General features: G+C 41.9%; 1 protein-coding gene across 8 annotated transcripts; it reads left to right on the top strand.

Annotated features, from left to right (window-relative positions):
• Nucleotides 1-12467: 12467 nt before the first annotated feature.
• On the top strand, nucleotides 12468-55031 carry PNPLA4 (patatin like domain 4, phospholipase and triacylglycerol lipase). 8 transcript variants are annotated; one of them, XM_073354407.2, is made up of 9 exons: nucleotides 12468-12690; nucleotides 14959-15307; nucleotides 16594-16711; nucleotides 26229-26413; nucleotides 31728-31822; nucleotides 32006-32141; nucleotides 43672-43737; nucleotides 50849-51001; nucleotides 54213-55031. In XM_073354407.2, the coding sequence occupies exons 2-9, from the start codon at nucleotides 15149-15151 to the stop codon at nucleotides 54342-54344; spliced, it is 1044 nt and encodes a 347-aa protein (XP_073210508.2). In that variant the 5' UTR covers nucleotides 12468-12690; nucleotides 14959-15148; the 3' UTR covers nucleotides 54345-55031. The 8 variants fall into 8 exon arrangements, with proteins under 8 accessions (XP_073210508.2, XP_073210575.2, XP_073210519.2 ...); XM_073354474.2 differs by lacking the exon at nucleotides 12468-12690 and adding an exon at nucleotides 26801-26944 and having other exon boundaries at nucleotides 12720-15307; XM_073354418.2 differs by lacking the exon at nucleotides 12468-12690 and adding an exon at nucleotides 12722-13813.
• The last annotated feature ends 17058 nt before the right edge of the window (nucleotides 55032-72089 follow it).

Below are 72089 nucleotides of genomic sequence, written 5' to 3'. Positions count from 1 at the left end.
TAGGGAAGTGTTATTTTTGGCTAAATGTAACACAAGAACTTGCAGTTAACTGGTGAAATGAATAGGCATCAAGTTTTTTAAAAAGCCACACCACACAGTCTTGTTTCCAGGGAATGTTGTGAAGGCCAAAAGTATAAATGGGTTCAAAACAGAATTAGATAAATTCATGGACGATAGGTTCATCACTGGCTATTGGCCAAGATTTATCAGAGAGGCAACTCTGTGCTCTGGGTGTCACTAAACCTCCAATTGCGAGAAGCTGGGACTGGATGTCAGGGGACGGATCACTCAAAATTTCCCTGTCATGTTCATTCCCTTTGAAGCATCAAACACTAGCTAATGTCTGAAACAGGATACTGGGCTAGATGGACCACTGGTCTGACCCACTATGGCTGTTCTTATGAATATTTTGTACATTTAACATCTAAATATCGTTTTGGCCATTTAAAGGCTCCCAAGGGAAGTTACTACCTATAGTTTCAGCGGTTGGTAGCATCATTTATTATTGAATTAATATGAGAAAACAAAACAACCCATTACTCAGCAGTTGGACTAGTTCAGTGGAGTTACCGATATAAAATGTAGTCTTTGCGGGCCTGAAGAACATACACAGACTCTGTGCAGGTCATGAATAAACTCCACAAATCAGACCCTTTCTTCAAAAAAAAAAAAAAAATAAGTGGTGTTTCCAATCTGCAAAAGGCTCTTCACACCATCTTCTTACCACTCCATCCTGTACACCATTTATTCTCAGCCATGTATTTGAGTTTAAGATTCAGACACACTGTGCCACATATATAACTGTCTCATGGAATAACTTAATATAATATCTGAAAAATCGCTTAAATGACCTTCTGGTAACCTATACCAAAAATGTTAATTTTCAAATTGTGTCTCCCCACCCCCCCATGCCTCTGTTATCAGTTTACTAACTTTCCACAGAGTATTTCAGAGAGCTCCTGAAATAGGGAACTATAACAAAAATTGATAACCTTTTGGACATTTCTAATGGAAAAGTCAAAATTGATTGACATTTTGAATTTTTTCCCCTGTACTTAGTAGCTTATAATGAATGTTTACTTAATTCCAAGATATTATTCAATGGAAATATTGACTCACTCTGTCAGTTAGCCCATTAAGGTCTCTGTGCAACAATAGGTAATTATATAGGATGAAATTCACCACTGTGCAGAGAGCACCACAAGGACTGTACACCATTTAAGCCCTACTTTAGGACTTAAATGATGCAGAGGCCTTATACTAGCTCTCTGCATAAGGGAAAAATTGACTCAGTGATTATGCAAGACACTTCACTCCAATTGATAATGATGGCTATCAGTTAAAGGCTTCAGATACTTTACAGGACACCTACAATCAACCAGACTAAACAGAAATGCATAATAGAAAAGTGAAGTTATGAATCAATAATGTACAACATCCCCGCACTTTTGGTGACAGGCCATTTTATTTCTGCAAAGTACCAGTTATACCCACTTTCCACTTCCTCCTTAAAATATTTGTAGATTGTCATAATTTCTCTACCTCCCCACCTTAGGTAAATATTAGGTCTGTCAAGCGATTAAAAACATTAACTACAATTAATCGTACAATGTAATAAATTAATCGTGATTAATCATAGAATCATAGAATATCAGGGTTGGAAGGGACCTCAGGAGATCATCTAGTCCAACCCCCTGCTCAAAGCAGGACCAGTCTCCAACTAAATCATCCCAGGGCTTTGTCAAGCCTAACCTTAAAAATATCTGAGGAAGGAGGTTCCATCACCTCCCTAGGTAACACATTCCAGTGTTTCACCACCCTCCAAGTGAAAAAGTTTTTCCTAATATCCAACCTAAACCTCCCCCACTGCAACTTGAGACCATTATTCCTTGTTCTGTCATCAGCTACCACTGAGAACAGTCTACATCCATCCTCTTTGGAACCCCCTTTCAGGTAGTTGAAAGCAGCTGTCAAATCCCCCCTCATTTTTCTCTTCCGCAGACTAAACAACCCCAGTTCCCTCAGCCTCTCCTCATAACTCATGTGTTCCAGTCCCCTAATCATTTTTGTTGCCCTCTGCTGGTCTCTTTCCAATTTTTCCACATCCTTCTTGTAGTGTGGGGCCCAAAACTGGACACAGTACTCCAGATGAGGCCTCGCCAATGTCGAATAGAGGGGAACGATCACATCCCTCGATGTGCTGGCAATGCCCCTACATATACATCCCAAAATGCCATTGGCCTTCTTGGCAACAAGGGCACACTGTTGACTCATATCCAGCTTCTCGTCCACTGTAACCCCTAGGTCCTTTTCTGCAGAACTCCTGCCGAGCCATTCGGTCCCTAGTCTGTAGCGGTGCATGGGAGTCTTCCGTCGTAAGTGCAGGACTCTGCACTTATCTTTATTGAACCTCATCAGATTTCTTTTGGCCCAATCCTCTAATTTGTTTAGGGCCCTCTGTATCCTATCCCTACCCTCCAGAGTATCTACCTCTCCTCCCAGTTTAGTGTCATCTGCAAACTTGCTGAGGGTGCAATCCACACCATCCTCCAGATCATTTATGAAGATATTGAACAAAACCAGCCTGAGGACCGACCCTTGGGGCACTCCACTTGATACCGGCTGCCAATTAGACATGGAGCCATTGATCACTACCCATTGAGCCCGACAATCTAGCCAACTTTCTATCCACCTTATAGTCCATTCATCCAGCTCATACTTCTTTAACTTGCTGGCAAGAATACTGTGGGAGACTATGTCAAAAGCTTTGCTAAAGTCAAGGAACAACACATCCACTGCTTCCCCCTCATCCACAGAGCCAGTTATCTCATCATAGAAGGCAATTAGATTAGTCAGGCATGACTTGCCCTTGGTGAATCCATGCTGACTGTTCCTGATCACTTTACTATCCTCTAAGTGGTTCAGAATTGATTCCTTGAGGACTTGCTCCATGATTTTTCCAGGAACTGAGGTGAGGCTGACTGGCCTGTAGTTCCCAGGATCCTCCTTCTTCCCGTTTTTAAAGATGGGCACTACATTAGCCTTTTTCCAGTCGTCCGGGATTTCCCCCGATCACCATGAGTTTTCAAAGATAATGGCCAATGGCTCTGCAATCACATCCGCCAACTCCTTTAGCACTTCGGATGCAGCACATCCGGCCCCATGGACTTGTGCTCATCCAGTTTTTCTAAATAGTCCTGAACCACTTCTCCCCATGGTGTGCTGCCCAATGCAGTAGTCTGGGAGCTGACCTTGTTCGTGAAGACAGAAGCAAAAAAAGCATTGAGTACATTAGCTTTTTCCACATCCTCTGTCACTAGGTTGCCTCCCTCATTCAGTAAGGGACCCACACTTTCCTTGACTTTCTTCTTGTTGCTAACATACCTGAAGATACCCTTCTTGTTACTCTTAACATCTCTTGCTAGCTGCAACTCCAGGTGTGATTTGGCCTTCCTGATTTCACTCCTGCATGCCCGAGCAATATTTTTATACTCTTCCCTGGTCATTTGTCCAATCTTCCACTTCTTGTAAGCTTCTTTTTTGTGTTTAATATCAGCAAGGATTTCACCGTTAAGCCAAGCTGGTTGCCTGCCATATTTACTATTCTTTCTACACATCAGGATGGTTTGTCCCTCAATAAGGATTCTTTAAAATACAGCCAGCCCTCTTGGACTCCTTTCCCCCTCATCGTGCTGTTAAATAATAACAGAATACCATTTATTTAAATATTTTGGATGTTTTCTACTTTTTCAAATATATTGATTTCAATTACAACACAGAATACAAAGTGTACAGTGCTCACTTTATATTTATTTTGGATTACAAATATATGCACTGTAAAAAACAAAAGAAACATCATTTTTCAATTCACCTCACACAAGTACTGTAGTGCAGTCTCTTTATCATGAAAGTTGAACTTACAAATGTAGAATTATGTACAAAAAAACCTGCATTAAAAAATAAAACAATGTAAAACTTTAGAGCCTAGAAGTCCAATCAGTCCTACTTCTTGTTCAGCCAATCGCTCAGACAAATAAGTTTGTTTACATTTGCAGAAGATAATGCTGCCTGCTTGTTTATGTCAGCTGAAAGCTAGGCGTTTGCATGGCACTGTTGTAGCCGGCATCGCAAGTATTGACATGCCAGATGCGCCAAAGATTCATATGTTCCTTGATGCTTCAACCACTGTTCCAGAGAACATGCGTCCATGCTGATGACGGGTTCTGCTCGATAATGATCCAAAGCAATGCAGATCGATGCATATTCATTTTCATCATCTTAGTCATATGTCACCAGCAGAAGATTGATTTTCTTTTTTGGTGGTTTGGGTTCTGTAATTTCCACATCAGAGTGTTGCTCTTTTAAGATTTCTAAAAGCATGCTCCACACCTCATCCCTCTCAGATTTTGGAAGGCACTTCAGATTCTTAAATCTTGGGTCAAGTGCTGTAGCTCTCTTTAGAAATTTCACATAGGTATCTTCTTTGCATTTTGTCAAATTTGTCATGAAAGTGTTCTTAAAATGAACAACATGTGCTGGGACATCATTCGAGACTGCTATAACATGAAATATATGGCAGAATGTGGGTAAAACAGAGCAGGAGTCGTACAATTCTTCCCCAAGGAGTTCAGTCACAAATATAATTAACGCATTATTTTTTAACAAGCATCATCAGCATGGAATCATGTCCTCTGGAATGATGACCAAAGCATGAAGAGGCATATGAATCTTTAGTGCATCTGGCATGTAAATATCTTGTGACGCCAGCTAAAACAGTGCCATGTGAATGCCTGTTCTCACTTTCAGATGACATAATTAAAACGTGGGCAGCATTATCTCCCATAAATGTAAACAAACTTGTTTCTCTTAGCGATTGGCTGAACAAGAAGTAGGATTGAGTGGACTTGTAGGCTCTAAAGTTTTACATTGTTTTGGTTTTGAGTGCAGTTATGCAATAAAAAACCCTACATTTGTAAGTTGCACTTTCATGATAAAGAGATTGCATGAAAGTACTTGTATGAGGTGAATTGAAAAAATACTATTTCTTTTATCATTTTCACAGTGCAAATATTTGTAATAAAAAATAATGTAAAGTGAGCACTGTACACTTTGTATTCTGTGTTGCAATTGAAATCTATATATTTGAAAATGTAAAAAAAAATCCAAAAATATTTAAATGGGTCTTCTATTGTTTAACAGTGCAATTAAGTGTGATTAAATTTTTTAATCATGATTTTTTTTGTTTAGTTCATCACATGAGTTAACCGTGATTAATTGACAGCCCTAGGCTTCGAGTCTATCCAGCTAGGCCCCTACCTCCTATTTTTTTCCTGCTCCTATCTGATTTCCAATTTTGTCTTTCTCTTTCTGGCAATGCAGAGCCTAGATCTGAATGTAATGCTTGAGGTTCAATTGGCCTACAGCTAGAAAGAGACAATGACTAGGATCATCCGGCTCTGAGAAAAAATGTCTTTGCATACGACACCCAAAATGCCATTGAGTTCTTTTGATGCTGTATTGCATTATAAACTTGTATCTAATTTCATGTCTATTATGGCACTAGGTCTCTTTGATTTACTGCTGTCTATGATTCAGGTCTCCAAATTATTTCCCACCAGAACAGTAAATAGGCCAGATCATCAGTTCTAATTCAGAGGAAAAAAGGATGAATAATCATTTTGGAGCTTGTATTTTAACAAGAAATCCTCCACAAGAAGGATGTGGAGAAATTGGAGAGAGTCCAGCGAAGGGCAACAAAAATGATTAGGGGTCTGGAACACATGACTTATGAGGAGAGACTGAGGGAACTGGGATTATTTAGTCTACGGAAGAGAAGAATGAGGGGGGGATTTGATAGCTACTTTTAACTACCTGAAAGGTGGATCCAAAGAGGATGGATCTAGACTATTCTCAGTGATAGCAGATGACAGGACAAGGAGTAATGGTCTCAAGTTGCAGTGGGGGAGATTTAGGTTGGATATTAGGAAAAACTTTTTCACTAGGAGGGTGGTGAAACACTGGAATGCGTTACCTAGGGAGGCGGTGGAATCCCCTTCCTTAGAAGTCTTTAAGGTCAGGCTCGACAAAGCCCTGGCTGGGATGATTTAGTCATGGTTCGGTCCTGCTCTGGGCAGGGGGTTGGACTAGATGACCTCCAGAGGTCCCTTCCAACTCTGATATTCTATGATTCTAAGTTGAACCTCATTTTATTTTTTCCTTTTATCTAATATTTCAGCAGTCCTGGCCGCACTCTTACTGGCAACTCCCAAGTGTGTCATCTGTGAGTTTCATTGGTGTTATATCTCCTCTTGTTGAACATTTACTAAGGTGTTAAATAAAATAGGATCAGCACTGATCCTTCTGATACCTCACTAGTCATCTCTTCACATTTTAATACATTACCATAAACATTTTTATGGTCCTTCAATTTATGTATCAGTATTTTAATCCAAGCCAATGTGAATTAATGTTGCAAGACACTGTATTTAATCTTTCACTAAAATCCCAAACCATGTATATTACATCCACTGTATATAGATTTACTATGCAGAGTTCATAATAAGTAGGTGTTCAGTGGATGACAGAATGTAAATGTATTCGCTTCTGAATATGTCTAATGGTTGTCAGTAAAAAAAGAATTTCAAATTAAAAGTCTTTCCCCACTGATTTTCTCTTTATATCCCTCTTCATTTTCCACTTGCCATCTTGAAACTTCTGTATAGTTCATGCCAGCTCTTTGTATAAATTTCCTTTCTTGAGAAATGGTATAGGTATTGTGACCAAAACTACCCCTTGATTTAGGCCCCACATGCTCTTGTAATAATCTTTGTACAAAATATGCTTTCTGAGATATCATTCGGAAACAACTCACTTATCAATATCATAGTGAAATATATGTAGCAAAATTATATGTAAAGTTATGAATTCCCCTACATGAAGTTATTAGCACATGTTCAAAATCAGACAGCCCTACCTATTACGTTATCTATCACTTAAGATGACAAAGGCACTAGCACCTTTGGGCCTCTTGAAGAGATCCTGACCGAGGAGAGGGTCAGTCATCATCTTGCTCGAAGTCTATGGGTGAGAAATGGCATCGTAAACAAAGCCTTGAACCAAAACTTGATAGATTGAGTTTGAGACTTTTAGGTGCATGTTTTCACTTTTATTTGTGGTAACCATTTATAACTTTCTCTCTTATTCTTGAATTCCCTTGAAATCCTGTCTTCTTTTGTTAATTAACTTGTTTTATTTTTAATCTAAATTAGTCCAGTGCTGTGTTTAAACTGAACTGTTTGTTACTTTAAGTGGAGTAATCAAACTGTTGAATAGTGACTCCTCACAGGGGTAACACACCTTACTATCTGAACTGTCCAGTAGAGGGCTGAACATTGCAGAACATGTTTTTGGGAAAATCTGGGACAGAGTGTGCTGGGAGTGTGCTCCCCTCTTCATGGAAAGCACTGGCCTCTCCCTGCAGCTCCCAGCTGTTCCTCCTACCTTTGCTTCTCCCAGCATGGGGCAGCTCGCAGTATGCCATCTCAGCTGTCTCACAGGTGTTACCCCAAAATGTGGCCCCCCAAGCACCCCAATAGTGGCCTGTTTGTAACTGTAAACCAATTATCAATTTGGCCTGCTTCAAGGAGTAACAGCAGGTGGCCTGCCCTAGAGTAATTGCCAGGGTTTTACCAGGAGTTTGTCTCTAACCCTCAGAGGACTGACTCCACAGAGCAGACTAGTTTTGTTAACCCATGAGAAGACACAGATAACAGCCTTCTGCTCAAAGGATTAAACACTTAAAAATAATTCTTCAAAAACAAAATAACATTTATTCAAAGAAAATAATCAGTTAGTCTTATCAAGAAAGAATACACTAAAATACAGGACACACAGCATTTAGGAATCATACACATAGGCTACACAGATCATATAGCAGATACATTGCATAATATGGCACACATTGATCCCCTCATACATGTGTATAAAACCTTAATACAATGCTATTAAATCTATTACAGTGTAACAGAGATTTCCATACATATGTATAAAGCAACATTACAATGTTATACCTTAAAGAAAGCTAAACAATAACATTCTATAAGTGATGCTTATTCATTCATAAAATGGGTGAAGTACAAATCCATTCAAACGCAGGCATCCACCTTTATTTACAATCATACTCATGCATTCCTTATAATTAAAAAGGAATTATATACTTACTTTCCTTCTTTATAATCCCTCTGTACTATCTCAAGAGTCCTTCTGTTCTGTCAGCTACTGCTGCTTCTTCACTGCTAACTCTTGCTCTTCTCTTGCTACCTTCTTGCTTTGCTCCTGCTTGCTCTCTTCCACTTATACACACACCCAAGCCTGTCAGCTCTCTGCCTTATATACAATTTTTGGCCTTCTTTGATTGGTTGCTTTCTCAATTCCAGCTATTAGCATGGATCTTTCCCATGGGGTGATACCTGCTTAGCCAATCAGCTTTACTTGTCATTTTTGCTGCTAGTTGAGAAGTTTCTCCTCACCCCTCCGTTCAGACATTTTGGAGTTAGCTCAGCCCCGCCTTGCTGAACTTTATTTCACCATAATCTTCTGTCTGCCATTGGTCAATTCAGTCCAAATCCTCTATTTTAGATTTCTATCTATAAACTATTATTTCTTATCAAAAGCCTTAAATCTGAAATGAACTACATTTCTATACATGTTTAAGCATTATGACACCGTCACCACCTTTGTTATGTTAATTGGGAGAGATGATTTCTACAATGTTTTCTGCCCCATCTTTGGATGTTTAGAGTTGCCTGGCCTGACTGCTTTCCATGGTACTGTTGATTTCCTTACACAGCAAAAAGCAGCTAAAAGCCTCTTGTATCACAAGGAGCCCAGCTGCATCAAGTGACTGAGCAACCTGGGGGGGAGGAACATGACCCTGCATGCACCCCCCTCCCTTGCATCACCTCTGACTGGAGGATAGCTAATGTAACACCATTTTTTTTTTAAGGCTCCAGAGGCAATCCTGGAAATTACAGGCTGGTAGGCCTAACTTCAGTACCAGGTAAAATGGCTGAAACTATAGTACAGAAAAGAATCAGACACACAGATGAACATCATTTGTTGGGGAAGAGTCAACACGGTTTTTGTTAAGAGAAATCATACCTCATCAATCTATTACAATTATTTGTGGTTGGGGGGGAAGGGGGTCAACAAAGATCTGGATAAGAGTGATCCAGTGGATATCGTTTACTTAGACTTTCAGAAAGCCTGTGACAAGGTCCCTCACCAAAGCCTCTAAAGCGAAGTCATGGGATAAGAAGGAAGTTCATCTCATGGATCAGTAACTGGTTAAAAGATAGGAAACAAAAGGTAGGAAAAAATGGTCAGTTCTCACAATGGACAGAGGTAAATAGCAGGGTTCCCCAAGGATCTGTACTGGGACAAGTGTTGGTCAATCTAATCATAAATGTCCTGGAAAAAAGATAGTAAGTCCAAAAGATAGTAAGATAAGTCCAAAAGAGAATAACTCCAAAACTGACTGTGAAGAGTTACAAAGTGACTCTCAAAACTGGGTGACTGGGTAATAAAATGGCAGATGAAATTCAATGTTGATAAATGCAAAGTAATGCACATTGGAAAACATACTCCCAACTATACACCCAAAATGATGGAGTCCATATTAGCTGTTACCACTCAAGAAAGAGATCTTGAAGTCATTGTGGATAATTTTCTGAAAACATCTGCTCAATGTGCAGTGGCAGTCAAAAAGCAGAAAGAATGTTAGGAACTATTACGAAAGGGATAGATAATAAGACAAAAATATCATAATGCCACTATATAAATCCATGGAATGCCCACACCTTGAATACTGCATGCAATTCTGTTTGCCCCATTTAAAAAAAATGATATATAAGAACTGGAAAAAAGTACAGAGACGGGCAACAAAAATGTTCAGGGGTATGGAACAGCTTCCAAATGAGGAGACATTACAAAGACTGGGACTGTTTATCTTAGAAAAAGAGATGACTTAGGAGGGATATGATAGAGGTCTATAAAATAATCAGCGGTGATGAGAAAGTGAACAAGTGTTTTTACCCCTGCAAATAACACAAGATTCAATGAAATTATTAGGCAGCAGGTTTAAACCAAACAAAAGGAAGTACTTCTTCACACAACTCAAAGTCAACCTGTGGAACTCTCTGCCAGGGGACGCTGTGAAGGCCAAAGGTATAACTTGGTTAAAAAACAATTAGAGAAGTTCATGGAGGATAGGTCCATCAATGACTGTTAGCCAAGATGATCAGGGACTCAACCCCATGGTCTGGATGTCCCTAAGCCTCTCACTGGACTAAGCTGAGATGGGACAAAAGGGAACAGATCACTTGATAAACGCCCTGTTCCATTCATTCCCTCTAAAGCACCTGGCACTAGCTGCTGTCAGAAGACAGGATACTGGGCTAGATGGACCACTGGACTGACCCAATGTGGCCATTCTTATGTTTTAGGAATGAGGCATATACTTTAAATGGGAAATACACCTTTCAGAAACAACCTGAGTTGTTGAAAAATGTGTCAAATTAAACCACATATAACATTTTTCAAGACGCTTTTAGCATTTCTCTCAAATCAGAATTTACATTTTTCTAGGCAGTTTAAGTTCATACTTAACAAATGTATGGTAAATGTAATTTTCAATCATTCCTTAAGCATTTACATCATGTTTAAAATAATTACTCCTCAGTGAATTGTGCACCACTGCATGCACGTAGAATTAATGACCCCCAGAGATTTCTTTGCTTCCTCACAGAAAAATGACTTTCTGACAGGCACGCAAAGGGAACCCACAAAAGCAGTCACGTGCCCCTCCCCAGCAGCACGGGCAAGTCATTTAGGGTGCCCAGAGCAGCCAGTGGATAGGTAAATCACTGGGGGCTGGGGGCCTGGGGATGCCTTAGCCAGGTTCAGGTCAGATGTCCACCCAACTTCCATGCATCCAGACCCCCCTGCACCCAGACTGCCCCCCATCCCATCCCCTGCATCTGGAGTCCCCCAGCACCCAGACCCCCCTGCTGATCCCCAACCACCTTCACCTGAACTGCCCTGCAGAGTCCCATTGGCCCTGCACCCAGAAACACAATGAGCCCCTGACCATGCAGATCCCTCGTGCACCCAGACCCTCCCACCACTGAACCACCCGCACCCAGATTGCCCCACACAGAACCTTTTCAACCCACTCCTGGATTCCCCCCGAGTCTCTAAACAGTTGGATCCTGCCAGGCATAAAATTCTGCCAATTTTGTCAATAAATAAATGTGGAGGCTCAGCACTAACATGGCAGTGGGAAGCACAAGCCACTGGTTGCACAGAGGTGGAAGATCACCCTGCAGCCATTCACCCCCCTGCTCACCACAGACCTCTGGGACAGCTCTGGCCATTGTGCTGTGTCAGGATTGGGTGCAGGTTCACTGAAAAGTCTGAGGGAGGAGTGAATGAGGGGCACATGCTGGGGGGAGACTTGAGGGGGTTTCAGGAAGTCCCTCAAATAGAGGGGAATGGGAAAATGGTATACATGGAACTTGAGGAAGCAGGAATAGAAGAATGGCAGGAGTCCCCGGGGGTGAGCAATAAACTCAACCAACAGAAGCTGTAAATAAAAATCATTTTTCGTTGTTACACATACTAAAAACATAATGGGAAATCACCACATCTATCATCCGCATATTGTAAATCAAATTTAGGTTGGGAGGGAGCTTGTGTAAAATATCACTCGCACTTAAAGTGGCCCCTCAGAAGCCTCGTGTTTGCCATTAACTGATAACGGAATTTATTTAGTCCAGAACAGTATCTGAGGGGCTGGGTTGCCTCCAGTGGGTGGGGCTGGAGCCAAGGAAACGTTCCTTCACATTACATCAGGCAGCAGAAGCCATTTCAAAATAAAACTGTAGCGAGTACATCGATTCCAGGCGCCTGTTGGGAGGCTGCTTCCTCTGACCCAGACTGACTGGCCTCAAAGGGCCGAAGCAGCAGAACGTTGCTAGTCGCCGACTCCACAAAGCCCAGGCAAACCGCCAGGAAGCGGGGCACATGCACCGCCGCCGCCGCTCCGCACGGGGATCCTGGGCGGGCCGCCTGGCACCCGACAGACTGCCCCCCCCCCCCCCCGGGCCTTAAGCAAGAAGCTTAGGGGGGCAACGCCCGGATGCAGCGGCTCATTGCCGCCCCGCAGCCCAGCTCACGGACCCTCCCCTTGCTCAGGCCCCGGGGGCTCCAGCGCCTGCCGGGCCCCGCACGTGCCACAGCTCGCGCAGGACCCCGGCCAGTCGCCCACTCCCTGCGCGCGCGAGGGAGGGGCGGGGGCGCGGAGGACTTTGCCAGGACCTCCTCTGTCGCAAATCGTGTGCCTCGTTCCAACGCGAGCACACTGCACGTGCGCCGGGTGGGGGTGGGAGGGGCCACGAGACGCGGGAGCGCCGTCTGTCCTCGCGCACCGACCCCGTTGTGAGGCGCGCGAGCCCGATCCCGAGTGGAACGGCGCAGAGCGGCGCATCGTGTTAATTCTGTCTCGCCTCTTGACGCGTCCCACGCGTGCGCGACTCGAGCTCCCGATGTCGGCGTCCTCCCAGCGGGCAGGAAGCGAGATCTCGCGAGGTTTCGACCTGGCGAGGGCGGCGTGGGGCCGGGGAGCGTCTCTCGGTTCGTTGGCGCCGAGTTGGTAGAACAATAGGCGCGTCGGCGGCGGCCAGCGCGTGCAGGGAGAAGCGGTGCGGGGGCCTCCCCAGCGCCCTTCCCTGGCCCAGACCCGCGCGGGGCTCTGACGTTAGGAGCCAGCGGCGGCGGCGGCGGCGCGTCCTGTCCTGCCTCCGCGTGCGGGGGCGGCGGGTCCCCCCCCCCCAATTATGACCCCCTCGGGCTGGGGGGCTGCGCTGTGGCCTGGGGGGAATCTCCCCTCTCCCCGCTGGTCACAGGGCGTCTCCGAGCGGACTTTGAGACTGTGACAGCCCCGCTCAGACTCGGGTTATTTTTTCCTTCCCCCCCCCCCCCCCGTGCGTGTATTGCGCGGAGCCGGCTTTAGGGGAAATGGTGCCCTGGGCCCCCCCGCGGGCTCCCCGCCCTCCGTCGCCCCTAGCCCCTGCACCGCCTCTTGCGCCCGCGCGGGGAACCTGGGGTGGATGCACGGAGCAGCGGGCGTTGCTGCTGGCTGCCCTCTAACGGCTGCTTCCGCCCACCCCGCGGGGGCGGGGGGAGAGCGAGAACATCAGGGCTCCCTCCCTGCAGCCCAGGTCACTTCCCCACCTGGCTGCCGAAGAGAAGGGCAGAGAGCAGCGGCTCCTGGTGCTCGCCTCACAGCCCAGATGGGGAAAGTGACCTAGATGCAGGGGGCCCTTGCTGTTGCTCCTCGTTCTCCCCATCACAGTCCCCGAGGGGAGCATGAAGAAAAGGAGTACTTGTGGCACCTTAGAGACTAACCAATTTATTTGAACATAAAGCTTTCGTGAGATACAGCTCACTTCATCGGATGCATCCGATGAAGTGAGCTGTAGCTTTTCTTTTTGCAGATACAGACTAACAGGGCTGCTACTCTGAAACCTGTCATTATGCAAGGGGAGCATGGAGGAACATGGTGCGGGAGCCATATCTGTGTGTCATTGCTCGCCTCCGCTCCCCCATGTTCCTCTGCTGGGAGGAACCGGGGAGAAATCTGGGCGCCCCTCACACATGGTGCTCTCCTGCCACCCAAGAGGAGTTTCTGACACTACACCAGCAGCGCGCACCTCTGCTCTGCTGCACGGCACCCCCTTGACCACTTGCACTCTGGGTAGTCACCCAGGTTCCCCTCTTCCTCCTCCGCCCCAAGGCTGGGCCTGGTATTGGGTGACGCTGCATAGGCAGTTACACAGTTTCTCTTGCATAGTCAGTGCAGGTGTTTGAGGCAATAACAAATCACTCCAAAATTCTAAAAATAAAATGAATGTGATTGGACAACAGACTACATTGGAAAGGGCACTCATGGGCAGGTGTAGTGACTTATCCCTCCCATTTGAGCTGCCTTTCACTCCCATTTGAAATTGACTGCATTTCAAGATGATGCTTTCCCTTTATGATCGTGGATTATCAGGATCTGACAGTGTTTTATTTGAAGTGGAAGTCAAGGCAATCTTCCCTCCTACATTATCTTTTTTTTTTTTTTTGACACTTAGCATTAATTAACTTCCAGACAAGGAATGCATTTTCAGTTCTTCTATGTAATTGTCTCGAGCGTGTATTTATAATGATGTAGCTGTGTTGGTTTCTGGCAGGGCCAGTGGAGCCCTCCCAAAAGTCTTGGGGCCAGGGGCCCCTGCCTCTTCCGGCCGAGCTGAAAGCCAGAGTGGGCCGGGAGCTGGGAACCCTCCACCTACTCTGGGCGGGGGGCCGCAGAGCAGAGACACAGGCCTGGGACTGCTCTCCACCCCCTACCCTGGACAGGTGGAAGGTCCGTGGCATGGCATCCAACAGCTGCCCAGGCTCCCCACTGGCTGCCAACAGGGGGCAGAGAGATGGGGTGGGGGCAGGTCCATGGCAAAAAGGGGATGGGCTAGGCCCATCCACTTTCAAAAAGTTCCAGGATATTTGAAAGACAAGGCAGGTGAGGTAATATCTTTTGTACCAACTTCTGTTAATAAAAGAGACACGGTTACACAGTTCTTGAGCTCGAAAGTGTGTCTCTTCCAGCAACAGAAGTTGGCCCAATAAAAGGTATTACCTCACCCACCTTCTTTCTCTAGAGCTTGTATTGTCACTTGCAAAATATGGCCCAATCCTGCAATCTAATCTGTGCAAGCAGAGTCCTTATAGATCAGTTTGATGATGTGTTACTGATTACCTTCTACATGGCTCCCATTGTATGGTAAGGGCCTTGACATACAGCTTTTTTTTTTATTGTCATTCAACTTGATTTTGGCTTTCTGTGTTTTCCACCAGATATTTTAAATATTATTAGTGGATGATGGGACATTTCTCTTGCATAACCTTGTAATGTCCAACAATACACTCATCTGGTGGTGGCGTAACTACCTCATTCATTACAAGTCTGCGGCTGTAAAATGATCCTGCTCTGAGCACATCCATTCATTGTTACACCATCTGGATTCAAGGGCTACTTTGTAGAGGAATGTGGGCCACTAAACACATGTGTAGCATCCAAAGGCAATGGCCTTCATTGAAAGAGCATGGACTGCATGGTAGCATATTTTTCAAAATTCACCAGTTTTGGACGGGTGTTCTGGGTTGCTGCCATGTAAGAGCCACACATGTTAAATCCACATATAAAGTAAGTATCTACTTAATTTATTTTTTCTATGGTATAGGTATTCATGGTACTCTTTCAACAAGACCAGATTCCTTCAACTAGAGTTTACTGTCTTAGGGTTTGATGAATTGAGGACTACTCGCATAAGGGTTTGCAGGTTTGGACACTAACTCAGAAAAATGACCGGACTAAGGGGTAGAGGTAGGGAAGTAACAGAAGATATGTAACTTGCCATATAGGTTTCTTGTTGTTCTTCTAGCTTTGTTAAGAGGAAAATAAAACCTCTGTGTAGTTTTAGTAAAAATGAGATGATTACAGGTGGAAGACTAGCTGAAAGAAATAAGTGTTTAGGAGAGACTTGCAGGAGGGCATGAACTGAGGTGATTTGATTTACTGAATACGGGAATTAGTCCTCATGTGTGGGGGGGATGAGGCATGAAGACCAGAAAAAGAGGTTAAAGGATTTGGTAAGGTAGGATTAGAGCATAGAATTTGAGTATGACTATGGAAGGTATGCAAGGAGAAAAGCCTAAGGCTGTGGAAACATGATTGAAGCAGTGGACAAGATCATTTATGAAATATAAACTTAATCTTGGTGTTTGCACATCATGTTCTACACATACTGCTTGTAAGTGGCGTAGTCTACTACAGTGGTTCTCAAACTAGGGCCTCCACTTGTTCAGGGAAAGCCCCGGGGGGCCGGGCTCTTTTGTTTACCTGCTGCATCTGCAGGTTTGGCCGATCGCAGCTCCCTCTGGCCACGGTTTGCCGCTTCAGGCCAATGGGGGCTGCGGGAAGGGCGGCCAGCACATCCCTCGGCCTGTGCCGCTTCCCACAGCCCCCATTGGCCTGGAGCAGCAAACTGCGGCCACTGGGAGCTGCGATCGGCCGAACCTGCGGGCACGGCAGCTGAACAAACTGGCCCGGCCCGCCAGGAGCTTTCCCTGAACAAGCAGCGCCCCTAGTTTGAGAACCACTGGTCTACTGTACTTAGTTTTAGACATTTACTTAGATCAGTTTCAGCTTTGAAAGTGTAAATTACTGCATGCTGTTGTTTATTATAAATAATAGCATATTATATATTATGGAAGAGTGTTACACTGTACAAATATGTAAATGACATGGAGCTTTTATTCATCTTTCTAAGGAAAACATGCCCAGCTAGTTTTAAAAAGCACATCGTAATTTTTCACAGCATTATTTTAAATACTTCAGAAAAAAAATAAGCTGAGATTTTCCTGCAACCATTTCTTTTATTCTTTCCTTCAAAAGATTAACCTTTGATTGCCTTAATATGGGTGTCCCAGGTACAGAATGAATGGCTGATAATGGACATGGCAACCGCTGTTGGTGCTAAGAAAGTTAAAACAGCCTATGGGAAAGGGCCCAAAGCAACATATGATGAAAGACAACTCAAGATGGAAGGTATTTAATACTTTTGTTCTCAGTTAAACCCCAAATATCTTGTTTTTTTCATCAAATTACTGTATAATATAGAGTTAAGTATTTTGTAAAAAAAACCCAAAAAACCCCCACAACATACAAGAATTTTTTATTGCTAATAAAAAAGAGTTTTATATTTTTTCCACAGTGCACTAAATAATAATTATTATGGTTCACTGTGGTACATTCTGCAATTTAAAAAATAAATTTTATTCAACCAATACACTATTGGTCCAATCCAGTTGAAGTCAGCAGAACTCTTTCTGTATACTTTATTGGGAATTGGCTGATGATTTAGAAGAAGCTGAAACGGTCTACCAAATGACAAGGATGCAATCTGGTATTATTTTGTAGTTCTTTACTCCATAACTTTAGCTTGTATGTTGGTAGCATGAGGTGACTTAGTAATGGAGTCTTTGTGTGAGCTTTGGGCTCAATCAGAAGCCCATTGAAATCAATGGAAGGACTCTCTTTGACCTCAGTAGTTTTTGAATTAGAGCCTCTGCGTTTGATACAGCTCACCACTTGGGGCTTTTGTGGTTTTGAAGACACACCAAAGGAAGACTCTCATAAGTATTTACTCCTATCTGATTTCTTGATGCTTATTAAGTTGATAGTTATTTTACAATCCCTGGAAAGCTGCCCCAGTGTGAATATAAATTTGTGAATACCTTGCATCTCTTCTTTCATGCCTTCGCGTATTTTCTCAAGATAAAGTCCAAGTTAAATTGTAAGCTTGTTTATTGAACTAGCAATGCATGGTAGCTAACCATCCAGCATGCTAATGTAATATTTTAAGTCTTTTCATTTAGTGCAAATATTTATCGTGTCTCATCTAAACTGCTTGATAGCTCTCATTCAGTATATTTTTGTTCATAAAAATGGCCCATTTGTTGGCAGTTCCTTTGTTAATTCTCGTTAAAAATTTTGGTGAAATAAGTCTATAGCAAATGTTAGGCTGTGGGTTGTTATTTTTAAAATATTTTTTACCATTATTTGTGTAACAGTATTTCCCAGAAGCCCAACAGAGATAGAGGCACCATTGTGCTAGCTGCTGTACATACACATGTAAGAGACAGCCCTGCCCTCAAATGTTTAGTGTGTAAAGTTACATGTCCTGCAGTACTTGCAGACTCAATGAGTGAGCAAACATTCTTCATCCACTCACATGTATTGCATTGCAGGATTAGGGCCTAAATAGACAAGACAGATTAAGAGAAGAAATACCAACTACATAGAAATTGATTTTTCTTTGGCACTTAAAATACATTTCCAGTTCAAATGAGTTTGCACACATAAGTAGCTGCATCTTCAGTTCTTTTTACACTTCATTCAAGGTCTCTGCACATCTTTAAATAACAGTTCTATGGAACACTTAAGAAGGCTCGTGGCAGTAGGAATTCAAGCAGTTCCTTTATGCCACTGACATTGGACTCTGTCTGCTTGACAGCCTTTTATTTGCAGCACTGGAATTTTGAACTAGTGACCACCTGTATTGGTCAGTGGTCCAGTGTAATCAGCAAACAGGCCGGGTAAAATTGTTGCTGTTCTTATAAAGGAAGCTTTAAATGGTTGTGGGGGAGGGGAGTTGTGGGGGAAGGATTAGTTTTAAATTTGAATAGGTTTGATACATAGATATTTTGGGACAGAGGAAAGGGGACAGAACTTTAAAAAACAAAGGCTTAGTCATGAGTGTTTTTCATTTTACCTACTCCAATACTACAAATTTATAAATACCCTTATGTTCTTTGGCTTTCCTCTAACCAGATCTGTACCCTAGGGACCTTGTTATGGTACATTGTAGAATTCTCTGTGCCCTTGCCCACCTGTTCAGAATGTCAGATTTGTCATTTCTTTGGGACCCTTTCTCGTTACCTAAGTTGGTGCAAAGGTGCTGGTATACTGGTGTAAGCCTGTTCCAAAAAAATATCCCTTGTAAAGAAGACGCCTTCTTCAAGGCATAGAGTTTGCTCTGTCTGCTCTGTTCTTGCTTCACAGAAGATGCAGGAAGGATGTATGAGACATGGGTGATCCAGAGGCGGGAAGGACTGATTTGAGAGTGGTAGGGTCTATGGCCTAGGTAAGCTTGTCTCCTTGTCTTTACGATGGCCCATAGGCATTCTGTATAACAGGGGCACCAGTTAGGGCAGCCCTTGGGATTGCCCTAGTTTGTGCCATGTGGCAAACCAGCCCCTAGAAGTCTCTGAACAGGGGAGGTGAAGCTGTCAAAGAATCAATCCTGAAGCACTTGCATGAGAGGAAAGTGATCAGGAACAGCCAGCATGGATTCACCAAGGGAAGGTCATGCCTGACTAATCTAATAGCCTTTTATGATGAGATTACTGGTTCTGTGGATGAAGGGAAAGCAATGGATGTATTGTTTCTTGACTTTAGCAAAGCTTTTGACACGGTCTCCCATAGTATTCTTGTCAGCAAGTTAAGGAAGTATGGGCTGGATGAATGCACCATAAGGTGGGTAGAAAGCTGGCTAGATTGTCGGGCTCAACGGGTAGTGATCAATGGCTCCATGTCTAGTTGGCAGCCGGTATCAAGTGGAGTGCCCCAAGGGTCGGTCCTGGGGCCGGTTTTATTCAATATCTTCATAAATGATCTGGAGGATGGTGTGGATTGCACTCTCAGCAAATTTGCGGATGATACTAAACTGGGAGGAGTGGTAGATACGCTGGAGGGGAGGGATAGGATACAGAAGGACCTAGACCAATTGGAAGATTGGGCCAAAAGGAATCTGATGAGGTTCAATAAGGATAAGTGCAGGGTCCTGCACTTAGGACGGAAGAACCCAATGCACAGCTACAGACTAGGGACCGAATGGCTAGGCAGCAGTTCTGCGGAAAAGGACCTAGGGGTGACAGTGGACGAGAAGCTGGATATGAGTCAGCAGTGTGCCCTTGTTGCCAAGAAGGCCAATGGTATTTTGGGATGTATAAGTAGGGGCATAGCGAGCAGATCGAGGGATGTGATCGTTCCCCTCTATTCGACATTGGTGAGGCCTCATCTGGAGTACTGTGTCCAGTTTTGGGCCCCACACTTCAAGAAGGATGTGGATAAATTGGAGAGAGTCCAGCGAAGGGCAACAAAAATGATTAGGGGACTGGAACACATGAGTTATGAGGAGAGGCTGAGGGAGCTGGGATTGTTTAGCCTGCAGAAGAGAAGAATGAGGGGGGATTTGATAGCTGCTTTCAACTACCTGAAAGGGGGTTCCAAAGAGGATGGCTCTAGACTGTTCTCAATGGTAGCAGATGACAGAACAAGGAGTAATGGTCTCAAGTTGCAGTGGGGGAGGTTTAGATTGGATATTAGGAAAAACTTTTTCACTAAGAGGGTGGTGAAACACTGGAATGCGTTACCTAGGGAGGTGGTAGAATCTCCTTCCTTGGAGGTTTTTAAGGTCAGGCTTGACAAAGCCCTGGCTGGGATGATTTAACTGGGAATTGGTCCTGCTTTGAGCAGGGGGTTGGACTAGATGACCTTCTGGGGTCCCTTCCAACCCTGATATTCTATGATTCTATGATTCTTCCCTCTGTTCCTACAACAACACTAATGCCTTGTCTACACTGCCACTTTACGGTGCTGAAACTTTCTCATTCAGGGGTGTGAAAAAAACACCCCCTGAGAGCTGCAAGTTTCAGCTCTGTAAAGTGGCAGTGTAAACAGTGCACCATTGCTGGGAGCTACTCCCCTCATGGGGGTGGTATTTTTTACAGCGCTGGTGCTGCGACTACACAGCCACTTTAAAGCGCTGCCGTGGCAGCACTTTAATGTCCTAGTGAAGACATACCCTAAGATGGATCTGCACTTAAGTCACGTTTACCTGTTTCTGCATCCCTTAAATGCACAATTATGTTCTCTTTGAAAACATTGGCAAGCAACAAATATCTGATGTTCCCAGATACAACAGTCAACGCCAAATTCAATGTAGATTAAATAGGGGAGGTATTTATTAATTTACAGACTAAAGAGGAAACAAAAAAGTTACATAAAGTGTAAATACTTTATCTTGGAAACTAAAATAAGATTCTGAAAGTTGCCACTAAGGTTATGGAGAAATGTAGAGGAAAATAGACCCTCCCAATGAGCTCCATGACAGACCACAGCTTTTGGTTTTAGTTAGTCTGTATCATTTTTTCCTCTCTCTTTTTCTACATCCCTGCACTTCAAAAAGCATCAGTGTCACCATTTCAGTACACACTAGGCTTAGATTATCTCTTACATATGTAGGTGTTACCAAAAAAAGCTGCTCTGATTTCAGAACAAATCTTATTTTGCTCTCTCCCTGCTACACTTTCTTCTTAAAATACACTTTCTATGGCATTTATTTTTTCTTTGTATTGTCTCAACAATTCTACATAAAATATTCATATATATTCTCCAGTTACTTTTCTCACATATCACTTAATTTGCTTATTATACAGCTAGTTGGTTTACAGTGTATCTCATCTTTCTTGAAATAGCCATCTATTATTTTGTAAATTACAGATTCTATATATTCCCCCACAAAAAAAATAGAGATAAGGTAGGAAGTGTTTTTTCAGTGAATTCTAATTAACACCATCTAAACGATAAACTTTTTTTTTTTTTTAAAGAAGGTCTTACACTTTAGACAAAAAATCTCCCATACATTAATGATTCATTTCTGTGTTACCTGATCCAGTCTGTATGGAAGACATTCAACATACAAGTTTAAACAAAGTACAGACTTCAATGTATAAAATATATCAAACTGTCTGTTTCTTGAAAGTATTCTGCTGCTTTTTCATAGACTTTCAAGAAGAGCTTTTCAGGTATTTTTAAACCTGTATACAAAGAGGAAATCTTTCTCCTCTTCCTGTTTTTAATCCGTACTAAATGAAGGATTTAACCTTAATCCTTTAACATAAAGGATTTAACCTTCTGTTAGGGGCTTCTCTTTCGGAATGCTTTATTCTTCTGATCATTCATCACATGACCATATGAAGCCCTGAAACCTGTACTGTACACAAAGGATGTGTTAGAGGCATGCAAACTAAATTTGGGAAAACAAAGAGTCTTAATGCCTAGAGAATTCAAATATTCCTTTAGGTAATGAGTTAATGAGGATCAAACAAATCTGTCCATAGTGACTGTGTAACTGTCACGCTTCACCCCAAATTCTTCAGTGATATTATGATATAATTATGACATAGTTCTGATGTGTTTTATGCAAGATAAGTCATGTTAGATGTCATTGGAAAGGTTATGATCTGCTGAATATGATTATCCTATTTGTATGCATGTATCATTTTTGTATCTGAAGTTAAGAATATTGATTATGTATCTGTATTACAAAAGTGTTTATACCTGGGGAACGCTCACTATTTCATAGATATTTAGGTCAGAAGGGACCATTATGATCATCTAGTCTGACCTCCTGCACAGCGCAGGCCACAGAATTTCACCCACCACTCCTGCATGAATATTTAGCTACCAAAACCATCTTATCCCATCATAACATCTCCTCCATAAACTTATCGAGTTTAATCTTAAATCCACTAAGCAAGAGGCTCTCAGTCTAGATGGCCCATTCAGGTTAATGAGCCATTAGGAGAAAACAATAGGTCTTAGAAGAAGCTTATCTCCCACCTGGGGGCCTTCCTGGGGACACTACAAACAGCCTCCGAGTGATGGCTGCTGTGACACTATAGGGACATGTGATCAGGTCACCTGGTGCTGGTCTGAATCTTGGGATGTCAAGGTTCCTCCCCCACTCTGAACTCTAGGGTACAGATGTGGGGACCTGCATGAAAAACCTCCTAAGCTTATCTTTACCAGCTTAGGTCAAAACTTCCCCAAGGTACAAAATATTCCACCCGTTGTCCTTGGACTGGCCGCTACCACCACCAAACTAATACTGGTTACTGGGGAAGAGCTGTTTGGACGCGTCCTTCCCCCCAAAATACTTCCCAAAACCTTGCACCCCACTTCCTGGACAAGGTTTGGTAAAAAGCCTCACCAATTTGCCTAGGTGACTACAGACCCAGACCCTTGGATCTTAAGAACAATGAACAATCCTCCCAACACTTGCACCCCCCCTTTCCTGGGAAATGTTGGAATAAAAGCCTCACCAATTTGCATAGGTGACCACAGACCCAAACCCTTGGATCTGAGAACAATGAAAAAGCATTCAGTTTTCTTACAAGGAGACTTTTAATAAAAATAGAAGTAAATAGAAATAAAGCAATCCCCCCTGTAAAATCAGGATGGTAGATATCTTGCAGGGTAATTAGATTAAAAAACATAGAGAACCCCTCTAGGCAAAACCTTACGTTACAAAAAAGATACACAGACAGAAATAGTTATTCTATTCAGCACAATTCTTTTCTCAGCCATTTAAAGAAATCATAATCTAACACATACCTAGCTAGATTACTTACTAAAAGTTCTAAGACTCCATTCCTGGTCTATCCCTGGCCAAGACCCAGCATACAGACAGCCACAGACCCTTTGTTTCTCTCCCTCCTCCCAGCTTTTGAAAGTATCTTGTCTCCTCGTTGGTCATTTTGGTCAGGTGCCAGCAAGGTTACCTTTAGCTTCTTAACCCTTTACAGGTGAGAGGAGCTTTCCCCTGGCCAGGAGGGATTTCAAAGGGGTTTACCCTTCCCTTTATATTTATGACATGGGATATCAGTGTTTTTCTACTGATTGGCATGGGGGAACCAAGCTTTGAAACAAAGAGTTCCCCGCCATATAAAAAAGCTATATAAGGCAGGGGAGTGACATCACTGTGGTTCTTCTCTGACTCCCAACCAAAGTGACTCCTGGAAACACCTGAGGAACCAAGACTGAACTGGGGGAAGTGCTGGACCCAGGCTAAAGGGTTTTTAGCCTGTGAACGGAACACCTGGGGATTCCAAGCTGTAAACTAATGCAGCTTGCCCCTTAAGAAACAGCAGCCTGCATGTACCCTCACTTGGGGTGAGAATTTGCTATTCATATCCGATCTATGTAGTATATTTAAGCTTAGTTTGCGGTTTTTGTTTATTTGTTCGGTTATCTGCTTTGATCTGTTTGCGGTCCCTTATAATCACTTAAAATCTGTCTTTTGTTGTTAATAAACTTGTTTTTGCTTTATCTAAAACCAGTGTGTGGGAGTCATAACTGGGGCAGAAAACTGTTGTGTATTCCTCTCCACACTGAGGGAGGGGACGAATTTCATGATCTTATGCTGTAAAGTTCCCTGTGCAGCGCGAGATGGTATTATTTTGGGTTTACAATCCAGAGGGGGTGCGTGCCTGAGTAGCTGGGATGTTCCCTAGCTGGCACCTTCCCATGTAGGGGCTGGACACAGCGTCTGAATGTAACTGCAGCTGAGTGTGTACCTACCAGTATGTGTGCTGGTGAAAGTGCAGGTTGATCACAGCAGCACAGTATAAAGCACAGTATTCCCTCCTGGGGTGCCACCTGGAACTGGGGTACCACCCAGGGCCAGGGAGGCTCAGTGGTACCCCAGTTCCAGGTGGCACCCCAGGGGGGAATCCATCACTGTAACTTTATGTGAACATATGTTTGAGAAGCACACTGAGGTTTAACAACCTTATTATTGTAGTAACATTGGCATGCCTTGGCACCCTCAGATAAATTTACCTTTAAAATGCAATATATTCAAAGAGAATTAGTTTTATAGCTTTTATTTTTGCATGATTTACAAGTCCAGTCCAAACATACTGAAGAAGTTGTATGAAATAAGTGGATTATATAGAGAAAAAATACATAAGCTAATTACTGGGTTTTGGTAGTGCAAAGAGGAAGATAATTTACAAAGGAAATTTAAAGATATAGTTAATTAGAGTAACAAATCTGTTCTCATTAGGCATTCGTCTAGACCTTTGTGTTTTAGGAGCTAAAGGTATCTTGAGGCTGGGAGAGTAACTCGAACAATATGATCTAGCTTTGTTCTCCATTCCCTTTTAACACTCATTTCCTAATCCTTTGCTGAAGGTCTGAGATCATAAGAGTGAGGCCTTCTGTGGCATACTTTGCTTATTTTTTTATTGCTTATTTTAACTATCTTCCATACAGTATATGGCTTTTATGATCAGCAATAGCAGAATCTTGCAAGTTTCTGGAGGTATGTAAGAAGTTAGATCTTTAGGGTTTTGTCTACTCAAGATAAATTTGGGGAAATTTTTTTTCTCTCTAATATTGCTGCAGGTTCAGTTGAGCCCATGGTAAAACTGGTGGGAATTTTGTTTTTAAAATTCCCTTGTATAAACACAGCTTTGAATTTAAGGGTTCTAATAATATTGCTTTGGACTCTTGTCCTCCCTAAAGCTGAGAGTAGACTCAATCCTGTAAAAGATTTCAGATTCCTTTAAAAACAACAAGGAGTCTGGTGGCACCTTAAAGACTAACAGATTTATTGGGTCATAAGCCTTCGTGAGGAAAAACCCACGATGCATCTGAAGAAATGTTTTTTTTACCCACAAAAGCTTATGCCCAAATAAATCTGTTAGTCTTTAAGATGCCACCAGACTCCTCGTTGTTTTGTGGATACAGACTAACACACCTACCTCTCTGATACTCAGATTCCTTTGTTACACATTGGGCAATTGAACTCTAGTTAACGCTGTGTTTAATATTAAGTGCTCTAGATGCCATGCTAAGCATTAACGTAGGCAGATGCCCTGATCCTGTAAACACTTACGTACTTGCTTAACTTTACTTCTTTGAGTAGTCCCATTGAAATCAACGTGTGGTGGTTTTTGTTTTACTTTTTTTAAAACTATAGTTTGTGTCTCTTTTGTCTTCTCACAAATGCAACTATAACATGTGTTTTCTTTTCTCTGAATAAGAAATGCCTTTTACAGAAATTTGTCTCTGCATTATTGGATGCTGATGGTAGCATTTCTAAAGTAAATTAATTCCAATAATGAAAGGGAAAAATGTGTTTTTCCAAGAGGACTATTTTAGAGTCAGTACTGCGCATTAAAAGTGAATATGATGACCAGATGTAATTACCTACAATTCGGAGCAATTTTAACCATGTCAGCCAGCAGCAATATGGGTTTAAACTGTACCAATCCATCAAACAGTTCTGGAAAATGACTAGAATCATTTATTTTATTTTTTTTAAAGTTGTCTTTACTAAGTAGCCAAATATGGGAAAACATATCTACTCAATATATTGTGTTAAACTTTTTAATTTAACAAAGGAATACAACATTTATAAAAACACTTTATTAATATCTTATTGTGGATAAAAGTAATTTTCCAGTTGGAACAATAGAAATGGAGCAGTATTTGACGAAGCAGCATTTTGAACACAATTTCCCTGAAATTCAAAGATGCTGTGCACCTACAAGCTCCTGTTGAATTAATTGGGGGTTGAAGGTGCTCAGCTCTTTTGAAAATAAGCCAGCTGTTTTTAGATATTCTGCTTGTGTGTGCTATATAGCAAAAAATAAATGTGTTAAAGCATTTAACTGATCCATCTCCTGATAGCAAAATTTTGTTTCCACAGCAAAAATGAAACATCTCAACCTGTCATTTGCAGCTTGTGGGTTTCTGGGTATATACCACTTGGGGGCAGCATCTGCTCTTTGCAGGCATGGTAAGAAGTTACTGAAGGTTGTGAAGGCTTTTGCAGGAGCTTCTGCAGGATCACTGGTTGCCACAGTTCTGTTAACAATGCCAGAAAACATAGAGGTAATTGAAAAGTAACTAATCCATTTAGAATGTAGCAATTTAAAAAAAAAAAAAAAAAAAACTTAAATTCCTAAAGTAAGGTTTTTAGGCTGGCACTATTTTTATTTGGTTGACTGTTTTATTTTGTGAGTGTTTGTTTGTTATTTTAGTTCTTGTCTAGGAGCAGAGCTCACAACTCTTTGTTTTCCCTAACAAAGAAAGTCTGTGTATATTCCTCATACAGTTTTTAAAAATACTTACCAACTAACGAAGTATGTGCTCAATTTAAATAATAAGATTATATTTTAGCTGTATAATTTTAAAGTCACATATGTATAAAGATTTGTTGATATATGTAAAGTCATACATACACGTGTGCACGCACATACACTATTTGTATCCTTGTAGTTTAGGACAGCAGTTCTCAACCGGGGATCTGTGGCCCCCTGGGGATCCATGAGCCGGTTTCAGGGGGTCTTTGAGCCCCAAGCTCTGGTGCCCTGTGGAGCAGAAGCCCCGAGCCCATGGGCAGAGTTGGTGGGGAGATCAGAGGTGCATTGACCCCCAAACTGCAGTGCCTTAACCGTAGCAGAGCAGTCCCAGCGGCAGCTCCACACACCGCTCTTCCCCAACCCCTGAAGCCCCGCCTCCTAGCCGGGTTGGTGGTGGGAAGTTGGAACTGGGCAGTGTGGGGTGTCTGCTGCTCTGACAGGTTTCATGGAGGAGGAAGTGCAGCGCTCCCTTGTCTTCTCTTGGTGCCCAGGGCTGTGGCTGCTCCTCAGCTCCCAGCTCCTTTTGTACAACCAGTAAGAGCTGCCTGGGCATGGGGATCTCGTTCTGCAGAGCCTTCGGGGAGCAGCGACAGTAGTGGTGTGTGTGTGTGTCTCTTGGCACAGCCCCTAGAACCCCTCTCCCTGCACCCTGAGCAGTTTTCAAACTTTTTGAGCTGAACCCCTTACCCTTTCAGTTATAATTTTTGGTTGCGCCTCCCCCAACCCAGACAAGCTGGGTGGTCTGCCGAGGTGAGTTGGGGATGGAGTTGGTGCTCCCTTCCTGAGCCCTGCTGGCTCTGCCCCACTCCCACCCCAAATAGAAGTCAAACTTCACCTATGCCCGAGGTCCGTGCCCAGGGGCCGGAGCCCCGATGTCCTGCAGGGCAGAAGCCCAGATGGAAGAACCTGAAGCCCAGAGCCCCCAATCCTTACCACCACCACCCAGACTCTGGAGTTTTTGTAGCATGTTGGGGGCAGAAGGGGCTGAGAAAGAAAAAGGTTGAGAAACCTGGGTTTAGGGGACAATATGAGGGAAGTGATGAGTGAGATTTTTGCTGGTGATATGCTTTTAATTTATTAAAGTTTGCTGTAGAGTGGTAATCAGTTTCTGTCCTAGGCTGACAGTCACAGCCAACTGCAGACACTGTTCAGTAAGCATGCACTGCTGTCCTTGTAAGGAAGGAGATATAAGGAACTTACAGGTGCTTTCTTAATTGATTGATATTAGCGCATACAGTTACAGGCTTTGATTCTCTATTTTGTCCAAGGTCTGATTGGGTGGAGTAAAGAGTGGATGATTGAGGGCATGTTTGCAGGAAGCCAGTTATGGCTTTCTGATTCAGGGCCAAGTAGCCCTGCTCAATTTCGGGCTGTCGCTGTGAACTTACACCAATGGAGGATGATGCATGGCAGAGCTCTGCCATTCCCCCTACCTGTCCCACCCAGGCTTTACCCCTCCAAAATATCCCCTCCTCCTTAGGCTGGAAGTGGTGAGGGAGAGAGAGTGGAGCAGCAGAGCTTTCTGATGGAGAGTTCTCTGCAGCAGCAATTCTCCACTACCTCGGCTGCTTGAAGGCCACTTTGCACTTCTTATGCAGCCCAAAGTGGCCTTAGTAGACTGGAGAATCCAACCCAAAATGTAAAAATGAAACTAAATGATCATTCACTGACTACCAGCACAAGCCCAAAAGTTTTGGTTTTGCTCTTTTATTGAAATAAAGTACATATTACATTGTCTGATATTAATGAAATTTTGCATGTACAGATATCATTATATGAATTAGAGAACACTATTTGAGGTCTCTAGCCTTTCTTTACATTTTTAAAAATTAACTTTTTCATCATTCTGTTTCTGTTGCACGAATGGAAAATTATGTGAGCCCTCCAGTGGACAAAATAATACAGTAGAACCTCAGAGTTACGAACACCAAAATTACGAACTGACCAGTCAGCCACAAACCTCATTTGGAACCGGAAGTACGCAATCAAGCAGCAGCAGAGACGAAAAAATAAGGCAAATGCAGTACAGTACTGTGTTAAACATAAACTATGAAAAAATAAAGGGAAAGCAGCATTTTTCTTCTGCATAGTAAAGTTTCAAAGCTGTATTAAGTTATAAACTTTTCAGAGAACAACTATAACACTTTGTTCAGAATTACAAATGTTTCAGAGTTATGAGCAACCTCCATTCCTGAGATGTTCATAACTCAAGGTTCTACTGTATCTCTTAATTTACATGGATGTTACCCAAAGACAGTTCAGTCTTGTGGATAGAATGTGTTTCATTCAAATGTTGCATTTCTATTGAAATTTCTGTTCAACTTTTCTGTCACTGTAATTCTATATTCTTACCATTAGCAAAAAATTCCAACTGAGCCAAACCATGAACAAAGAATGTTACAAAGAACATTCCAACATAGACATATTTGATATCCATAAAAGCAACTTTGTTAGACAAGTTAGGTTTTTTTTCAAATATGGCTAAGTTAGACAAATAATTAGGACTTTCTCCCACCCCTGATTACAGAGATCTTGTGTGGGTTTCTGAATCTGAGGAGAGAGTCTAAAAGTGAGGTGAGCTGTAATTAGTGCTTGGTGAATAATGGATTTTTTCAGTTTGCTGTAAAATTAAAAAAAAAATGAAAAAAAAGTTTTGTTTTGCATTGAAGGGAAAATGTTTTTTGAAAACTTCCTACAAATCAAAATATTCCAGGAATGTCAAAACAAAACATTTCGACCCAAAAATTTCATTTTACTTTCAGGCTTTTTGATTAAAACAAAGGAAAGGAGGACTAGATTCACAACTTTGGTAGTGAAGAAGTGGTGGTGGCTTAGCTCCCTTGTAAGCTTTAGCCCAGTGGTTAGGGCACTCACTTGGGATGTGACACGTGCCAAATGTGATTTTCAAAAGTTCCTAAGCAGGTTAAGCACTTAACTTTCATTAGTTTCTGCATCTTTAGGCATATCAATACTAAGTCACTTTTGCAAATGGAACTTAGGCTCCTAAGTCACACTGATGCTTTTGAATAGTTTAATATCTTATGACCATAACTTTGAGTAGTTGTCAACAGGAGATGTTCTTTTTGATGGCAAAAGTGAATAATTCTTATTATGACTAGATCCTGTCATACAAAACAATAGCCTGTAATACATATTTCAGAGGAACAGCCGTGTTAGTCTGTATTCGCAAAAAGAAAAGGAGTACTTGTGGCACCTTAGAGACTAAATGAACAGGTGATTTGGAATTGGTAATGCCCTATAGAGCGCAATTTGTCAGTAGTTCCTATCTGATATCTGTTTGACCTGTGAGAAATAAGTTGGTCTCAGACATGTTATAGTGAAGATTTGTTTCTAGTACAAATCTATCACAGTTGGCATTTAATTCACACATATGTTGCCAGTCTATACAGAGAGCCTGAGTAGGGAGACTAAATTTTCCTCGGGCACTTAGGTGGGCCAGATTTAAGACACATGCAAGGTATGGGAAAGTTTTACTGCTGCCAATGGTATATATCTCTTCTGTGGATAGCATGCCTTCTGTTTTCAGGGCTGTCAATCTTTACCTTTTCTGAGCACTGATTTTATAACATGTTACCCAAAAAAACGAACAAAAATCCCTGTAACCAGATGTCTCCAAATGGTTGATCCAAGACTCTATTTTTAATTTATTTATTTATTGCAACAAATTTAGTATTTCATCATGCAGAAAGCTATTAACCAAAAAACTCTAAGCTATTTATAGACCACTCTAATATACAACTGAACACTTAAAGTACATTTAGGTACAACATGTCTCTTGAAAACCAGTTTTGAAAACTGGATAGCAGGTTCTTCGAGACACTAGAACTGGAATAACTCTTTTCACAAAATGGTATAGGAATTCATACAAATACAGTTTTGCTAATCTCAAGCATTCAAAGTCCAAAGTTAGACCCTCTGAAAATCATCTTAAAAGCAAATAAATATTGGGTTCTTTTTATTTGCCTTCTGACAGTTGAGCTTCTGACATTTTAGGGTTCATATTTCTAAGCTTTGATCTGCAACAATGAGGTTTGGAAACTTAGGGTTTTTTTTTAAAAAATTGATATTCTTACCTTTATAACATGACATCAGGACCTGGAACTTTAAGAAAAACACTAGATGTTGCAAGACTTCTCAATAAAATGGTGAGAGATAGCAGTATATTCCATACTTGCAAGTAAATATGAATTTAATATGTTGTCACAAAAATATATTTACTGTACATAAAGTAATTGTGTTCAGCAGCTTCAGAGAACTGGCCCTTGTGGATCAGATGCAATATTACCTTTATTCCAATGTAAATTGCTTGTATTTACTGAAGATTTACTCTCAGAATGTCTTTTATCTGTCAGTTTTGCCTACCCACTTCAGTTGTCACCAGTGCTTGTTAATTTTCCCAACAACTGCAGAAATTTTGCTTTTGCATCAGTGAGGGAGGAGCCTTTAAATACCTTTTCAATCTTTCTTTTTATACAGCTGTAGTGAAATACCTCAACTGTATCTTTATTGGTTAAGTGAATTTTAAGATGTCGCTTTCCATTGAAATTCCCTGATATAAAAGCTAACTTCTGCAATGTTACATGTCAGCGGATTCCTCATCTAATGGGTGATATTCATAGAAAATAAACAGCATACCTTTTGGATTTTTATATATATATATATATATATATACACACACATATATATATCAGGTGAAAGAAAAAATCCGTAAGGTATGCTGTTTATTTTCTATGAATATATAAATATATAAAACTTTCTTTCACATTTTTTCCCATGTGGTATACACAAGTGAGATGGTGTGGTGTGGAGAAGTAATTAATTTGTCTTATTCACATCTGGTTTGTCTGTAATGGGACGTGAGCAGACATAGACTTCATCAGTTATCTTGTAATTCCTTTTTGGTAAAGTAAATGCTCATCAATTAATATGCTATGGATAAACCATTACACTACAATTATTTATAATTAACATTTGGTGTTATTCAGGTGGACATGGTTTTTAATAACTACATAACCTTTCATACCAAGCATTTTAATTTTCAGGAATGCGAAGTGTTTACCTATAACTTTGCAGAGGAAATTAGAAAACTGTACTTTGGTGCAGTGACACCAGGTTATGATTTCATGACACGACTTAGGTATGTATCTTAATGAACTTTTCTAAGTTCAATTCTATATAAAACTCAAAATTCGTGAAAATAGTGAGAAAGTATAGAAGGCTATTTGTACTATGGAAAGCTCAGCTTTCTTCCACTTCTGAAATATTTATAAGCTGTTCAATAATTAATGGTGAATAATGTTAATCATTTTCTTTATTACAGGGCAGGTATAGAGTCTTTTCTTCCTTCTAATGCTCATGAGATAGCAGAGAATCGTCTCTATGTATCAATCACCAACACTAAAAATGGAAAAAATTATTTGGTTTCAAATTTTTCCTCCAGGGAGGACCTCATTAAGGTAACAAAGTTGCATATCACTTCTGTAAATGAAAATGCATGCCTGTCTCCCAAAGTCTGGGACATCTTTTTTTTTTTTTTTATTATTTTTGTAATTTGATTAAATCCTATTCCTTTTACTCATTTGAGTAATCTCACTGACTTCAGTGGGACTGCCCACATAACCAAGGCAAGCAAAAATATAGTAGCACAGCAGCACCACTATAGTTAAGGTTGTGTCACAACTTCTGTTTAAAGGTCAATGTTTTTAAGTCTTCTAAAATCAACATGCTTAATCAGATTCCTTTCAAATTTGGTGTGCCTCATGATGGTGCAGGATAAGGGTAGTGACCCAAATTTGGGCTAGGAGTTCCAGAGATACAAACCCTGAAAAAAACTAGCCATTTTTCAAAAAGTTTCTAGATAGTATGTTTTTGTACAGAGCAGGAGCTCAAACTATTGATGTGATGCAGATCAAATGGTCTCAGTCTGTTGAGTTTTACCCAAAGTTGTGTGTAGCACCCACTAAATCTTTGTGAGACCCAAACTGAGAACAGTATTTAAGAAAATGTACATTATTTACAGACTGCATACAACAATACAGAAAAATGCCTACAAGATTTACATTCCTGCCATTTTATGGGCTTTAAAGCTCAACTCTTGTACATAAGAATGGCCATACTGGGTGAGACCAATGGTCCATCTAACACAGTGTCCTGTCTCTGACAGTGGCCAGTGCCAGATGCTTCAGAGGGAATGCACAGAACAGAGCAATTTATCAGGTGAACCATTTCTGTCATCCAGTGCCATCTTCTGGTTTAGGGACACCCAGAGCATGAGGTTGCATCCCTGCACATCTTGGCTAATAGCCATTGAGGGACATATCCTCCATGAACTCACCTAATTATTTTTTGAACCCAGTTATAGTTTTGGCCTTCACAACAACCCATGGCAATAACTTACTTGGGTTGAGTGTGCATTATGGGAACAAGTACTTTTGTTTCTTTTAAAGCTGCTGCCTGTTAATTTCATCAGGTGACCCCTAGTTTATGTGTTATGTGAAGGCATAAATAATACTTCCCTATTCACTGCCTTTATACCATTCATGATTTTATACACATCAATTATATCACTCCTCAGTCTTCTTTTTTCTAAGCTTGAACAATCACAGTTTTTTAAATCTCTCCTTATATGGAGCTGCTCCATATCACTAATAATTTTGGTTGCCCTTCTCTGTACTTTTCAAATTTTAATATATCTTTTTTTGAGATGGGACAACCAGAATTGCATTAATTATTTAGGTGTGGGGATACCATGGATTTTTATAGTGGCATTGTGATATTTTCTGTTTTATCATTTATCACTTTCTAATGGTTCCTAAGACGTTTAGCTTTTTTGACTAGTTCTGCACATTGAGCGGGTGTTTTCAGAGAACTATTCACAGTGACTGCCAAGATCTTTCTTGAGTAGTAACAGCTAATTTAGAGCCAGTCATTTTGTATGTATAGTTGGGATTATTTTTTCCAATGTGCATTACTTTTCACTTATCAACACTGTAAGTGCTTTCAAATCTGATTGGTTACTCAGATTGCTTTGAAATTAGGTTTGTGTCATGGGGATGCAGGATAACATTGTAATCAAAATTTGGGGTCATTTGACTGAGTGGTTCCTGAGTGAAAGAAACCCCCTGTCATGGGGTGAATGAATCCCATACTGGCCCAGCAACCAAAGAATTAATACAGGCACTGCAGGCTGCTACCGATTGGAAGCCTTGAAGCAGCTGGGAGGATAAAAGAGCTGGGTGGCAGAGTGGCGGGACAGTTACCAGAGAAGTGAGCAGGCTGAAGATAAAAGCTCCTGACAGCAAACTACTAAAGAGCTTCCCAGAAACAACAGTCCAGGAGCGGATTAACTGATCAACAGGGTGGGGAGCCTGCAAAGATCCAGGGAAAGGTAGGAAAAAGATCAGGGCATTGTCAGAGTCGAAGAATCCTGATTTTGCTTACCTGACTTGAAGGCCCTGAGCTGGAACCCAGTGGAGTGGGCGGGCACGGGTTCCCATACCAACCCCTTGGCAGACTTGGAACTCAAGAAAAGTTTGTCAAACTCCTGTGCACTTTGGACACTCAGCCCAGGCTCGGTAAGCCCTAGGGCTGTGCTACACTTGGCCAGATGGGCTCTGTTGCACTCCTGCACCATCCCATACCTCACTTTCCCCAAAATAAAAAATAGTTATTTCTTTCTTCTGCCTTGTACTGTTAAACTGAGAAATACCAATGACTGGAGGAATCACAGGCCCTGTGGAGATAGATGGCTGTGAGCTCACTCTTTAATTAACACATTTAAGGGTGAGCTAACCACAAGCCTCCACTAAGATAAAAGGAGTTTTGGACTGAGTGGCTGGAGGTTGACCAGCCTCTTTATTATTCTGCTGTGTTCATAATAAACCTCCCCATAAAATAGAAGCATGTTATATTTTAACAGAAACAACTGGTCACAAACAACATGAGTTATTAAATCTTTACTGCACAGAAACATCAGTGGGTGTTCACTCACGGCAGTGGCATTGGTACACTCCCTCGAACTACCCAGCCATGCATGAAGCGGCTTCACAGAAACCTTGTGATTATCTTATCCTTAAATGTGTTAATTTGAGTCATGGGTGGCAATTTTATTGCGAGTAATTCAAGTGTTTGGGGCGGAGGGTGAGGGGGGGAATAGACAGGTGACTGCTTCCTAGAGCAGGAGGAGAGGAGTATTAGGGAGCAGAGGAATGGGTAAATAAGGCGTCAGAGGGTTTTGGGGCTGCAGTGAGTCTAGTTTTACCCAAGGTACTGTACGGCACCCAATAAGTTTCTGAGGGACTCCAGTGAATGATGTTTAAGAACAGGTTCACTTATTTGCTTGTGCAGTCTAATAGGATTACAGTGCGTAAGCACCAATAAAGAAGAAAAAACATGACGGTTTCTGTGAAGCCGCTTCATGCATGCCTGATGGGTTGGAGGGAATGTGCCAATGCCATTGCCGTTCGTGAACACCCACTGATGTTTCTGTGCAGTAAAGATTTAATAACTCATGTTATTTGCAGGCTGGTCTAACCAAAATTTTGGTTATATCAAGTGGGGAGGAACCAGGTACAGAGGACTTTGTGGTAGGAGGACAGGAGAGGGATTGCTGCTCTTGAGGGAGCGGGGAAATGAGGATGTGTTGGAAAGCCTTGGATTGTCTGAGAAAAGCTGTTTTACCAGTTTCTGAGAATAGGGAGGAGAATGTGGCTGGTAAGTGGCTACTTCTTGATCTCAGCGCAGATTTATGCGGTGTTTCCAAAGACACACAGGATGGGAGTGGAGAGAGGTGGCCTGTGTTGGCATCATGTTTTGCCCACTCTGACGCATCTAACTGATGGCTTAACAGGTTGTGACCTACCTAGAGCAGGGGTGGGCAAACATTTTGGCCCAAGGGCCACATCTGGCTATAGAAATTGTATGGCAGGCCATGAATGCTTATGAAATTGGAGTTGGGGCGAGGACTGTGGCTGGGGGTGCAGGCTCTGGGGTGGGGCCAGAAATGAGTTCAAGGTGTGGGAGGGGGCTCTTGGCTGGGGCATGGGGAATGGGGGGGAGGGCTCCGGCTGGGGGTGTGAGCTCTGGGGTGGGGCTGAGGATGAGGAGTTTGGGGTGCAGAAGGGTGCTCTGGGCTGGGACTGAGGGATTTGGAGGGCGTGAGGGGTATCAGGGCTGGGGTAGGGGGTTGGGGCATGGGGACGTGGCTCAGGGTGCAGGCTCAGGTGGTGCTTACTTCAAGTGACTTCAGGAAGCAGCAGCATGTCCCCCCTCTGTCTCCTAGGCAGAGGCGCGGGCAGGCAGCTCTGCTGCGTGCTGACCCATCTGCAGGTACCACCCCTGCAGCTCCCATTGGCTGTGATTCCCGGCCAATGGGAGCTGCAGGGACAGTGCTTGGGATGGGAGCAGCATGCAGAGCCAGAGGGGGGACATGCCGTTGCTTCCGGGAGTGGCCCCCGACCCTGCTTCCCAGCTGGAGCTCCGGAGTGGGGCAAGCCCCAGACCCCGCTCCCCAGCGGGAGCTCGAGCACCGGATTAAAGTGGCTGGTGGGCCGGATCCAGCCCACAGGCCGTAGTTTGCCCACCCCTGACCTTGGGAGACAATGATCTGCGTCTTATTCCTGATGTGCATTTCATATGTTATATTAAGAGCGGATTAAGACTGCATCATAGATTTGTGTCCAGCAGCAGTGATTGGTTTCTCTGAGTTGGCTGAGTGTTTGAATAACTGCTACAGTGACCATATGATTAATATTAATAAGTGTTGGTAGAACATTAAATCAGGAAATTGGAGGGTTTATGGCTGACTGAAAATACTTACTGTATGGCAAAGAAAAACTGCAAGCTCTGCCACCTCCCTGTTTCTCAGAGATGGGGTACATCTGTTGGGCAGGGGTCTTGCTCTCTCTCTCTCAAACATAAAACTGTCAGTATTTTAGAAGAGAAATCCTGTCTGTGATTTCTCTCACCATCCCTTCCAAACTCCACTGCCCAACCATTCTGAGTCATGACCTGTAATGTCTACATGTATCTATGCAGCTACAGACATTGTAGCTGGCACATGGATTGGTGCTTGAACTGTGCCATGAAGTGGCTGTGGAGCAGCACAAGAGCTTGCTGAACCATGCTGCTGGTGCACATATTCATCATTCTGGTCATGAGCCCTTGGTCCTGCTCCCTGTTCACCCTCTTTATCCAGGAGCTTCTGGAGCTGTCTCTCCTCATGGAGTGTGCCTCTCTCCTGCTTAGTTTTCCTAAAAGCAAGGTGCTGTTTGCTCCTCCTTGGTCCTCCTCCTGATCCCGTTGCTGGCTAATTGTGACACTCAGAGTTCTAGGTGAGAGGCTTGGCCCAGCAGGTGAGAAAGTGCCTGCCAATGGAATGAAACAGTAAATTAATTATATTGCCATTGGGGGAAGGAAGAGAATCTCCTCATTTTGCTTTCTTTCTGTACACAACCACACAATTTGCAATATTTTGGAATGCTTATATATCATTCCTTCATGAATTCTCACGTATAATCATTTTCTTGTCTACCATTGGGAGCCTTGTGCACACACACACTGTGGTAAGTAACATTGATTTTACTTTAATTAAAAGAAAAAAGTTGGATCTAGCTGAGAGATGGTGGGTTAAAGTCATATTTCAGGGATATTTACCAGTACTGGCTTAGACTTTGTTTCATGCAAGGGAAGCGCTCTAATATTTCAGAAATACGAGAATGGGGAAAAAAAGTAATTTTCCTTGCAAGTGGTAGGGTCCCATCAGTGTATGCAGTAGACCTGGTGATTGTGAAGGGGTTCACTTGCTACACGATTGCTTTCTTGTGGCCAGGCATGATACAGAAGCTCTTTCCCCATATAGTACCCCTTGCTGACAGTCGCTCTGTCAGTGTAGTGGTCTCTGTTCCCAAAATTTGGCCTTCCAGCGAGGTCAAGCTTTACTCCACCCTATCTAGGTAAACAGAGAATCCAACCTAACTGTAATCCAGTGACTTTACAACCAGTTTGCCATCTGTCTCTGGGTTCTTTATGCCCCTTACCTCAAGGGCTTTCACCCCAACTTCCTTAATGGCTGGTAGGGGAGCCCCGGCCCTCCCTCTTCTCTAGGTTCCAGATCACAGCCAAAGTCTGCTCCCTTAGGCCATGGATCAGTGGGTAGTGATCGATCTATTGGGGATCTCTCTGCCGTCGACTCCAGAACTCCACCATGGCAAGAGGCGGAAGCGGAGTCGACGGGGGAGCGGCAGCTGTCGATCCTGTGCCGCGAGGATGCAAAGTAAGTGATTCTAAGTCGATCTAAGATATGTCGACTTCAGCTATGCTTTCTCGTAGCTGAAGTTGCGTATCTTAGATTGATTTCCCTCCCCCCCAGTGTAGACCAGGCCTTAGAGTCCTTGATGCTTCCCTGCACTCTTCTATTCTCCAGAGAGTGATTGCAGACTCTCTTCCTGCAGCCCTCTTCTGTTTCAAATTTCCTGGCTTTTTAATCACCACCCAGCCCCTCCCCAGCTGGGTTTCATCATCAATTAAGCCTGGCTGTCTCTCTCACAAGGTGCTGCCGGGTATGTTAGTTAGCCTCAGGCCAACAGTAACCCCTTCAGGCCCTGTGTGGGGTACACCCACATCACAGTGACTTAGCAGCCCATTGGTGAGTATAGAGGTTTAGTAAGCTACCAGGGGGGTCTCAGAAAGTTCTCTCTACCCAGAAAGCTAAAACATTGTCTTGAATTCCTGTTCCATAAAACATTTTCCTTAGGGCTGTCAATTAATTGCAGTTAACTCATGCCATTAACTCAAAAAAAATTAATTGTGATTAATTACACTGTTAAACAATAGAATACCAATTGAAATGCATTAAATATTTTGGATGTTTTTCTGTGTTTTCAAATATATATTACAACACAATACCAAGTGTACAATGCCCACGTTATATTATTTGTATTACAAATATTTGCACTGTAAAAATGATAAACAAAAGAAATAGCATTTTTCAAGTTACCTTATACAAGGATTGTAGTGCAGTCTCTTTATCGAGAACGTGTAACTTACAGATGTAGGCTCTAAAGTTTAAATTGTTTTGGTTTTGAGTGCAGTTATGGAACAAAAAAAATCTAGAAGTCCACTCAGTCTTACTTCTTGTTCAACCAATCACTAAGACAAACCAGTTTACATTTATGGGAGATAATGCTGCCTTCTTTTTGTTTACAATGTCACCTGAAACTGAGAACAGGCATTCGCATGGTGCTTTTGTAGCTGGCGTTGCATGGTATTTACGTGCCAGATATGCTAAATATTCATATGCCCTTGTATGCTTCGGCCACCATTCCACAGGACATATGTCCATGCTGATGATGCTCTTCAAAAAAATAATGTGTTAATTAAATTTGTAACTGAACTCCTCGGGGGAGAATTGTACATCCCTGCTCTGTTTTACCTGCATTCTGCCCTATATTTCATGTTATAGCTGTCTCAGATGATGACCCAGAACACATTCGTTTTAAGAACACTTTCACAGCAGATTTGACAAAATGCAAAGGAAGGTACCAATGTGAGATTTCTAAAAATAGCTACAGCACTCGACCCAAGGTTTAATAATCTGCAGTGCCGACCAAAATCTGAGAGGGATGAGGTGTGGAGTATGTTTTCAGAAGTCTTAAAAGAGCAGCACTCAGATGGGGAAACTACAGTACCGAACCACCCAAAAAGAAAATCAACCGTCTGCTGGTGGTATCTGACTCAAATGATGAAAATGAACATGCGTCGGTCTGCACTGTTTTGGATCATTATCAAGCAGAACGCGTCATCAGCATAGACACATGTCCTCTGGAGTGGTGGTTGAAGCATGAAGGGACATAAGAATGTTTAGCATATCTGGCACGTAAATATCTTGCAACGCCTGCTACAACAGTGCCATGTGAACGCCTGTTCTCACTTTCAGGTGACATTGTAAACAAGAAGCAAGCAACATTATTTCCTGCAAATTATAGCTAAACTTTTTTTCTAAGCTATTGGCTGAAGTAGGACTAAGTAAATTTGTAGGCTTTAAAGTTTTTATAATAATGCAGTTATTTTTTTGTACATAATTCTACATTTGTAAGTTCAACTTCCATGATAAAGAAATTGCACTATTGTATTAGGTGAATTGAAAAATACTATTTCTATTGTTTTTTACAGTGTGAATATTTGTAATAAAAATAAATGTAAAGTGAGCACTGTACACTTTGTATTCTGTGTTGTAATTGAAATCAATGTATTTGAAAATGCAGAAAACATCAAAAATATTTAAATAAATGGTATTCTGTTACTGTTTAACAGCATGATTAATCCCATGATTAATTGGAATTAATTTTTTTAATCACGTGATTAATTGCAATTAATTTTTAAATATTTGACAGCCCTAATTTTCATGCAGCACCTTCCAGGAGTGGAACAAAATAAGGACCACAATTAACAAACTTTAGGATTAGAATGCAGACTTATTTGGGGCAGAGTTGATTCCTACCGGCTCCCCCTCCCCAGCCTGGAAACAGAAAATCCAGGGTGAGGCACGGCAAAAGAATGCCTGCTGCATGAAGAATCATGGCCTTCCAACGAGAAAATGGGATGAAAAAGTACTTAAAGTAGATATCGTTATTGCTGTATGGGACAATAATTTGCTACTCAAAGCATACATATGCAGCATTACATAGGCATTGCAGATACAACAAAAAGCTGTAATTCCAAAAATGTATAGCAGTCATGCCTGTTAGTCTTTAAGGGTTTTGGAAGCTTTAATTGAAAGCAAAGTTAGAAAAAAAAATTCTTCTCGTCATCCCTTTTTGAAAGCCCATGGCAGACAGGTGGGAGTGGGTGCTATGCAAATCTCTTACCTAATGCCCTCGACCTAGGGTGTAAACACCCTAGCATGTAACATCCTTCCTCCATAGCAATAATGTTACTGGTCCTAACCTGGAAATCCTGCCCTCACAAACCAAAGGTTTAACCATATGGCAATAATAATAAAAACAACAGGGTTGACTCTTACTGGGCTGAGTATTGATTCCCTGGCCCTGCTCTGCTTTCTTTCCAGGCTGGTCCTTGGGTTCATCTCTAAACAGGTCCTCAGAAAATTGACCCAAAACATTTACTTAACCCATCCTGATGAAGAAGGTGCTATTGAATTTGGCCCCCTGTGTTTCTGTAAATTTTGCTAAAAAGAATTCCTTAAACGTATGTATGTCCCTTTGCTGTCTTCTTAAATATTTGTTTCACGATTTTCTCTTATTCACTAAAACCCACTTAAAAAAAAAAGAGATCATGTGGTGACCAGTGTTGAAGGTAGATCAGGATAGTAGAGGGAGTTCACTATATTTGGTTACTGCCTTCATGGGTCTTGATGTCAGATGTCAGTGTAGCATTGTATCATCTCATGGTCACAGAGCAGAATAAGAGGAAGAGAAGGACACATCTAAAGGAAGTTCTTGTGTTCAAACAGGCCTATACACTGCCAAAAAAAAAATGTGCATGTGTACAGTATGTCGAGCTGGGAGGGGGCACATCTCTGGTGCTTTCCAACATTTTCTTCTAAATGCCACCATGTAGACTTGGTCATGATTGTGAATGTGTGCTGATCTGAAAACAAATAGTAATGAGGATTCTTGGGGTAGCTGGGGAAGGGGTTCTTCCCCAAAACCTCTTAAAATATTGCATACAATCTTCTGTATTTTAGGCAATTAATATTTGAAAATATTTTATTTAAAATCCATAGGGGGTGGATGGGCCAACCAGTGGCATGTGTGGTAGGGTTCCTTCTTTCCCTGTGTTTCTGAGCATCTGTTGGATTCGATTGGCGCTGCTTAAAATCCAGCTACTTGTTTAGATCTCAAAGTATGAATTTAAAAGGCCATCATTTAAGCGCCAGTTTTTAATATCTTGCTAAATCTGTCAATATTCAAAATTGGTGGGCTATTTTTGTTGAAGAAGAAAGCAGAGAACTTCAGCTGTCTGAAACTGAATCTGAGCATGAAATAGGTGGTGCAGATGGGCAAAGGAAAGTATTTTGATGAGTTTGCTTCCAGTCTACAGTCTCCTTTGGTTGAAGGTTCATATCTACAGTTGGTCAATTCAGTCTGTAGTCCAGGAGTACTCTTGGATTCCTCAGTGACTCTGAGCTCTCACATAACAAAAGCCACAAGTAATGCTTTCTGCCATTTCTGGTTGGCTAGGAGACTGCATTATCCTGGTGGGCAAACAGCTTGCCTCAGTTATTGATGTCTTCCTCATCTCTCAGCTGGACTACAGCAATGCAGTATAGTTGGGTGTGAAGTCTTCAGCGCTTAGGAAACCCCAACTAGTACAAAACGGTACAGGGCATCTTCTCAGCAGCACAGCCTACAGTGAGCATATCAGACCTATCCTCCACTGGTTTCTCATAGAACTTTGTGTCAAGTTCAGGGTTTCAGTCCTTCTCCTCAAAGCACTCCATGGTATGGGTCTGGGATATCAAAAAGATCATGTCAACAACTCCATTCCTATGACACAATGTAACTCTTGACAGTAAGAGTGTAGCTTGTCTGTGCAGGAAGTAGAACTTTCTTGGGTGGTAGTCCAGGACTGTGAAATGAAGACTAAGGAACATCACAGACTTCTCCACTTTCTGCTCCAAGTGCGAGGCATATTTCTTTTATTTTGCCTTCTCTAATATAAACATCTAGCAACAGGTATATTAAAAAAAAAAAAACTACCAAAACAAGACACTCCACTGCACTTGTTTCTCCCCCTGGAGAGTGGATGAGAGACCTGAACATGACAAATGTGTAGTCACGTTGCTTAGTGCACTGCCGGAAGGAACTCAGATACTATGGTGATGAGTGCAGTATAAAAACCTATGTAGAATAGAGTAGAATACTTATGTCCTTTGTTCTGGAGAGAAGATAGGTGAACAGCAATCTGCAGTGAATGCATGTTCTCTATTACAGTAGCCAGTGCTGAAAAGTGTAGAGTTAGTTCTCTAGGCGTGTGCTGCATTGCAGTGTATTTCTCTAAGCTAGAAAACTACAAACTGTTGCCTTGGGAACTACTCTGCTCTTGTAATTTTTGACTAGTTATATGCTTGATGTGTCCATAACACTTGGCCCTGATGATTGTAACTACTGTTAGCAGTGAAAAGGGTTGTAATAGTAAAACATCAATAATTACGAAGAATTGTAGTAGAATACAAAGATATTATTTTTTGGCTGCTTTTTTAAATTGAGTTGTTTTTGCACATGTGAGTGTAATCTTTGTGTATCACTTTTACGAGAGCCAAAATCCAGTCGGTTATTTAGTCTAACCTAATGTAAGTTCAACTAGTAACTTGTTGCTGTCATTCTGTGATAGCTCAGCACACAAAAATAAAAGAAAAAGTATTAATTTAGGTGGATGGTATACATATGTGAATTTTAAGGCTATCATTTATAAAAGTGCAATTTGTATCATACTGCATTATTATTCAGAAAAACTGATGTATTAGAAAGAAAAACACTATGTCAAAGTATCTGCTAAATGCCTGTCTTTCGCCAGTTCTAGCTTCACTTTTCAGTATTGAACTATGAATAACACACAGTTTGTTTACAATCTACATATATTTAGATTTTAATCTATATTAAGAAATTGTGATTTTGTAGCAACATGAAAGAATAAAGTAAATCTAAAATTAGTTCGGATTCTTCTGAACCAAACTTTATTAAATCAATGACAGAATAATTGATTTGTACCATGTGCACTCTCTGAGATTCCTATTTATAATTTAACTAAAATAACAGTCCTGAACTCTTAATAGCATTTTGACATATAGTACATAGCAGATATTGAGATGAATATGTTTTTAAATGGTTATTGTGAAGTAGATGGAGCTAACATGTTGAATAATGATTATTGTATTGACTGGTGAAGATTACATGACACACAAAAGAAAATATTAATATTTTCAGATTTATTTTATGTCACCTTTTTTTCTTTTCTCCTCTCTAGGTCCTCCTAGCCAGCAGTTTTGTGCCAGTGTATGCAGGAATTAAAGCAGTGGAGTATAAAGGAGAGGTAATATTGTGATGTTTGAAGACTTGTGTATTTAATTGCAAAAGCGCTCTTCATTTGTGACATCAAAATCTCAGATGAATTTGCGGGGTGGAGGGAAGGGAGAATCACAAGCCTGTTGTTTTGTTACACACTGAGGGTTATATATTTAACACTGTAGATGAAAAGAGCATTCGAGGAAGTCATTGCAATCCATTCTTATACAAACATAGCGAATGCCAGAGACACTATGCATTTGGAAATGGTAGTGACCTGAAAGCAGCATTCTTAAAATGTTAATATAATATCCAGTTGTTTATGTAGTTTGCTGGGCTGCTAATGATTACAGTATTGTTTGACGCACAAAAATCTCTAGGTAATTTCTTCCTTCTAAACATTGTAGTTGGATTCAGTTGAGATGTACCAAAATGTTAATGTTACGTTTAGTGTTTTTCCTCCCATCAGATCTTTTCCAGAATAAGTTCAAATAAATCATTTTGCCCTTCATTGAAATGGATTCATCTTTGGCAATTTAGTTTCTGGCTGCCAAAAGAAAGCTTGAGTTCATTTCCTGGTTGTGGGAATGATGTATGTAATAGTGTTTTGTACAATTCAACTCCACTGACATCATATCTGGCACATAAGAGCACCACCCTAGGCAATAACCTGAGTCAGGGGGGTCAGACCATGACGAAAGGTCCCCCAGAAATTCAGTAGCAGCCTCACTTTTTGCCAGATGGAGTCATTTGGATGTTGATCTTGTTTTCACAATTTAGGGTAAATACACTGGATGTCAGAAGCACTCTCTATTACTTGAAAGGGACAAAATCTCTTTGTAAATCTAAGGCTATGTCTATACTGCATCAATTGTGGCAGCACATAGGGTATGTGTAGCTACATGCCACAGTGCAAAACCACAGTACCACAGTGTGTCCACATTGTAGTGTGTAGCTACACATATCAGTGAAAGGCTCTGCCAAGGGGAAGGCAGTGGGGAAAGCCTCGGGCAGCAGAGAGCTGGCAGAGCCTTTCCCCACTGCTGGAGTCTTTCTCTGCTGCCAGAGAAGGCTCCAGTAGGGGGGAGACAGCAGGTTGCTACACTGCTAAAAAGAGCAGTGTAGATGGGGAGGCACTGCTTGGGCAACTATAGAGCCATGTAGGTTATATATCTGGGTACATACGCACAGGCGTCAGGTGTGTCTAATCAGTCCCTCATGGTCTACAATGCTATTTTACCCCTGCTAGGGGGCTAGCTTTATATATTCTCTACACTAAGAAGTTTGCAGTGTGGATCTACCTAGTTTTTTTGGTGTTTGGCAAGAAGTTGAAAGGCTAGGCCATTTCAGTTCAGAAGTTACCTGGTGTAGCTCAGTTAACATTGTCCAAGAGGACTTAGATTCCATTCCACTAAAGGAAGGGCAGCCACTGCTGCTTGCCTATATATTATACCAGTCACTGAAATATGCACAGCTATTGCTTCGTGGTCAATTCAGACTTTTCTGTAGCTCTGTTCTCTCAATTCAGAAGCTAAATATGTGGACAGTTCGGGGGAAGTAATACTTCATTTGTTTAGGAGTACTCAGTCTTCCTCCTGAAACTTGTTGCTGATCAACAAGTAGAGAGCAACAGAAGATTATTGCCTTTGATGTGGAGGGGAATTTATAGGCAATTAGAGAGTGTGGGGTCTTTCACTGTCTGTTCCAGAATTCTTAAAGAGTGGATGAGACGTGCAAAAATTTTACTGCTTGGTGATGGTTCTGTGGCTTATGAAGCAAAGCATGTAACTCTTAAAGAATGGCTCTGCAGATGCAATATATTTTGAAAATTACATTTACTGGTATATGTAGCTTCCATTAAGCCCAGTCCTCATGCTTTGCATCCTCAATTTGAGTTTCTGGGTTGGTTTTCATTGCTCACTATTTCAGAATTTCCCCTATCTTTGCACTTTGAACCACTTATTCAGAAGTTTTTGCATTTTCAATCAATGTTCATAGCTCTAAAGATACTGTGTAATAGCAGGTTACAGAGTAGCAGCTGTGTTAGTCTGTATCCGTAAAAAGAAAAGGAGGACTTACAAATTTATTAGAGACTAACAAATTTATTAGAGCATAAGCTTTCGTGAGCTACAGCTCACTTTATCAGATGCATACAGTGGAAAATACAGTGGGGAGATTTTATATACACAGAGAACATGAAACAATGGGTGTTACCATACGCACTGTAACAAGAGTGATCAGGAAAGGTGAGCCGTCAGGAACAGTATCCCCAATAATGTCACGGCAAACCTGGTGGCTGAACTTTGTGACTTTGTCCTCACCCATAACCCCATTCACATTTGGGGACAGTGTATACCTTCAAATCAGCGGCACTGCTATGGGTACCCACATGGCCCCACAGTATGCCAACATTTTTATGGCTGACTTAGAACAACGCTTCCTCCTCTCTCGTCCCCTATTCTACTTGCGCTACATTGATGACATCTTCATCATCTGGATCCATGGAAAAGAAGCCCTTGAGGAATTCCACCATAATTTCAACAATTTCCATTCCACCATCAACCTCAGCCTGGACCAATCCACACAAGAGATCCACTTCCTGGACACTACGGTGCTAATAAGCGACGGTCACATAAATACAACCCTATACCGGAAACCTACTGACCGCTATACTTACCTACGTGCCTCCAGCTTTCATCCAGACCACACCACACAATCCATTGTCTACAGCCAAGCTCTACGATACAACCGCATTTGCTCCAACCCCTCGGACAGAGACAAACACCTACAAGATCTCTATCAGGCGTTCTTTCAACTACAGTACCCAACTGCTGAAGTGAAGAAACAGATTGACAGAGCCAGAAGAGTACCCAGAAGTCACCTACTACCGGACAGGCCCAACAAAGAAAATAACAGAACGCCACTAGCCATCACCTTCAGCCCCCAACTAAAACCTCTCCAGTGCATCATCAAGGATCTACAACCTATCCTGAAGGATGACCCATCACTCTCATAGATCTTGGGAGACAGGCCAGTCCTTGCTTACAGACAGCCCCCTAACCTGAAGCAAATACTCACCAGCAACCACACAACAAAAACACTAATCCAGGAACCTATCCTTGCAACAAAGCCCGTTGCCAACTGTGTCCACATATCTATTCAGGGGACACCATCATAGGGCCTAATCACATCAGCCACAATATCAAAGGCTCGTTCACCTGCGCATCTACCAATGTGGTATGTGCCAGCAATGCCCCTCTGCCATGTACATTGGCCAGACTGGACAGTCTCTGCATAAAAGAATAAATGGACACAAATCAGACGTCAAGAATTATAACGTTCAAAAACCAGTCGGAGAACACTTCAATCTCTTTGGTAACTCGATTACAGAGCTAAAAGTTGCAATTCTTCAACAAAAGAACTTCAAAAACAGACTCCAGTGAGAGACTGCTGAATTGGAATTAATTTGCCAACTGCATACAATTAACTTAGGCTTGAACAAAGACTGGGAGTGGATGTGTCATTACACAAAGTAAAATTATTTCCCCTTGTTTATTTCCCCTCCTACTGTCCTTGTCAACTGCTGGAAATGGCCCACCTTGATTATCACTACAAAAGGTTCCTCCCCCTCCCCCCCGCTCTCCTGCTGGTAATAGCTCACCTTTCCTGATCACTCTTGTTACAGTCTGCATGGTGAACCCATTGTTTCATATTCTCTGTGTATATAAAATCTCCCCACTATATTTTCTACTGTATGCATCCGATGAAGTGAGCTGTAGCTCACGAAAGCTTATGCTCTAATAAATTAGTTAGTCTCTAAGGTACCACAAGTACTCCTTTTCTTTTTGTGTGATGGCATAGAACTTACCTGGAACAGGGACTGCAGTGCTTAAGACTATGGAACAAAGGATTTGTAATTCAGCCCCTTTTAGAAGTTATGTGTATGGTATCACAAATGTTGACGTTTTGAGGAGGGGCATTTTGCAGTGTAAACAGAATTAGAGAAAAAAAGTTGAAAGTTTGAGTTGTGAAATTACAAAGCTGGAGATGTTAAACTGTTAGAAAAATGGGAATTTAAATAAATTAGGGTGAGAGATTTTTATTAGAAATGCAGTAGAGTAAGTAATACATTATTGGTGACAACCCAATTGTTCTGGGGGACCAGGCAAAAAGAAGACCATCATAGAGTCACAATATGTGGGCATGTGAGAGAGGGAGCAGTCTTCTGGAATTGTCAGATTTGGAGTTGGCTATGGAGGGAAGGCCAGATTACAGAATCACATGGCTGGTCGCAGATAGGGAGCTGGACCAAGGACAACTGCCCTTGTAGAGCTGAAAAATAGGCTGGCCTACAGCAGAGACCAGTCCACTATGGAGGTAGCTTTGCAGCCAAATGGTGGAATATGGAGAGCCCCAGAAGAGATGCTGAACCAACAGATATTATAGCCAGAGGTAATGCTTGCTATACATTAGTCACATCATTGATTATTGCAAGGGTCTTGCAGTGTCCTCCTAATTTAAGGACTGGTTTCACTTCATGTGACAAAGGCCATGTATACAATCTCGTTAGTGTTCAATTATTTGTTTGAGAATTCTGAAACTACGTCTGAATTTGTATTTGTGTGTTAAAAACTTGATACTGGTTAGCTTTACTCCTGGGGTCATTCTGCGCCAAAAAATTAAACATTCTGTGCACAATATTTTGAAATTCTGCAAAATTCTTCAATTTGTTTGTCAAAATAATGCTATGTAATCATGCTAGTTTCAGTTATTTTGGTAATTTATTTCAAAATACCTGTCAGCAAGTGTGTCTGTAACAATACAGACACACACAAAATTCCCCCAGGAATTCTCCCAGGAATAGAGAGTTAAAAAAAAACCCTATGACAACCCAGTTCCTGTTTCTCTGCTCTCCTCCCCCGCCCCCCCCCCCCCCCCCCCAGAGCCAAGCTGGAGGGCCAGGCACCCACAACCCTGCCCCCCCAGGCCCAGCTGCGGGGGCCCCTTTAGCCAATACACCCAAAACCCCTACCTCCCCCAGACCCTAGCTGCGGGTCCCTCCTAACCAGATACCCACAGCCCCTTCCATACAGCCTGATGCTCAGTCCCAGACTTGCATGGAGTTTCCTGTGCATTGCCCTCTCCTTCCCTCAAGGCATGCTGGGAACTGCAGCTACCAGGAACCCTCTAGCTCCCTCCTCCTCCTCCTCTCAGCAGTGCCTTCTGTGTGCGAGCTGGGCTCTGCCAGGTCCAGCATCCCCTACTGGTGGCTAGCAGCACTGCAGCCCATTTGTATGGGGGAAAAGAAATTCTGCATACACAGTGTTAATTTCTGCAACATTCTGCATTGCACAATGGTGCAGAATTTCCCCAGAAGTATTTGATTGTGAGTTGTAATGTGTTTATTCGAACACTATGACAGTAATAACTTCATTACACACTTTAGTGGTGTTTTATCTACATCCTTTCTATGATAGATACCAATGAACTGCTCCTCTGGAAGTAATGAGAAGTCTCATGGATGGGATAGACAAGTTCTCTTATGTTGGCTTCTTATCTGTAACTATAGTTTGATTGACCACTTACGTAGTTTTTGTGCACTATGCTGCTCATAGCCCTCATAAATAAAACCAGCAGTACCTTCTGTTGTAGTTATTACTTGTATTGTTAACTAGTTGAACAAACTGGTCTTTTAAAAATAATAAATAGTTTAAATAAAATAATTGTTATATAAAAGCACTCATATGTATGATTAGATAGAAATTCCATCTTGAACAATGGAAATTGGAATTCCAGTTATATCTTTTAACTTTCTGCAAAAAGTTCATTTGCATCCATATTTTCATTGTGCTACACATTTGTGTAAGTGTGGTGATTTTTTTTTGTTTTGTTTAGAGTAATTGATCTATAATACCCTTTTAGATCTTATAGTTATTATATAGATATATGCATGCACATATAAATAAAACATTTGTTGTTTATAGATGTATATATACACACACATGTACATTATATCAATGTGCAAAATTGTAAATTATTAGTATTCTAAATTCTATATAATCTCTGAGGAATTCTGTTGTATCATGCTTTTGAGGTTTTTATTTTACTGATATGAGTATGTTCATATTAATCTGTTAACTAAAAAACAAACAAACCAAAATTAGCACTAAGTCAAGATTTAAGACAAGTCCAGACTACCAAGTATATATGAAACATTCACTAATAAAGTTATACGTGTGTATAATGTCACCCACTGAACAATGGATTCTTTGTGTTGTCCAGACTTTAGAATTTTGGTTTATTTGGTAGTAAGGAAAACATACTGCTGCTTTTATAGTGTTCTAAGAAGGACAGTATATATTCAACATGTTTAACATTTTTTTTTTGTTTATGTGATCTAAGGGGGCCAATGAAGAAGGTTCAGCACTAGAGCTGGGCAAATACTTCTGTTTGTTAGCAGTTTTGAAAAATTGAAAAAATTGATTCGGGTCGAACTGAATTCAAAACTTGCCAAAAAAAAATGGCAAATAAAAAATAATCTGTTTTGAGTCTCCCACATTGTAGATGAATTCCCTAGCTACCAGACTACAGAGATATTCTCTCTCTCTCCTTTTGGCCCAGTCCTATTCATTGGAACAGAGAATAGTCGTTGGGCCAGAAAGAGTAAGTAAGAATATTTCTGTAGCTTGGTGGTTAGGACACTCATCTACGATGTGGGATGCCCAAATTCAAGTCCCCACTCCAGTGCCTACTTCATTATTTATACGTAGTGGGAAAGATTATGAGATATCTGTCTCAGTGTATCCCACAGTCCATTTGTTAGGGAACATTCCCATAATGAGGGAGAACAAGTTCAAATCTCTTCTCTACATCAGGTCAAGGGGAAATTTAATCTTGGGTCTTCCATATCCTAGGTGAATGATCAAACTAGTGGGCTGGCAGTTATAAGGGAAAGGCCGCCTCCTCTTCTATTCAGAAAAATATATTTAGGGAGAAAACTATTCAGTGAATTCATGTCAAATTCATGAATAGTTTCAGGTTGACCAAAACGGCATTTTCAACAAATAAAATATTCACTATGAAAAATTTGACCCAGCTCTAGTCAGCACATAACAAACTCTGACTTTTTTTCCCAATAGAAATGGATTGATGGTGGCCTTACCAATGGCCTCCCTATTCTGCCTGTGGGACGAACAGTCACTGTTTCTCCTTTCAGTGGTCGATTAGATATCTGTCCACAAGACAAAGGACATGTAGATCTCTATATTAAAGTTGCAAAGCAAGACTTAATGGTGAGTGACTTGTTTTTAAACTAATTTTGGTGATAGCCTTATTATTTTTATTTTTGCTAGCTGTTTTATGTGATTTTCAAGAGCAGCTAGGATAGTTTGGTACCCAACTCCCATTGACTTTTTATGGGGATTGAGAACCTAATCTTTTTTAGGTGTTTTTAAAAAAAATGAAGTGTTGGATTTTCAGTTTATAAAATGTGCTCAATTGGCACATGCACAGTTTGTTAAAAAGGGCTACAAACTCCATACTATAGAGCAATGTTAAGAAAAAAAAGGAGACATAGAAGAAGATAAAGAAGTTATTCTATCCTAATACAATTCCTCCACTAAAGGCCTGGGGAAAGTTTAGACAGCATGACCTACAACTTCCAAAGTAGAGTAATTATTCCAGAATAGTGTCCACACAAGGAGTTTTTCTGCAGTAGCTGTGCCAGTAGGGTTGTCACCTCTGAGGTACAAAAATCCAAGACATCCAGGATGATCCTGAGCCCACAAAACTGGACAACTGGCAATGTGTACTGAGCACACTTACAGATTTTCCAGGACAGCCATCTCAAAAAAGGATGATCATGGGAAAACCTGAACAGGTGGCAACCTTATACTCTGATTGATCGATTTCCTTGTGTACACAAGGCGTAAGGACCTTCTTCATAGATTCATAGAGTTTAAGGCCAGAAGAAATCACTGGCTCATCATTTGGTCTGACCTCCTGTGTATCACAGGTCATTACATGTCACCCAGTTACCCTTGTATAGAACCCAGTAATTTGGTATGACTAAAGCATAAATTGTCTTTGACTAAAGCATATCTTCCAGAAAGGCATCCAGGCTTTATCTGAAGACCTCCAGAGATGGAAAATCCACCACTTCCCTTGGTATTTAGTTCCAGTGGTTAATCACCCTCACTGTTAACAATGTATGCCTAATTTCTAATTTGAATTTGTCTGACTTCAGCTTCCAACCACTGGTTCGTGTTGTGCCTTACTCCACTAGACTGCAGGGCCCTTTAGTACCCAGTATTTTCTCTCTACGTTTATGCGCTGTAATGATGTCACCTCTCAATCTTATTTTTGATGAATTAACCAGCTTAAGCTTGTTTAGTCTCTCACTGTAAAGCATTTTCTCAAGCTGTCATAAATTTTGTGGCTCTTTTGTGCACACATCCTTTTCAAAATGTGGACACATCATAATGAGGTCCAAAATAGAGTTAACTCCTTTTGGGTGCAATACTTTTTGTGTTAGGAAATTATAATTTTTAGACACTCTGATAATTTTTTTCTGTTGGTTGAGACTTCCAGTATACATTGCTGATATTAAAGTCCCCCATCACAGCACAATTTTTCCTTCCTCATATTAAAGACAGGTGCTTAAGGAAGTAACTGATCCTGCTCTCTGGTTTGATTCAGTGGTCTATAACAGATCCCCACGAATAAACTCTCCTGGGCTTTATTTGTTAGCCCATTGATCCATATGCATTCAAGATCCTATTCTCTTCTGAGTTACCAATAACTCTAAAACAAGTAATGGTATCTTTAATATCACACCCCAATTCTTTCACCCATTTTGTCCTTCCTAAACCAGTTATAACCAGTGATTTTAACATTCCAGTCATGCAAATCATCCCACTCTGTTTCAGTAGTGCCAATTATATCAAATTTATTCTCACCAATGTAAACTTCCAATTTCTCTTGCTTGTTGTCCAGACTCCTACCATAGAACAGTTGAAAAATGTTGTGTCTTCATATTCTATGTCACATCAGTTCAGTTTATTTATGATGCACTGGATTTGAGTTTCTACCATTTTTGCCTCCTCCTCCTATTTTGCCCTCCTAGCTGGCCCAGTTAGTTTCCAACTGGGAAGATTAGCTCCCTGCTTGTGAGATGCAGGCTGTCTTGTTCGTATAGTCCTCTCTCCCAGAGCTATGTGGTTCAGTGTTTTACAAATCCAAGCCAGGCATTCAGCCAACAGTTCACTTGCAGTGTTTTCTGCCTTTTTTACTTGTGATGAGAATGAGGAACTTGAATCATATGCAGTATGACAAATTCTTTCCTATGCAGATGACCAGCACAAGGCCTTTGTACCACCGAAGTCCTAATTAAGACTTAAAATAGGTCTTAACTAGAAGTTTAGTGATGTGCTAGTCTTCTATACAAGAGTGAAATCATCCTGAGATACAATAAACCAATGGAAAGATTCAGGGACGTGGATGAAATGATGAGAGAGAGATTACTTTGGCAATGGCATTATGAACTAATGGAGGTAGGGAGTACTGAGGGCAGATAGGAAAAGGTTGCATTATTCAAGGTAAGATGATTAGAATATGGACAAGGATTTCAGCAGTAGGAATGGTTTGGAAAGATGACTTTGTAGGTGAAATTAACATGTATATGCTATCTTTCACATGTTACTTGGCTACTATTTGCACCATGAATCCATATAGAAAATAAGTTGATATTGACCAACTGAGTCATCTAGCTGAGTCTTGGTTGAATAAACAAAGTTTGGTGTCTCATCCGTACATGCTAAAGAGTTTATTTGGAGGCCCTTTGTTTTCTGTGATTCTGCATCTCTGGAATTTGCCACAGAAGTCACTTCCTGCACCACAGTTGTGTTCCAGAATCTCCGGTGTCACTTAAAACAGTTTCTAGCCCTCAGAGTTAGAGACAACCTTGAAAATGTTAACCAAGTAAACAGATGCAGTGATGTGTGTCTGAATCTGCAGTCAACCTGAAACAATAGTTTTGAGAGTTTTGAACTGCCCTAGTCAACTCAAACAAGGCTCCAGAGGCTTAGAGATTCCATGGTTGCAACATTTGATTAATTATTTATTTCAAATAAAAGGTAATTATTATTCTATATTGCACCATTTGTGAAGTGTGTAAGAAATAAAATATATATTAAATGAGTTAATCATTTAAACTAATAAATGTCTAATCTTACTCATTGTAATTTTATTTATTATTGGATTAAATTAGCTACAAATAAAATGGTCTTAGTGAAAGAATCTAAAATATAAGGAGGGAGAGCAAGCCTATAACCAGACAATCATTACACCATCAGAATGATCAACCGAGGTCTTCAATAGTCTTTAGATTTTGGAAACATCATTTATCTATCCTAAAAGGGGGTAGGAAAGATGAAGAGAACAAGAAAAATAAATACAATAGTTTGTCCTTACAGTTGCCTAACTTAGAATACTTCTCTGTTGCAGTTGTCTGTGGCCAACCTGGTAAGACTTAATCAAGCTTTATTCCCACCAAGCCAGAAAAAGATGGAATCACTGTACCAAAATGGATTTGATGATGCTGTACATTTTCTACTAAAGGAAAACTGGTTTGAATAGATTATGTGCATGGAAAATTAACAATGTCTGATAGCTGTCAAAACAAAGTACATATGTCACTCAGAACCCAAGATATTGCTGCCATGATTTTTGTTTATTAAAATACAAATTCCAGAGGTATCGCATCTGTCAAGAAAATATCCAGGTGCTTTGCTAAAATTGGTCAGCATGTCAGAATGGAAAACTGTACTTACATGGTAAAAGGATCTGCTGTTTCAAATAGGTATAATAGTAAAATCTATTAAAATTAAAAGAAGGTCATCATTTAGGATGTACAGAACAGACTAGTGTATTACTTCATAAAATACCGAAAATGTGATTGCTGACAATCATATATGAGATACTCATTCAGGTTGTGTCCTGAAAATGTGCACTGTATCTAGTTCTCTTAAGCTTTGAATAGTTGTGTACTTTCTCTGTTAATCTTATTTTTGTGCACAGTAATTGACTGGTTGTAATATTTCAAGCATGAACTCCAATTACAAAGAGACTCTGAGAAACAAAACAATTTAATTGCATTTCTTTAATTATAATACATGTATTTTTTCACCATTAGAACTTTTTGTCCTTTAAATCAGTTCTAGGACTTTTAAAATCCTGAAATACCCATCTGTTCCAAAATTTAAGAACATTTTTTCTGCAAAATATGTTGGAAAAAAGATTGCACCAGATATTATTAATTTTATTTATGCAGTGGTTCTTTGTCTACTAAATTTTAATAAAATAATTTATGTTTGGAAATTTGTCGGGTATTTATTTTGTTGTAAATCTCTCAGTACTATGGTGTTATACTTCATTGATCCATTTTGGACAAATGATCGATATTTTTGAAAAGTTTGCATAAATGCATGTTTTTCCCTTTCACTAAGGGCGTGATCCTGCACCATTGAAGCTAATGGAAGGTTTTCCATTTACTTAAATGTGAGCAGGATGAAGTGCCCAGGGCATAAGAGGTTCCCTAATAACTTTTTAGTGAATCATTTATGGAAATTAAGAGGCAACATTTTGGAGACCTAATCTGAAATGTTCTGCTGAGATCAGCATATATCTCAAATGTTAGTATTTAGATATTCAAACCATACATTTCCAACTATAGTCTAGTCCAATATCTCTACCATATCTCTAAAATACTATTTCACATGATGCTAATTAAAGAAATCTAAACTGATTTCAGCAAGATTTCTTTGACAAGCTCTGACAGTTGTGATTTTTCAGTAAGACCTACTCTGATAGGGTTGGCAGAGACAGAATGCCAGTTCCTGAGGGTCTCAATTCCCATTAGAGTTAATTGGAATTCAGGTAGCTCAATAACTAACAGGTTCAGTTTCTGAAGGCTTTTTTGTTGACTTCATTGGGTGAAGGATCAAGCCTTTAGACCCTAATATATTATGAAATGGTCACAAGTCTTTTTTTTATATTTATGTATGCATTTTCAGTAACATTCCTTGTTCTTTAAAAATAAATCTGGCTTGGATCACATGCAGTGATTAGTCTATTTGCACTATAAAAATTAAACTGTATGTAAATTATATAATGTTCAAATGAACAATGGCAAATATCCTGCTGTCTCTGTAATGGAAAATATATAGATGAGAATTTGAAAGCATCTACTACAGTTGTTTATAAACCAAGCCCTAGCAAAGAAAATACTGCACAATCACAGAATATTTATGTTGAAACTTAGACTAATTGAGACTGGAGTCTGCAAATAATAAATTAATAACTGGAAGGTGTAAACAAAATGTTGTGATTCAAGTGTTTTTTGTGTTGCCTCATTTATAGCACAAAGAAATTACTTTAACTAGAGATAAAACACCATTTCTTTGAACACCAGCTTAAAAATAAATATAAATGTTGCTTATATGTTCTTTAAAGCAGCAAATTTTGCCCTTCCCGGATCTGGGAAGGTCCCATGGATAGTATTTCAACAGTATTACATCATTGACTGATTTAGTTTGTGATCCACTATAACCCCCATATCTTTTTCTTCAATACTCCTTCCTAGACAGTCATTTCCCATTTTGTATTTGTGCAGTTGATTATTCCTTCTTAAGTGTAGTACTTTGCATTTGTTCTTATGTAATGTAAACATATTTATTTCAGACCACTTCTCCAGTTTGCCAAAGTCATTTTGAAATCTAATCCTGTCCTTCAAAGTGCTTGCAATCCTCCCAGCTTGGTATCATCCTCAAACATAATAAATATACTCTCTATGCCATTATCCAAACCATATATGAAGATCTTGAATAGAACCCGATCCAGGACAGTTCCCTGTGGGATTCCACTTGATATGCCCTTCCAGTTTGACTGTGAAGCATTGATAACTACGCTGAGTATGGTTTTCCAGGCAGTGGTGCACCCACTTTAAAGTAGCTTCTTAGCTACATTTCCCTAGTTTATGAGAAGGTCATTTAAGACAGTATCAAAAGCCTTACTAAAGTCGAGTTACAGACAACATTTCATGATTACTGTCATCCAAGGTGCCTTCCACCTTTCAAAGTGCACTTTTCCCATTCAAAAATATTCTTTGTGACCTTTATGTGCAGAGCGATAGGACTGAAGTGGGTGAAGCAGAACATTAGAATTTGGCAGGAAACCAGCTGTTACTGAATCATTGAACATTCCAGTTACAATTGCTTTTGATTCACCCTTTGTGTATATCTAGTTAATTGGGTATGAGTTGTTAGCACTTCTGACAACCTTCGTCTGTTACTTTTTGACAACATTCCACTGCTTAACCTAGCAGGAATGTAAATTTGTGATCAAATATAGGAGCCAGGAGATTGAGTTCTAGTGACTGGCCCTAATAATTCACTGTATTTCACAACCTCTATTTACTGAAGCCTCACACTGCTCCCTAGGATATAGGGTGCTAATATTCCCTTCCCTCCATTTTTAATAGATAAATATAACAGGTCACTGGTCCTGGAGCATGTACATATAAAATAAAGTGCCCTGTCTGAAGGCTTTGACTGACTGGGTCAGGTGACTAGGTTCATGTGACTACTTGGAGGCAGCACTATAAGAGGAAGGGCCTGTTCAGTCAGAGAAGGAGACAGGCTGGAATTTGGAGCTTTTGTCCTCTGTGACCAGGCAGGTGGAAGGTCTACTAGAAGATACATGCAGAAAGAAGAGGTAGAAGCCTAAATGGGGAGAGGCTTTGGAAAAGGCCAAGGAGCAGATCCAGGGTTTCAGCAAGGAATTATAGAGTCTATGAAACATTTGACATGGAGTTGAATTGTTTTGTTAAATAAAGAAAACTCTGGAGAAAGACAGAAATTGCTCGGAGCTTTAATTGATATACTGGCCTGTATTTGGTCTAACAGTTTACAATAAATTTATAAGAGATGTTATGTTATGTGGCCAAAGTTACACAAAAAATTTATGATAGAACTCAAAATGAGACACAGATCTCTGAGTTTATAGACCCTTGTTTCAACCAATATGGCATTGTTTAAAATAATTGCAGTATATCTGTGCATTTATTTAGTTCTTCTGCCAGTAAATCACTGACAAAACTCCTATTGACTTCAATAGGCCCAGGACTTCACCCAATGTGTTTAAAGTGCTGAACAGTGATATCTTCATAATATTTTTTTAAATATTTTTAAAATATAAAACTGTTCTTGTATCTCACCATTAATATTTAATTCAAAAATATGTATTTATTTATTTGAATATATCAAGAATTAAATTTGAAATAGATTATTTAGAGGTAGGTTTTTATATGTAACTGAAGTTTCTTCGAATGAGTTGTTTTTTGGGAAAGGGCTATGGTTTCTTCAGGTAACTCTGCTGAAGTTTTCTGGATTTCATTAAGGGAATGGTGAGCAATTTTCTTTAGCTTTTAAGTTTAAATATAGTTTCAAGATAGGATCTGGTCTTACTGAGCGGTAGTTTGTGTCACTTTTAAATCCAGATTTCTCGTTACATGTCTGTCTAGAATATGTGTCAAACATAGTTCCACAAGCACAAAAGCATTGACACTCTCCTGTTTTTCTCTCATTTTGTTTTCTTTGTGTTAAGACAAGAGATCATACAAAACCAAAGTGAACTGACTGTAAAGTATTTAAACAAATACAAGTTGATTTAATGGCTTCCAGCCTATGGGACTAGAAAATAAATGTTTAACCAATGGAAGTAAGAAATACAAAAGTAGAAAAGCTGTCACTCAGGGGAATAGGTACAAGTCTTATTGTGGTATCTAATCTACAGACTCAGATGGTTTCAGGAGTTTCTCAGGCATAGACGGCTGCGGGGAAGAAGCCATAACAGAATGAAAGGGGGAAATGATTAATGGTTGGTTAGTTGTGGTGCTTAGATTTGGTTGGAGGGCAATGAAAAGTGATGGGAATAGAGAGGAAAGGGAGAGCTGATTTGTGAGGGGCTTTGAAGATGAGGACAATCTAGATGTGACATGATCAAGTACTTGTCAAATATTTTAGTGTGGGAATAGCTTGATATTTTAGGTATAGCAGAGGAAATCCTATACTGATCCTGTTGGTGAGGAGGCAGAGAAGGGAGTGAACAGTTGTATTTTCTTTACTAACCTTTGGGTCAGGAAGGACATGTGAGTTGCTGAGGGTAATGAAGAAGAGAGGATTTTGGATAGAAGTAGAGAAGTTCAGTTTAGCCATATGGAATGTGACCAAGTTCTTCCTCCGCCTTGGTGGGTCCTGTGCTTTCTGGCAGGTTTGCTCACCTCAGAGGTTCATGGCAGCCCTCAGTTTGGCTGCTTTTGCCAGAGGCTCATACCTGCCTTTCACTCAGCTAACCTCATCACTGGCCAGCATGGGGGAAATGGAGAACAATCTCCGCAGTCTCTGTTGTCCCACCTACTGGGTAGGGGAAAGGCCAGATCCCTTGACAAATTAGACCTTTCCCTCTGGTGTGTCTCACAGACCAGGTCAACTCCTTCTGTGTCAGATAGGGAGTTGGGGAGAACCCAGGCCCGCCCGCTACACCAGGTTCCAGCCCACAGCCCTGTGGATAGCAGCTATCTACAACATCTTCAGTATCAGCTGTGTGACAGCTACAACTCCCTGGGCTACTTCCCCATGGCCTCCTCCCAACACCTTCTTTATCCTCACCACAGGATCTTCTTCCTGGAGCCTGATAATGCTTGTACTCCTCAGTCCTCCAGCAGCACACCTTCTCACTCCTTGCACATCCCACACTAACTCATGGGAGGTCCTTTATAAACCAGGAGTCCTGATTAGCCTGCCTGCAATAATTGATTCTAGTAAGTTCTTAATTAACTCCAGGTGTCTTAATTAACTTGTCTGTCTTAATTGGTTCTAGCACCTTCCTGACTGCTCTAGGGCAGCCCCTGTCCTGGTCATTCGGGAAACAGAAACCTCTTCCTCCAGTGGCCAGCGTGATTTCCTTCGACCAGACTCCTGCCATTCTCTAGCCGGAAGGGAGGTAGGGAGCTGCTGCTGCTAGGCCCTGGGCTTTCGCTGCTGCTGCTCCAGCTACTCCCCTCCTCTCCTTCCCTGCTACCTGCTGGCTGGCTGGTGGACCCCCCAACTGCTGCTGATCCTGCTGCAGCCCCTTGGGGGGGGCTGCTCCCCAGAGGAGAGGAGTGAGGGACCCCTGTCCCAGCTCCAGCTGTTGCTGCTGCTGTGGGTCCTACCAGCACCACTACCACCTGCGAAGGGTCCCTCCTACCTGGCCACTGGACTGTCTGCTGGAGCAGCTGCTGTGTTTGCTGCCTGGGAGCTGCTGGAGCCTTGAGGAGGAAGAGGATTGGTTGCTGCTGGGGAAGCATGCAGAGACTCTGCAGACCACCATGGAGGGGGCCTTCTAAGACTGAGTAACTTTCAAACTGTGCTTTTGTGGTGGGGGTGTTGACTGTGTCTGTGGGGACTCCCTGTTCTTGGATAACCACATGGCGACCGTGATGGCCTCTCTCAGTGTGGAGAGGCCGCAGCTGACCTATTGGCATTTTAATAACAGCTTGCTGGAGGATGTGGGCTTTGTGATGTCCTTCTAGGAGTTCTGGCTGGCCTGGCAAGGGCAGAGGCGCACCTTTGCTTCAGTGTGGGAGTGGTGGGATGTGGGGAAGGTGTGCTCCCAGCTCTTCTGCCGTGACTACACCCAGTGCGCCAGCCAGCGGAGAGATGCAACAATAGAGCAGTTGGAATGGGAGGTCTTAGAGCTGGAGAGGCGTCTGGACACCAGCCCCGAAGATCCATCCCTCTGTGGAGCATGCCGGGAGAAATGGGAGGAACTCCGGGCCCTCGAGGGCCCTCGGGCCCGGGGTGCCTTTGTTCAATCCTGAATCCACCTCCTTCGGGAGATGGACCATGGCTCCCGCTTCTTCTATGCCCTGGACAAAAAGAGGGGGGCTAAGAAACACGTCACCTGCCCTCTGGCAAAGGACGGCACCCCCCTCATGAATCCGGAGGAGATGTGCTGGAGGGCCATGGCCAGGGCCTACTACGCAAGCCTTTTCTCCATGGATCTGAGCGATCCTGATGCTTGCAGAGTGCACTGGGATGGACTCCCAATGGTCAGCGAGGGCAACCGGGGATGGCTAGAGCTGCCTTTCACTCTGGCCGAGCTCTCGGAAGCCCTCCACCGCATGCCCATGAATAAATCCCTGGGCATAGACGGGCTGACCATGGAGTTCTGACCATGGAGTTCTGGGAAGTCTTCGGCCCAGACCTTGTCATCGTTTGGGCCAAGTCCTTGTCATGCAGGTGAGCCATGCTCACCTTGCTTCCAAAGAAGGGGGTGCCATCTGTTACCTTCAGAATTGTGACCTGTGACCTTCAGAATTGGTGTGCCATCTCGCGCCTAAGCACAGACTACAAAGTTGTAGCGAAGGCCATCTCACTGCAGCTAGGGTCCGTGCTGGCACACGTGGTCCACCCCAACCGGACCTACACTGTCCCAGATCATACCGTCTTTGATAATCTGTACTTGGTCCAGGATCTCTTGGAGCTCAGGTGTAGGGATGGTCTGTCGTTTGCACTTCTGTCCCTGGATCAGGAGAAGGCGTTCGACAGGGTGGACCACAGGTATCTCCTGGGCACTCTGTGGGTGTTCGGCTTTGAACCCCAGTTCGTGGGTTTTCTCCAGGTGCACTACGCCTCCATGGAGCGTCTGGTCAGGCTCAACTGGACCCTAACCGAGCCAGTCAATTTCGGGTGCAGGGTGCATTGGGGTGTCTGCTATCAGGCCAGCTGTATGCTCTGGCGATCGAGCCCTTCCTCTCTCTCCTCTGTCGGCGGCTGACGGTGTTGGTGCTCCATGAGCTGGAGTTGTGGCTGGTCCTGTCGGCATATGCCGACAATGTGCTCCTTGTGGTCCAGGCGACCTGGTGCTGGTGGAGGCTTGCCAGGCCATCTACTTGGCAGCCTCCTCCGCCCAGGCGAACTGGGTCAAGAGCTCTGGCCTTGTGGTCAGGGACAGGTGGCAGGTGAGCTTCCTCCTACCCACACTTTAGGCCATCTGGTGGAGCGTGGGTCGACTGCTCTATCTCGGCATTTACCTTTCTGCCACGCACCCATCTCCACTGGAAAACTGGCAAGGTTTAGAGGGCAGGGTGTCAGAGCGGCTGCAGAGGTGGACAGGACTACTCCAGTGCTTCTCCCTCTGAGGGAGGGCACTGGTGCTTAATCAGTTAGTCCTGGCACCAGCTCAACACCCTGGTCCCAGCCCTGAGTTTCCTGGCCAATCTCCGGATGCTAGTTCTGGAGTTCTTTTGGCTGGGACTGCACTGGGTCTCTGCAGGGATCCTCCACCTGCCCCTGGAGGAGGTAGGACAGAGCCTGAAGTGCCTGCGCACTCAGGTCCATGTCTTCGCCTCCAGGCCCTGGAGAGATTCCTTTATGGTGCAGGTAGTCCAGCGTGGAGCATGCTGGTGCACACCTTTTGGCGCTGCTTCCAAGAACTCTGATACAACCGGCAGCTCCTTTATCTCCATCTGAGAGGTCTTCCATGAGACCTTTGCGGGCCGCTGGTCTTCTACCAGGATCTCCTCCGGATCTGGAAACTGGTCTTGGTGACCAGGTCCGTGGTGGCCACCAAGGGGGTGGGGAGACTGGCTGGATCCCCTGATGCTCACTCAGCGCATGGGGCTCTCCAGCCCTTGTTCTTCCTGGTGCATACTTCAAGAGGTGAGGGCTGCTTTGCCGCCCACTGCTTGGGTCTACCTCGACCGGGTCCTGTGGGAGGGCGCCCACCCTATACCCCAGGCCCTCCGGACCTTCTCACGGCTCCCTGCCCCGTGGCCCCACCCAGCCATCCTACCCCTTCACCGTGAGCCAGCTGCACGAACTGCAGCCAATTCGTTTCCGGACCGCGCCAAGGAGACATCTGTACACGCGTGCGCTCCACACCCTTCATGTCCTCATCCTCGCGTCCTGCCCTGACACAAAGTGGCAGGACCTCCTAGCTCCTCTGGAGGGCGAGAAACCCTGCTGGGACAGCCTATATTCCACCTTGGTCCCGAAGCCAGCCGGAGATATTAGTTGGCGGTTCCTTCACGGAGCCGTGAGCATGGCTGTGTTCTTGGTGCAGTTCACCCCCATCCCGGACACCTGCCCCTTTTGCAGCTTGATGAAGACCCTGGCTCACATGTATCTGGAATGCGCCAGGTTGCAGCTCCTATTCCAGCTCCTCTTAGATATCCTGTTACGTTTTTGGCTTCACTTTTCCCCTCACCTTGTTATCTACCTATCCATGGGACCAGTGTTCCCTCTAATTTTTGACATGCCGTGTGCGCAAAAAGTTTCTTCTGTGCAAATTTTTGACAGGCCATGTGCGCAAAAAATTTCTTCTGTGCAAATTGTTGTGCTTCTGTGCAAAATTTTATGTGTGCGGTGTTTCGCCATGTGCACGGGGTTTAGGATCTCTGGGCGCATGCGCACAGCTTAGAGGAAACAGCGCACGGGACCTTCTTGTCAACGTCCTTCTAGCACTGGCCAAAATGGCCAGCTATAAGACCAGAGAGAGGAGGTTGGCTGATGGGGTTTCCTGTGACTGTTGGGCTTATTTCCGATACTCCATCCACTCACGCTTCCAGGCGGAGATCCTCTGGCTAGCGTCCGCTGACTCCCTTGATAGCTTTGAGGAGCAGTGGGCGTTGTCTGGGGTTCTCTGGTTACCCCGTCGGGTTCCCTTTGTTTAGCCCTGTGACCTCACTCCTGTCCCTGTTATATCTTTAATTGTCCCCTGCAATTAATTGAGATCCCAGACTTTGTGGATCTTCCCCGTAAGCTGGGGAAGGTCCTTTAGCAGATCCCAACAGGACCAGACTCCTGCACCCAACTGGTCTGGGTCTGTCACAGGAGTCTGAGGCAAAACCTCCAAGAGGAGAGGTCAGAGAACAGGCTCAGTTATGTCAGCAAATCAGATACTCAAATAAGATCAGATGGGGTTTCTAGCTCCTTTTTATTGACTTAGAATATTAGTGTGTTCACATCTGAGCCACACCAAAGAATTCCACTTCCTTCCCCCACTCAAAACTACTTTTTTTGACTGATGAATACGCGGTGTCCCTCAAACACAGAGATTTCACAGCTTCCTACTTATATGTTAAAAGAAAAGGACTACGAGTGGCACCTTCCACTGAATGCATCCGATGAAGTGAGCTGTAGCCCACGAAAGCTCGTGCTCCAATAAATTGGTTAGTCTCTAAGGTGCCCCAAGTACTCCTTTTCTTTTTGCGAATACAGACTAACACGGCTGCTACTCTGAAACCTACTTATATGTTGGGGCAGACCTGTAACTATCAGAACTTTAGCAGAAGAACTACTTTTATGGACTGGCTTTATTTTGTGTTTATTTATCACAGTGCCCATCAATTACACAGGTAGAAAATGAGTAAATAAAATCTGTCAGCTTTAGGAACAGATGAGCCTGAATTTGATTTCTCTGTGGTATAAATCAGTTTGTACCTATAAAGTTATATTCGAAATTCTGAACTGCTTGACCTTGTTTGTTCTTGTTTAACAGTGTTCTGGTTAAGGGCTGGATTTTGACCCCCTTACTTACATTCGTGAGTTACATAGTCCTGTTGACTTCATTGGGAATACTCATGTAAATAACTACTCACCAATGGGAGTAATGGGGACAACCATCTGGCCCTGAATGACTATATTTTACTGTACCTTACACGTTCTAGTATTAAATAATATCACTATGGTATCACCCAAGTGAACAAAATGAAAATACTTTGAGATCTCTTACATTTCAAGTTTCAAAACTCACATTTTAAAATTTAAGAGCTACATCTTAAACATCGCTGCACACTTGAACTAGTTACATTAAACTAAAATTGTCATTGAGAATTAGTAAATACATTCATTGTCTCAGAATAAGATGCACAACAAAGAAAGGGTGAATTGCACAGAGCGGTGTATGATGGCCCTCTGTTATACTACACTACATGAATGGTTCTCACAAAATGTAAGTTATTTGTTGAGATTCATCCATAACTAAGGAGAGAATATACACCCCTCCGGAACAAGTAGTTCAATTTTTGTATATCATCCATTGGAGAGCAGCAACTATCAATCCACAACAGGGATATTTGGCACCCTCTGCTGGTCTCTTCTTCCATGAAATATCCTGTTGACAGTTTTTCTGCCTCTCTCCAAGGGTGAAATTCACCTCTGTGCAGAGGACTATTTTGAGATCTGTGTGCTGTCTGCACAAGGGTGAATTTCACTCAGAAGATTTCAGCAAGCAGTATCTGATTAGGAGTGTGGAAGATGCAAATGACATGCTGAACTCTGCACTACTGTGGGGAGAGAGGAGCTAACTGTGTAGGCGGATCAGACAGATCTAATGTCTCTTGGCCTATTGTCAGGCACTAAATCACTGAAGACTCTTGGTCTTCATTCCTGACAAGGTAAGCCTTTCTAACTTGTGGCATAATAAATCATTTCTGTCTGCCATAGTGTGTGAAGTCACTGCAGGGCTCCTCAAAGCTTTTTTTAAGGGCCAACTTCATTTAGCAGCCTTAATGACCTATCAAATGTGTCTAGGTTCGTGGAAAAGGTTCTGAGAAGTAGAAAATCAGCCTCTGTGAATTAGTGAAGATAAGGGAAACCTGGGAAATGACTTTCCACTATGACTAATGCCCTCAAGCTGTAGTCAGTCAGCTGGATTTGGGGATAAAGGGCCCAGAGCTCATAAATACTAGAGAATAAAATGTATTCAAAGGATTAGGAATAGTTCTGGAAGAAAACTGGGAACTTTATGTGGTACAGGAGTACACAGCTAAAGAATCTAGTCTCTCTGGGAAAACCCATTTTCTATAACTAGGCTCCCTTTTTTGCAAACACAATTATGGGTGCAATTACTGTCTGTTGGAAATCTAAGAACCTTATTTGCAGATGCGCTGACACATGTATTTCAGTACATATCTATTAAAAGAAAATGTTTAGGAATGATTTTAGGACAAACTGACTAACGTTAGGCACACAAATTTGAAAATATGATTGTATGTGACTTGCCTACCACCACTTTGGAGAAGATAAGTCTTCTCCATCCCCATGACCCAATGCGTAGGCAAAGTTTCTTTCATTTTTCTCTCCTTTTCCCCAAAGTCAATGTTCATTTTCCTCTGAGTATATCAGACAGCAGCTTTCCCAAATAATAGTCAGGTTCTCAATTTAGTTTGGCTTAAAGCAAAGTGGTTTTTATTGGCAAGCTTACAAATAGAGAGAGAGAGCACAATTAAATAAAAGATAAACACCTAAATGCCTAGACAAATAGTGCAGAAAGCCTCACTAGACTGGCATTAAATTTAGTGTTACAAAATATTGCAAAATCACCATGATTTATTGCATGGTGGGGATTTGTTTAGTCTTTTACCCCAGTCAGAGAACACAGCACTTTGAGAGTCTGCTAAGCAGAAAAAAAACGAGGAGTACTTGTGGCACCTTAGAGATGAACAAATTTATTTGGGCATAAGCTTTTGTGGGCTAAAACCCACTTCCTTGGATGTATGCAGTGGAAAATACAGTCAGAAGATATATATACACAGAGAACATGAAAAAATGAGTGTTGCCATACCAACTGTAACGAGACCAATTAATTAAGGTGGGCTATTATCAGCAGGAGAAAAAAAACCTTTTGTAGTGATAATCAGGATAGCCCATTTCAAACAGTTGACAAGAAGGTATGAGTAACTGGACAATCTGTACAGCAAAAGAATAAATGGACACAAATCAGACATCAAGAATTATAACATGCAAAAACCAGTCAGAGAACACTTCAACCTCCCTGGTCACTCAGTTTTAGACCTAAAAGTTACAATTCTCCAACAAAAAACTTCAAAAACAGACTCCAACGAGAAACTGCAGAATTGGAATTAATTCTCAAACTGGACTCCATTAAATTAGGCTTAAATAAAGACTGGGAGTGGATGGGTCATTACACAAAGTAAAAACTATTTCCCCATGTTATTTTTCCCCTACTGTTACTCACACCTTCTTGTCAACTGTTTGCAATGGACCATCCGCCTGATTATCACTACAAATTTTTTTTTCTCCTGCTGATAATAGCCCACCTTAATTAACTGGTCTCATTACAGTTGGTATGGCAACACCTATTTTTTCATGTTCTCTGTGTATATATATCTTCCAACTGTATTTTCCACTGCATGCACCTGATGAAGTGGATTTTAGCCCATGAAAGCTTATACCCAAATAAATTTGTTAGTCTCTAAGGTACCACAAGTACTACTCGTTTTTTTTGCTGATACAGACTAACACGGCTACCATTCTGAAACCTGCTAAGCAGAAGACACTCTTAGAGCATGGGTTCTCAAACTTCATTGCTCCACGACCCCCTTCTGCCCTGGGTGAGAGTGGAGCTTGGGCTTCAGCTTCAGCCCTGGGTCCCAGCAAGCCTAAGGCTGGCCCTGGCGACCCCATTAAAATGGGGTCGTGACCCACTTTGGGTCCCAACCCACAGTTTGAGAACTGCTGCTCTAGAGAGAATGTCTGTGGTAGCTTCTGCCATTCAGTTATAGTAATCTCCTCCTTTGACCCAAAATGGTTACTTTCCTTGGTGTGATATCTGCTCATCAATACAGAGTCAAAACAATATCAACTTATGCAAAAAAAAATGCCCTTTCTTTCAGGGCAATTTGAGTAGATTTTGTCCAGAAGTATTAATTTTTCCCACGTCATTTATATACAGCCATTATCCATTCTGTTATAGGACTACCTCAAGTAGTAGTTAATGCAAATTTAATGCAAATTAAAGTAAACTATTTCTAAGCAGCCTCACTAAATTATTTATACAGGCTCTACAAGTGTGCTCGGTACCTTAGAAAATATAAATGACATTGTGCCTGCCCAGAAGAGCTTACAAGCTAATTTTGGACCTGACACATGAGTGAGTAAGGAGGATCAGGGAAGACAGGACAAGGGTTACAGGACTTAGCTCATGCATTCACTCAGGTATGTTATGTGCACATCAGTATGTTTCCAGTAATTTTAAAGTAGGTGGTGTTTTTTTTCCTTCCCTCACAAGCTACATTTTGTTGTTTCATTTTGCTGGGAGGTGTATATATCCAAGGTGATCAGAGTGAGGGAAATGGCTGGATATCTGAGAGTGGGAGAGGTTGAAAGGAGTTAAGAGGTGAAAGGGGGCACCAAAGAGGGAAATATAGTAGGGGCAAAATAGTAGGCTGGTGTTAGGTATGGGATTTCCTCCCAAGCACACTCCAACTCACAATTCTAAATCTGACATCCTACTTTTTAATGGAGAAATAACACATTGCAGATTTTGCCACTACACTTGTGCTCATGGGGAATGCACCATAATCTAACCGAAGGTGAAAGTTCATGCTCTACCTTTGTTCTTGCGATTAAGAAGAATTAGATCTGTCAGAGGATTCTGAGTTCCTTTGGGTGGTAAGACATATACAGTGAGATGGGCTTTGATGTTCATGTTGCCTTAACTGGTGGTTTCTTTGATTTTTAGTGATTGTTTTGATATGAAATTCACTTCAGCAACGCTAACTCTAAATTAACCAAGTTTTTTGTGGGGGTAGAAAAGTACTTACTACATGTACTAATTTAATCCAATTATGAATGCATCCACCTTTTTCATATCTTACTTCCACTGTGAGTAAAAGTCCTCATTAGTCTCATATCTTCATATTCTTGATTAAATTCATTATTAACAGCCCTGGACGGTTTATCATAAATCCATTCGCTTGGCAAAGTACAGATGCCCTCTGTATTTCCTGAGTTGTTCTTATGCTTTTTACAACACTGAAGAATCTGTTAAAAAAACCCACATCATTAAGCAATAAATAACACATTGTCATCAGATATGCCATTGCCTTAGAGACCATCAGCCCAACTTAACAAGAATGGCTCCCCAAGATTTGTGTTTGGATTCCGTGCTACTTGCGATGTGCCTGAGAACATTGCAAGTGTAATAAAAGATACTCAAAAAGAAAAGGAGTACTTGTGGCACCTTAGAGACTAACCAATTTATTTGAGCATGAGCTTTCGTGAGCTACAGCTCACTTCATCGGCTGCATGAAGTGAGCTGTAGCTCACGAAAGCTCATGCTCAAATAAATTGGTTAGTCTCTAAGGTGCCACAAGTACTCCTTTTCTTTTTGCGAATACAGACTAACACGGCTGTTACTCTGAAACCTGTCTAAAAGATACTCAGTTCCTTTATGCAATCCTTTATCCTTTTAACCTTTAAAAACTGGCAGAATATCAAGATTATCATGATGACTTTAGGGTGATATACTGGCTACCATACAGTGGCTAATTTTTATATAATTTTCTGACACCACAAGGGGGGTGAGTGGATGGAATTTGGGGACTTTTGGAGGTACTTTCTATCTAAAAACGTGTGCAGAAAGAAAAACAGGACGTATTACTAAAAACTGCTCCTGCATTAAAATTTTGCAATGAAATACATTACATTAACACAACCATATAGTACCAATCCTAAATGCAAAGCATTTCCAGGCAACAGGAAAAGTGTTCGCTTATATTGTACAACTAAGAAGTGACTGAATTAATATTCTGGATTGTGTTTGTGATCTTATTAAATACTTTTCTCCCCCCAGTTACTATTTGAAAACGTATTTCTGTACTATCATTTTAAAAAAGGTAGCGGTTTGGGGGTTTTCTTAGGAACTTTAAAAAACTGTATTTGGGAGGGGGATGATTTAGGGCTTATGAAAGATGCTGGATTGAAACCACAGGCTTTTATGCACAGAAAATGCAAAGGCATCCTGTAGGTTTTCCCACACCATCCCACCAATATGCCTCAGCCTTGATCCGGAGTGATTCATGTCTCCATGAAAATTCATTTCTAGGCCTCTGCTGGGACTGCTAGTAAAGGTTGCTAATTGTGACAGTGAATTTTATGCTGTGGAAAAAGGTTGACTCAGATCACCAGCCACATGAGTGGGCCTAGCGGTTCCATTGGACAGGGCAGAAAACTTTTATGGGGCCCCTTCCTTGCCCTGTCCCCTGAGCCAAAAACTCAAAACAAACAACAAAAAACCCAACCACACGCCATCTATAGCTGGCCAATCAGCACAGGAAAAAAGCCATGAAATCAGAAAGGCGCAACAACAATAAAAGCCAAATGGCACAGTGATATGATGCACCCTGGAAGTTGGTGTTAGGATATAGATATTCAGGCCTGTCTGTAAAGGCCTATACTCTAAGAATATAGGTGTATTCTTATCACTTGGCTAGTTCTAGAGGTATAAAAAAAAGAATCAAAATCCCTGTCTGCTGGTGTAAGGGCCTTCTCTTACTGTGACAGTCTGAGGCCCTGTTCTTAGTCTAAAGCAGCAGAGGCAGCCATAAGCTGGGAAGCAACCGGACACATCCTCACATTCCAAACTAGTCACATTGAAATAAGGTGCTGTTAGGAATACAATCCTGTCCTTGCTTGAATTTGTTGACCTTCAAAATTGCTACACTGCACAAGTCTTCTTTTCACAATGGTGTTTGGGACAAGGGAGTTGTTTGGGAAGTAAGAGGTACTCTTTCAAGCTTTTGCTGTAAAGTTTAGTCTTTGAACATCTACTCGTATATTCTTAACTGGCCTTGAAAAGAAAAATGCTGTACAGTCAAGAAATGTCACTGGTTGTCTGGGCCCTTTCAGGGCGGGCATAGGTCCAATACATCCCAGCTCCACATTCTGCACCTTTAAGGACCAGCATTCTGTTAAATGTATTTTGTTTAGAGAGGTCCTGTGACTGTAGACCGAGTGAGCTGGGAAGAGAAAAGCAAGATTAAAATGAATAGTTTCATGTCTCGCTGTATAGAGCTCTCCAAGGACCAAAAGGCAGGACCAAGACCACCCAGCAGTAGCTGCTTCCTTGCTGATAGGGAGCAGGGCAAGCCAGAATTTTGTAGCTAGGAAAGGTGGATAAGCAAGCTGGAGAATGCTGAACTCTTGGTGTGAGTAAGAGATTATGTTAGGCAAAGCTACATTTTGTTAGAATTAACTTTTAGACACTTTAGAATGTGTTAGTTTTGTTTGTAACCCTGTCATATCTTTTTCAGTCTTGCTTGAAATCACTTAAATCTATGTTCTTTGTTAATAAACTTATTCTTACTTTTGCCATCTTAGTATGGTGTATTAAGTTGAAGCCTATCACCCCAGCCAAGCTAACAAGCTGTTGTGTGTCCTGGCTCTTTGGGAGCAGTGAACTTGGTGTTACCTCAGTAAGAGAGAATGGACACGGCAGAGGAGAAGGTTTTGGGGAGACTCAGGACCAGAATGGCTGTTGGGGTCACCTTACAAGGAGTCAGTGGGTTGGTGGTAGCTCAGGGTGAGACTTTTATGCTGTGGTGAGACTAGTGGTGTCAGGACTCTGAGCCAAAGCTGCACAGCCTAAAGGCATCGAAGGTAACAGGGCAGGTGGTGGGGGGCAGCACCCCATTTCTTTTAAAGACATGCCTTGGTCTCTCCTGCAAATCACACGTGAAATGGGCCAGGCATCTGGGTTCTACTTGTAGCCTTTCACCTGCTGGATATTGAGGAGTGCCCTGATACAGAGTTCCCACATACTCCCCCCTCCCTTTTTCATCAGAAATACCCCAGGGTCACACTTAGTTTTGTAATACTTATTTTTGAATGGTTACTTACAGAGAAAGCTATGATGATAATGGAGGAACAGATGCTGTATCCAAGAAGAAAGAACCACACCCACCACATTTTATCATGCCTGATATTGCCATTGCATTTGGACTCTGAAATAAAGAAAGGGAAATTTAAGTATCTAAAGACCAAAAAGGTGTTTGTTCACTTTTCAGATGAGCTTTTTATGTGATGGATTAGATAGGGCTTGGTCATGGTTGGCTTCCTATTCATATTTATCACATTTTTTTCACTATTTTTTCGGGCTAAGGGTTTGAGCCTCTTATGGAGAGAGTTATGAACAGTTCAACTTGAAAGGTGTAAGATTTCTTAACATCATGATAACCTGATTATAAAATGATGGAATCCATAATTTCCATTGAATTCATAGATTCCAAGGCCAGAAGGGAACACTGTGATCATCTAGTCTGACTGCCTGTATAACACAGGCTGGGGTGGCCAAACTTACTGACCCTCCGAGCTTCAAATCATAGAATATCAGGGTTGGAAGGGACCTCAGGAGGTCATCTAGTCCAACCGCCTGCTCAAAGCAGGACCAATTGCCAACTAAATCATCCCAGCCAGGACTTTGTCAAGCCTGACCTTAAAAACTTCTAAGGAAGGAGATTCCACCACCTCCCTA

The sequence above is a fragment of the Lepidochelys kempii genome, chromosome 1 (genome assembly GCF_965140285.1).
Source record: "Lepidochelys kempii isolate rLepKem1 chromosome 1, rLepKem1.hap1, whole genome shotgun sequence".
Lineage (NCBI taxonomy): Eukaryota > Metazoa > Chordata > Testudines > Cheloniidae > Lepidochelys > Lepidochelys kempii.
The sequence above is the reverse complement of the archived record's forward strand: the minus strand, read 5'-3'. Positions and strand labels throughout refer to the sequence as shown.

Coding starts and splice junctions, on each gene's coding strand:
- PNPLA4 (XM_073354474.2), top strand. CDS start 15,149: ATGTGGGCCACTAAACACATGTGTAGCATCCAAAGGCAATGGCCTTCA. Junction 43,738..50,848: donor CAGTGGAGTATAAAGGAGAG/GTAATATTGTGA, acceptor TTTTCCCAATAG/AAATGGATTGATGGTGGCCT. Junction 51,002..54,212: donor TTGCAAAGCAAGACTTAATG/GTGAGTGACTTG, acceptor TCTCTGTTGCAG/TTGTCTGTGGCCAACCTGGT.